Genomic DNA, 72,089 nt, shown 5'->3' on the forward strand with positions numbered 1-72,089 from the left:
TTCGACGAGTTAACCCCTACTCCTGCTAAGCCTAAATCTGGTCAAAGTACTTCAGCCCCTTAGTTCACTGCTGAACTCCACGAGATCAGAAGAAGCTGTTAGAAGGCTGAAAGAATATGGCGCAAAAATTACGAAGCCCCTTCTAAGGCGATGTATAAAGATTTCATCAAAACTTATCATAAGGCCATTGTGGCGGAAAATAAATCTTACTTTGCTAAAAGAATTGACTCCGCTAGCAATATTAGTAAGGAAATGTTCAAAATCGTTAAGGAATTTACGGCTCCCACTGCTCTTATCCCCAAATCCTCCCCTTCTGAATCTTGGGTCAAGCAACTGGCTAGTTTTTTTTCAAATAAAATCCTTAACATTCAGGCGTCCTTTCCACCTGATATCCCTGCTAACGATCCTGGCACTCTAGCGCCCGGGTTGTGTACCTCCTTTGATAGTCATACTCTTGCATTTTTTCCATCACTGTCTCCTCAGACGTCACTGGATCTACTACTCAAGCTGAAATCCGGTTCTCCGTCCGACCCTTGCCCTGCTAAAATCTTGGCAAAAATGGCCCATGTTCTCAATCCACTGGTCAATCCTCTTCTTAATGCCTCTTTTGAATCGGGTGTTGTCCCTAGGGCGTGGAAAAAGGCGCACATTGTCCCATTGATAAAAAAACCTAACCTGGACCCTTTGGTGCACTCAAACTACAGACCGATCTCATTGCTCACTGCCCTGGCCAAACTTGCGGAAAAACATGTGCACTCTACTCTGTCTGATTATTTAGAAGCACATAACATCCTGCATCATACTCAGTCAGGGTTCCTCTCTAATCTGAGCACAGAGACAGCACTGCTGGAGGTAACCGAGTCTATCAAGGAGGTGACAGATCGTGGAGGGAAGGCAATGCTGTTATTATTGGATCTTTCAGCGGCCTTTGACCCTGTCCCTCACAACCGTCTTCTTTCAAGACTCCAGGAGATTGGACTTAGAGGGACGGTACTCAATTGGTTTGAGTCCTTCCTGTCCGAGCGCCAACAATTGATCTGGGTCCCTCCTTTTTCAGCGGCTGTCCCTCCACTGGCAGTAGGTGTGCCACAGGGGTCGGTACTGAGTCCCACCCTTTTTAATATCTTTCTATCCCCCCTGGCTGAACTGGTGGAGTCCTATGGTGCCCGGATTGTGTCCTACGCTGACGACACACAGCTTCTCCTCACCTGTGACAAGAACACTGAGTTCGCCGACGATTCCATCAAGAGCTGCCTTGAGGCCGTTTTCTCCTGGTTTCAGCGTAACCAGCTAAAATGTAATTCAGATAAATCTGAAATTATTTTTTTCGGGTGTGTCCCTGACACTCATTGGAAATCCTGGTGGCCTGTGGATATGCATCCACCGTCTTCACCCACTCTGGTTGCTAAGAATCTGGGTGTCAAAATTGACAACGGATTAACTTTTAAGCCCCAGATACTCAGTCTAGTTGGCCAATGTTTTGCCCTGCTGCGTACGCTCAGGAAATGTCTCCCTTTTTTCTCCCTCTCTCACAGGAGAATCACAGTCCAGGCACGGTTCGGCTCTAGGCTTGACTATGCCAATGTACTCTATCTAGGGCTCCCAGAGTACCTTTTAGCTCGCCTGCAAACTGTTCAGAATTCTGCTGCCAGGGCCATTTTTGGCCTCAGTCGTAGGACTCACACCTCAGCCCTCCTTGACTCGCTCCACTGGCTCCCAGTGAGGAAGCATATACTCTTCAAGACTCTACCATGGCCTTTAAATCCTTGCATGGTATTGGTGCTGTCTATCTAAGGAAACGTGTCCAATTCTATTTCCCTTCCAGATCTCTACGCTCTGCCACACAAGCTCTGGCCATCGTTCCAGCTACTAAACGGGCCCGAATTGGGGGCCGCTCCTACAGATTACTGGCACCTCTGCTTTGGAATAAGCTTCCCCTCTCTCTTAGGAAAATAGACAATCTGATGTCCTTTAGTAAGGCTCTGAAGACCTGGCTTTTTGGTCTTTAGTCTGCCTGTGTTTTCCGGTCTCCTCTACAGGTCTACATTGCGCCGGGACACTCTGCCCGAGTAGCCGCGCGCTCTATAAGACACCCTATAACACAACATAACATAACATAACATAACATAAATGCAAACCCTTCCCTCTTACATCCTCCACTATCATTTTCAATCCAAATAACAGACGAAAATGTACACTGCTCAAATTTATTTCATATTTCCCTAGGCTAACTCACCACTAATCCTTTTTTTATTCCGGAGAAGCGTGCTCCTCACCAAAAAGCGCTTCAACACCTCATCAGGGGCAGCAAGCCCTATATAAATGCAAACCTTTTCTCTGTTCTATCCCTCCATTATCCTTCTCAATCTAAATAACAGACTAACATATCTACAACAATCAAGATCAAGAATCTCTTGTGCTCCATGGTTAAAGTCCCAGACTGCCATCTCCCCTTTGCCATATTTGGAAACAGGAGCATGAAAGGTCTGCAACCTGGTAGGAGAAGAGCTGCATGGAACCTGCCTTGAAGAAAGAAGCTGACTGACCACTCACAAGGGGTGCTGAAGTTGCCCTTGCATAAAACGTATGGTACCTAGAAGAGTAAGACTGGAAAGAGCTGAGGCAGGAATATCTGGAGAACTGGGGCTTGACGTTAGACTGAATCACACACCACAATTGGTGATGGCTTTAACCTTTGACTCTTCATCACCCCTGTGACAATGGGTGGGGTGTTTCACTTTTTCTTTGGCTGGTGGGTTTGTCCCTGAGGAAGATTCCCCTAGTGAAGATCCACCATGCTCCGATCAAAGAAAAGAGCGGTCTTTTCATCACTTGCATTGGCGCTGCCCCCTTTGTCAGACTAGAGTGTACAAAGCAGGCACAGGACACAGAGACCACAGCAGCATCAGCTGTGCAATCCTGCTCAGAGGGCTGTGTTGGACACATAACACCAGGAGCGGCATTACTAAAAACTATTTACACCATTGGCTGGGTGCTAAGCATGGGTAAAATAATTAACGCAATTGCTGATACAGTGGTGGGACAAACAGGCTGCGTCTTGGCTACAAAGTAATGATCCCAGCACAGCCCTGTAGGAGTGTAGGATCTGCTTACTATGGCTACCCTCACTTTTTGCTGTGTTTTACTGGTTTATCGACTTTAGTCTGGCTGTGGCCCTGCTATTCAGGACCCCAGCCCAGCTGTTCTCTCTCTAAATTGCTTACCTGTACTTTAGGTACACTCCAAATTGGTTACAGGGTCACCTTTATGAGTCCCTAGTATATGATACCTTAGTTACCAAGGTCATAGGTACCCCAGAGGCCTACCAGGGGCTGAAGCATGTATTATGCCACCCCTGGGAAGCCTTCTGAAATGGCACCACAGGTCTGCTTCTGCAGCCTGGGTAAGGTGGTACCTGTACCCCTTACTTAGATATAGTATACCTATATCTACCTATATATGTAGACACATATATACCTATAAGTCACTCCTATGGCAGGCCTTGACAATCCTGAAGGCAGAGTGCTTGGTGTTGTGTGAGAGGGTGCCCTACCATGAGACCCTCTGCAGCTTTTGGAATCCCTTCCTTATAGCCATTCTACGATATAGCCATACCATATACTCTTAAGTGCATTATAATCCTTGTGGTTAATGCTAACTTTGGAATGGCTTTATCAAAGCACGTTGTGTTTGGTGTCAAACACTTTGGAATCCTTCCACCCCCCCCCCGCTAGTTCTGGCGGCGGGGGTGGAATTCCACCCTTCTAGAGGAAGAAGACATATATACACTTACTTACCCCGTAATAGTTTTAAAGAGCCCCAGCAAAATGGATGCTGCTGATGACCTCCTGCTGCTGGATGGAGGAGGCCTGGACAGGAGGCCTGGACAATAGGTTTCCTGTCCAGGGAGGTGCCAGCACCTCCCCAGACACGCTTTAGTGTTTTGGGGTGTTTTGGGGGCAGGGTGGGTTGCATTCAGTGAATGCTTTTCAGACAGTGCCTGGGGCACACAAGGTGTTCCCGTGCATTTCCCAGTTCAAACCGGTTGCTGGGACACTCAGACCCAGCTCTTGTGTGAAACTGGACAAAGGGGAAGGGGTGTAACCACCCCCTCCCCAGGTCCTCCCATAGGTGGGCCCTAGAGTTAGTCCAACCCCTGAACTTGGTATATGTATAGGAACCCAGTCCCTAGGACTTTAGATTACACTGGACGAAACTCTGAAACAGAAATCCTGGACCTTCAACATTATAATAATAATAATAATAAAAGCCTTTTATATAGCGCCTGGTTACACTAGGAAACAGTGTGTCCCCGCGCTTGACATTCCATATGGACTGGAAGACAGAAGAAATCTCCCTTGGGGTCAAGGAGTGACTCCCCTGTTCAAACAGGCACCATAGAAGCATCTTGCCGGTCTGCATTTTCAAGGCTCCCAACGGATCCTGAAGAACCTGTGACACAGGACACAGACTTCCAGATATCTTCGAGGCTGACACAAGTCCCCAGCAAAGCTGAGACCTGCAACTATTACAAAAGACGTGGGACCGGAACTCCTAGACATCCTGCACATTTGCTAGTGCATCAACTTCCCGAGCTTTCCCGAAGTTGTGCATTGGGCTACTTGTAGTCCAAGCCCTGAGCACCTTTTGCATTGAAGATTGTGGGCCTACACTCCACAAGTGTTCAGTGGGCCCATTTTCAGCATTTCAGCTCAAGGCGCCTTCGCGATCCCTAGTCTCCACGAAGGACAATCCTTTGTTTCTTGGACTTCCCTAGTTGCTCCAGATGTGCCCTGACTCCCTTCCAAAGGGTGAGTCCCTCAGGCTTTGCTGGTCTGTTCCGAAGCCAATCTTGTCATCTTGTGTGGATTGCTGTTACCAAGGCTTGTTGGGTCCAATCTGGATACCGACACTGCAGCACTCGACATCCAACGTAGGACAGCTCGAATCCAGCTCCTGGTTGTCGTCGACGCCTCCTGGACCTAGTGTCTGAAGAGTCAAGCTTCACCGACATCACTTGAAAGCACCCGACATCGGCTGGCATCTTCTTGTCACCATCCTGGTGACTGGCTAGTGACACAGACTCTGTCCCCTCTGCTTTCAGGTTCTGTAGATCTCCGATCCACCCTTGGATCCATCCAGACACTCTTCTCCTGGACGCCTGCAGCACTTCTTTGCAGCTCTCTATTGGAAACGATGACGAAACCCGACACAAAAAGACACCTATGCACCCGGCTTCCCTGGGTGAGGTAACACGAGTACTTCGGTGCTCCCATGGGTCTTGACTCTCGAAGTGTCCAGTACTGTAGGAGTTTTTCCGTAATCCACTCCAAAGTCTCCATAAAATCTAAACGTTTAATTTTAACTTTTCTCCATAGAAGTCAATGGTGATTCGCAGCTGTGTTTAGACACTGCACGCGTCACCCGTGGGTCTCCTGCGTCCCTACCGTGGATGTTTCCTGGTTTCCCCGGCGGTTCTACAGGCCCGAGGCCTTGTTTCTATGCTTAGAGCGGTACTTATACCACTTTCTTAGTATATGGTTTGTGAGGCCCCTAGGGCAAAACATATACTGTGCTAATTTACTGTGTGCTATTTAAGTTCTTGTATTGTACTTTTGCCTCTAGCCTCATTAAGAGACTAGAGGGGTGTGTTTAGAATAAATACATATATTTTATATATATACCTGGAGTGGTTCTCCTTTCATTTGATTATTCAAGGGTTTATAGACTGGTAAAACAAGCTGCTTTACATTCCATCAAGACTTACCCTGAAGGCTGCTCTCCACAGCTACCACTAGGATAGCTTTCTATAAAGGTTGTCTTAAACCTACCATCAGTAAGGGTCGTTTGGACTGGTGCAAGGTGTCCACTAGAACAGTGGACATCATATGCCAGGCCAACTTCTCACAAGCCCCTTAGATATCAAAAGCAGATAATTCACACTGAGGTCTGAAGTTCAGTGACACTGTTAGTTCTGATGCTCTCTGACTCATTGGAATATATTTTCCTATCAAACTCACTCCACCCCCTGCCATTAATTTATGTTGTGAAATCCCCCAGTGCCCATTCTCACATACAAAGGTTTTTAGTGTTAATCAATTGTGCATCACCAATCCACTTCTTATCCAAGTCTTACAGTTTTGGGTCCCAGCAGCTTGTTTCTACTCCAATGTCACTCTCACCTGTCAGTAGGGTTCTGGACCAGCAGATACCCTGGGGAATGGTTTACCAGGGGATTTTGTCATATAATTCTATGACATCCTGTTTCAAGAACCCAGTCCCTTACTTTTGAGTTATGGCGTCTGAGATCAACGACACGTCAAGAGATATTACCTGGGGGTTCAACAGGGCTAGAGGGCTAGATCCCCGACAATCTACTATGTTCAGTGTCTCTTCTCACCATCTATAAAATACTTTAAATATCTCCTTTACCACTCAGAGAGGCACACTACTGCTTCCACCCCAAAAATAAACCACCTGTAAATGTTGCCACTTACAACAGACTCAGCCTTCCCCATTCTGTGAACACTCTTTAGCGACAAGCAAAGTTCATCTACCTGCCCCGGAAATCTAAGTGTTTGTTGTTGTGCACCAGAAGAAAATTGTCCTTCCACAGATGAGTAGAAAGTGAAATGTAATACATAGTCCACCCAAGAAAGATGTTTCTGCACTGCCCCGCAAAAAACAAGTCTACCCCCTGATATCAGTGTCCAGGCTTCGCAGTCAGGGCCGGATTTAGCGTTAATGGCGCTTCGTGTGGCAGTCTGTTGGTGCCCTCATTACCTCCTTCACGGATTCCCTCACTGCCACCCTCCAATGGTGCCCCTCGTTTCTCCTTAGCCCCCTCTCACATTTATTTATTTTATAGTGCTACTTATCCCAATGTAGAATGTCAGAGTGCTATACATCACAAACATATCATACAGAGACAATGAGTCATACAAGTATGTTAATTAATGTATAGGAAATATTACTTAAGATGATGAGGACTACAAGTTGTAGGAGTCACATGTCATCCATATTGGTAAGCACTATTTGTTAAGATCACTAGGTCTGGAGAAATGAAGGGGCAGATTAAGTTTTTATGATGCACAGTAATCAAAGTTGTTATACTGCATTGCATGAAAAGGAGAGAGCACAAGAGCACCCTACCTCCTTAGATAGTGCTGTCGCTCTATTGGTGTACCTTAGGCTGCCTTGCACCAATGCACACACCCTTGCACCATAGTGCATGGGTCTTTGCATGAGGTCAAGCTTAGGTTGTATTTTGGAAGGGTACCCTTCCAGTTCAAACTTCTATGTTTTGACAAAGTTTAACATGTTACCACTTTGTATTTGTGCCTTACGGTGCAGAACACATGCAAGGCTGGACATGTCTGGAGAAAATACATATTTTCTCCAACTTTACATCTGCCTCAAGGAGGCATACACTTTTGGTGCTAATACTTTGTCACCAGAGTTAGCAGATGGGAATTAGTGTTAAAATCCATGGTGAGTGCATGGGACCGTTTATGCATCACCCATGGTATGCCTCCTTGATCTAAGGTAGCACATAGTGCTATTGTATGTTACTTAAGAGCTACTGTCCAATGCAATTCAGAATTTGCACTAGAAAGTCAGCCCCAAAATAACACTTTAAATCAGGCAAACTAGATGCCGGATTTTCATAAATCTGCCCAATAAACATAACACAGAGATTGGAGTATCATACTTATAAAAATATTTTTCTACACCAAGGAACTCTTTTTAATAACCTTAGAATAACAGTTATTTGAGGGGGTAAAACTAACAAGTTCTAAACACACACTTTTCAATTTCCATGCAGTTCTTTGATGCCTGTTCATAGCTTGATGCTCCGTATTGTAAGGATTGTTACTTATAAACTCAAAGTATTAAAAATGTCTCTCTGATAAAAGCAAGAATCTACTGAGCTATCAACATGAAATGCTAATCTTTGATCTGCATGTCACACATGCTTTGCAGCAGGAACATTTACCCTCTATGTCACTATTGTGAGTCACAATTCTGACTAGACAAGTCACAGTTCTCTACCTCAGGCGAATGAACCACAAGAGTTACCATACCATCATAATTATTCCCTGAAAATGTCCACAAAAGACCTCTGCAGGCTGCTCTTATCTCAGTTCAGTCTGTCATGCAGAGCCCCCCCCCCCCTCACTGCACCGGTTGCACCGCCCTACTGGGTCTCTTAGTAGACCATGTATGTCTCAAAGCAGACGTTTATCTGGGTACTTCCAGGTACAACCCATTAGCTACACATGTTCTATCATGTAAGCTCTTTACATCTACGAATTCAACTGAATTAAGGTCTACAAGTCATGATTTATTTTACTTCTATTGCACATGCTCATGTTCATCAATATCTCATTTTTATTGACTGACTACTCACCAGTTCACCAATCATTTGACTTGAGCTCCTCAGCAGCTGCAAAGTCCCTCTACTCACCTTGTGGGGTGCCTACATAAGATACCACAAATCATCCCTCAGGCATAGCAAATGAGTCCTCCAAGAAACTTGACTAGGTCCCACAGAGTCCAGTACATAGGTGGCCGATTCCTCACTGTGCGGGTTCACTGCTGCCTCTGAGCGTCTGACCTCTGTTCCTGCATCCAATGCAGCCTCACTACTTCTTTGTCCATGAAGTACCAGGACACCAACTATATCTAGAAACAGATATGCCATGCTAAAACTAGAATCTATATGTAGGTGCAGATAAGCAGTGTGCTGTGGGGGGCAGAGGACTAGTTGGCTCCAGGCACAGATTATTCACAATACCACCCTCTTGAGCCCCATCCTTTGACAGGAGAAGCTTCTTTTCCTAAAAGTGGTACCAGGAATATGCAGAACACTGGTGCAGCTACCTCAACATGGAACTTCTGCCTTTTTTACCAACAGCTGACATTGTAACAGTGACTGACTCCTCTGTGGCTTCTGTGTGCCACTCATCCTTGTCCAATACTACAGGTGGTTTTATTTTTTTCCTCCATGGAGGAAACGATTTTCCCTAGGGAAAACCTTGTGCTCCCAAATGAAGTGCTGCAGTTTCCCTTTCCGCCATGGAATAGGATTTACTTCAGCCTTTGCTACAGCTAGTCTCCAAACATTTCCGGGGTTGTGCAATTTTCACACAAAAATATGCATCTATAGGATAGGTCAGCATCAACATAAGCAGTCAGAACATTTTATTCCAGAAAAAAATCCACACTAGACTTTTTGTAGAAATAACCCCGGTTAGGAAGGACAGCAAAATATATATGAGAGTTACAGACTTAAAGAAGCATTATTCACAATATTACCCATCCTTAATGCTTTTACAGGGTATGTGAGGTCTTTTCATGATAATGCAACCTTTTTAATTATTTACCTGAAATAGGTCAATTTGGTGAAGTTAGCATCCATGGAAAGGAACAACTGCCTATGGATATGGAGCAAAGCCATCAGCAGGGCCTTTGTCAGTGCATCAAGAAGGTCTTGTCTAGTTAGGGCAAGGATGGCACCACAAGGTAAATTGCACCTAATCACAACTAATGGAGACAAGGCTGCAGAATTGATTATAAAACATCTCAAATGTTAGGGTTCATGTGTAAAGAGCCTTAATGGGAGGTTTGTGACCTGCAAATGTCTGGTCTCAGTATGTGGTACATAAATATCCATGCCCCAGTCAGGACACGGATGCTTCTGGCTGCATTGGGGACACGTCGTCAGACCAGGAATAATGCTTGGGCCAGGCATGCAAAACTCCCTGCCTACTGGCCAAGTGATGGTTTTGGTCCATACCTCCAAGTAGAAGATTCTCTAGAGACCTGCCAATAGTCAGAAGAGTGTTTGGTTCCTTTTTCATCTTCATGACCTTCACCTTGTTTTTCCACATTGGTAAATATCCTGAAATTCTTTCTGGGTTGTTTGTGTCCTGCAGTGAGCACATATGCGTTAAAAATTGCAGGGATTTGTTAGCATGGAATCCCAGTTTCTGGCCATCATCATTAGGTACCCCTCCTCACCCAGTAAACTCTGTAAAGAGCCTCGGAGTTATCATTTGTAGCGACCTGTCTCTAAAGCCCCAAATTAATGCAGTGGTCTCCTCCTGCCTTTTCCACCTCCGTAGAATCCGAAAAATGTGTAGATTCTTAACCAAGGAAGCCCTCACTCTTGTCATCTTGGCCCTTGTCACCTCTTGCATTGACTGCGCGAATGCTCTTTATGTTGGCATTCCAGCATATCAACTCCATCGCCTGCAACTTGTGCAGAATCAGGCTGCTAGGCTCATCTTTCGCCAACCCAAGCATCAACGCGTTAGTCCCCTGATGAAGAGCCTGCATTGGCTCCCTGTAGCCAAACGCTGTGTCTTTAAATTAAGCTGTACCATCTTCAAAGCCCTTGCTGGCCAAGCCCCTACCTTCATCTCTTCCCAGATTCAACGTTATCTCCCGTCACGTGAACTCCGTTCCTCTCACCTCCACTTGCTCACCATCCCCACTTTCAGAAGGAAAAAACATGGAGGTCTGAGGTTTTCCTTCGTAGCCCCCGCCTCTGGAACTCTCTTCCTAACAAGATCAGACTGGTAACATGTTACACCAAATTTAGAACTCTGCTAAAAACCCTCCTGTTCTCACAAGCCTACCAATGATACTCCATGACTCTCGCTGCCTCAGTTCTTCTTCCCTCAGCACCATGAAACCGCTCGGTGTAAGCGCGCTTAAGAAATAATTTTAACATAACATTGTAACAGAGTCAATCACGGTTGAACCAGGCCCATGATAAGGAAGATGACATGCTTTTCAGTTCTTCTCTTTGGTACAAAACATTACCACTTAATGACGTTCAAGGAGAGGATGTGGCCTTAGGGCTAGGGCAGCCGACTTCGACGGTGGGGAACTGGATTCGAGTCTCGGAAGGGACGCTCAACATTCTGTGATTCTGGGCAAATCACTTAATCTCACTATGCCTATCAAACATGAATGTGTCCTTGTGTAATGCAACTGGTGCTCATGTAAAGTGCTCTGCTACACAAAACCTTTGGGTCAAGTATGCGCTATACAAAACTCTGGAAAATAAATAACCTGGGTACAACTGTAAAGCATTAGGTTAGCCTCTGGTTATTTGCCATACAAGAGTGTTTTTATAACAACTGCCTGTTTTACAGAGAGGGCTCAAAGTAACTGCCTGGCCAGCTACAGAGAAATCATTATATTTAAAAGAATGAGACCTAAAACAGCTCATTGACTCTCTGGGACTAATACACCTAAATTATTCACAGGGGATACAGCATTCAGCACTCCACTGAGTCTGGCCTGTTAACTCCTTTAATTCCCTGTACTAAGATTCATCTTGATATCTCACATTCACCAGAATTACCTAGTGAGGTCTCCCATCTCCTCTAGACAGGCAGGCAATAATTTAGCGAGGCACTGGTGTGGTGTAGGAGTCAATGTGAGGGATTATTATCAAGGGTCTGCCAAATTGATTGGATACGTCTAAAAGCTGTGCTTGTGGAACTGTGGTCTGGAACTTGGCTGGTGCAACATCACATTCATTCCCAGATCCAGCATCGTGGATTAAAGTACCACCAGTGACCTGTCTCTAATATGGTTTGTTAGCCCTACCATCTTGAAGTGCCCCCTGTCACTCACTTCAGCTCCTAGAAATCTGGCGGTAGTGGGGCTCAGCAGCTCATCTCCATCTCAGCCTTTTTCTTTGCTGCCTGGATGGTTTGGAAGAAGGACCTACCAAGGACAGCTGCCATACTAGTGTTAACCCATCTTGGTTCCCTTGAGACCTGAATCCCTTATGCTATGGCAGTGGTTCTTAACCTGTGGTCCGAGGACTCCTGGGGATCCGCAAAGCCTACTCAGGGGGTCAGCGACTGCTTCAAAAATTAAATAATATTAACAGACTAATAAAGTGTATGTAAATGAAGAACCAACATTTAAAAGGAACGTTTTAAAACCTTCTCTAAACGTGAATGAATTTGAAATTGGAGGCTAAAAAGCAAGTTAGCATCCTCAGATTAATTCCTAGGAGGAGTGCAAGTGCATCAAACAGAATATAGTATAGATAATGAGCGGTCTGATTTCAATTTAGAAAAGCTGGAACCTTCTCATTAGAATAAAAATTCGGACTGTTTTGCATTTGTTTGTGAATTAAATAAACTGTTTCACAATATTATGTATTTGCTGGATGAATGATTGGTTTTGTATTTTTTGTGTATTGTTTTGCATTTCAAGTCATTGAAAAAGCATATGCGGAGACCCCGGTTTCCAGGAATGACTCAGTGGGGGTCCTTGGATACCAATAGAGATTAAGTTCCAGTAATGATTAACTGGGGGTCCACAGAAGAGGCCATGGCCAAGATGATGGGTGAGGTGGCCGCACATTAACTAGCTCCCGAGCTGTGGCCATTTAACTCATCATGTGGAACGACAGATGGTCTCCCCTTCCTGAAACCGACAGCCTCCACATCTGCCTGAGACCAAGTGGAGGACTGCTGAGGGATGAGTTTGCCTTCCCGTGGACTGCAGATGGACAGTGGCAGATACAGCCTACAAAATAGGATTTGGCTGCGGACTCTGGTGAACACACTGGGCGGAGGCAGGGCATAGAGAAGCACACCAAGTAGCCTTTACTTTGCATGGTGTGGAACAGAGACTAGGTGCCACCAGGGCCTGGTGAGTGAGAGAGCCCTCCTGTTGGGGCCTGACTGCACGAGAATCGACAGCAGGGCCAGGGATGCTCAACTGCCAGACAGCCACCGGAGGCAGCATGCAGGCACAGCAGGACATGAAGCCTGCGACCACGAGGCGGCGACCGCAAGTCGGAAGAGGCCCAATGGACTAGCCAACATGTCTGTAGACATTCTTAACGCCCCTCCACACTGTAGTGCTGCAGCGCCGAAGGCGTGTGGTGAAGTGCGATGCGAGAGGCTTGCGAGTTTGGGGAATACCTGCTCTGTACTTGAACGGTGCACAAGTGGGTCCCACTCCTGGTTTCCCTCCCCCAGCTGGGGTTGAGATAACTGGGGAATGTGCATGAGGAACCTTAGAGGAAGATTTACAAGCCCTGTGCACCACTTTTGCGCCACCGTTGTGTCACTTCTGTGACGCGTTGGCAGCGTAAAGCTAGCGCCATGCTGCGGGGGATTTACAATGTGACGCATCTAGAGGGATGCGTCACTTTGTAAAGCCCTGTGCCACATGAAACCTGCGTCAGGTTTCATGTGGGCTCACCAGCTCAGGTTGGGCGTTCCGGTGCAGGAACGCCTCAGAAAAGTGCCTGAGTGAAATCTACAAGTTTTTACTCAGTCACTTTTCCGACACCGCTGTGTCAAAACCTTGCGTCTGCTTGAAGCAGGCGTAAGGTGTGACGCACCATGTGGAAGATAGGCAGGGTTGGCACAGTGCTGGAGTTGCGTCGCAGCCGCGACACAACTCCAGCACTATGCCAACCTTACGCCGGCAGATGCATCTGCCTATCCTTGCGCCATGGCACGCTGCATTGTAAATGCGGTGCATCCGTGGTGGTGCAACAATGGCATTGCGTGTCGCACGTTTCTTGGCACATCCCTGCTGATTTGCAGGTATGTGCCAGGTAAGGTAAATCTGTCCCTTAGTGACCAAGAAAGACCTCATCGACAGCACTCAATGTGGTTGGCATGATACAGGAATAGGGAAGGCACTTACTGGTCCACAGCAGCAGGTATTTAGAGCTTGCTTGCATGGAGATGGATCCCTGGTCCTTGTGAGATGAAGCGCCTGCCACCCAATCTGCCACTCCAGCAGCACGGAGCATGGTTAGAAAGAAGGGCCCAAAGATGGGACAGAGGCTTAGACTTGCTGTGCTAATCCAGAGCACACCATGGGGAGTAATGTCATTGAACAGACATTCCAGACCCAAATGGACTAGTTTGAGAGGCTCCTGCAGGCAATTAAGGATATTAAAATTACCATGAAGCTTAAACTAGATGTGCTGAAAATAGAGATGGGAGTTTTGCATATTGATCATAAAAAGTTTGTGGACCGTGAAGAAACCATGGAATCTATGCTGGCAACTATGCGACTGACTGTAATGACTAAAATTTAACAAAAGGTGGCTAAGCCCAATTGCTGCACATCTATCCACTGTGTATGGCAGTAAACATAGAGCACAATATTCAAAGTAACAAGCAATGTCCGTCTTTTGTGATGTTTTCGTGGTGGCAGCACCCAGCCACCTCAGGTGCAAATAAGGTGCACTGCACAGCAGTGCAGAACAATATAGTAACACAGCAACAGCACTGAAGCGCACACTACATTTTTTCCTCCTTTTCTAATCCCCAGTCCTTGATAAGAAAATCCAGTTCGAGCGTGAATGGTATACTGTTCTCTTTTAATTCACAAATGATTCCGAGTACATTGTTATTCTACAAAAATCAGCCGACACGTGTTAAGTCCTCCTGTACTTTTTCAAGGCTATGCTGATTTTCAATATTTCAAACTTTCCACAACCTCGTCAAAATTCAGTCTTTTGATTACCAACGCTGTTGCACCCACAATCGGAAATCGTCAAAAAGCAACCCTCCCGGTGGGAACTCCCTTATTCTTGTAATGCTTATATGCCAATCAATGTTCCCTGGGGGCAATCTTGTTCCAGCATTAAAAAATAATCAGGATCCACTGGTATGTGGATTGCAGGACCCTGATAAGCCTGCCGTGATCTGTAAATAGACCCCAGACGTCTAGCATGTGCAAAAGTCCTGGCATGCGACTGACTGTAACAGACATGCAAACCCAGAACAGAGGAAAACAGTGGCCACACTGGAAGCAAAAATGGATGTCACAGAAGGTCGATCCCAGCGTAATAATGTGAGCATCACAAGCCATCTAGAAGGAACAGAAGGCACTGGCATGGAGCTGCACTTTGAGAACTGGTTGTGTTGTGTTTTATCTAGGACCCCAATCAATATCATGACCTTATGCCCCTATACGGCTATAATCAATACATATCCCTATAATGGCATAATATTCAAAGCCATATTTTAGCAAGTCGCCTCTGCAGTCCATGACAGTCCATGACACAGCAGAAGTCACTTCCTTAGATTCCTAGATAGCACACTGAGTTCTTTCGACATATCAAACCTCCAGCAACCTGGGAAAGCCCTGCTTGCTTTGTTTTGATTTGTAATAGAACTCCTAACGAGCACTGTAAGAACGACCAGTTCTTAGTGAAATCTTTATTGACGTCTTATGTCCAAAAACTTACGTCAAACTCAGCACCTTTCAGGTAAAAATAATACTGACGTTGCCTTAAGCAAACACGGTGGTGGGGAATACTGGAGCAGAACAGCTGTCCCCTTGCAGAAAGTCCAGCAGATGCGAGAAGCCCACGGACGCTGCCCCTCCTCCTTGACGCGCTGAGAAAGACGCTGTCTTTTCTCTTGCCGAGAAAATCCAGCTCCGGCGTTTCCAGCCTACCCTTGCGGGTGACTGGAATATCGGACCTGAGAGGAGAAACCAGACCTCCTACATTCTATTCCAGAGGTACAGTGCTGACTAAACCCTTAGAGAGAATTCTTGAAGCAAACCCTTGGCAAAACTAAACCTGCTACTTACTTACTCCCTCCCATGTATTAGGCTTAGGTCAGGTACACTGGGGTAGGCGTAGTTAGAAGCACTAGTTGAGTATGTTAGCCAAATGTATATATGAATGTATATATTTTATTCATTTTAACCATCGTATGGCTAAGAAACCATATCCATGCTTTTACAGTATTATTTTGTGATACTACTTTTACTGTACGCACTTTTTATAAAAACAAGTCTTGCAATTGTGGAAATTCATTTCTCTTGCATGAGAAGGAAGACTGCTCAATAAATAATATCTTTTATTGAAAACGCCCGTCTCTCTATTCTCTGCATACTGCTGAAAGTAATTCTGCACAACTGACTGAATGAAATAGCTGTCTATTGTTTCACACGACTATAGAGATTGACTCTTATTCTGAGGAGCAAAGTTGTCATGTTAATGCGATTGTTGGAAAACTGAATCCCTTCTTGTCTGAGCCAAAGAAGCTGATCACTTCCTATTCAGTCAAGAAAGTTTCCAGTGACCTCTGAGCTAGCTGGTACAAACCCAATTAAGTCTAACATAGTCAGTAGAGACCTAGAGGACCGCACTCCTACGTCTACACTGCTGTTAATGTTATTCCAATGCGCAGGGCCTATAGGGAAAATAGGAACTACACTACATGGCGCCCAACGTTTGGTAAGGCGATAAAACTAACGCAAGACATTAGAGTAACTCAGTCGTGCTTTTTCACACAGACCCCTTTCTCCCGTAAATACTCCAATAGACGTCTGGAGTGGGTGAAAGGTTAAAATCCGCCTGAACTTAGTAGGAAGAGATTCCTATGTAGAGTTTCTGGTTTATTCAACGTTGAAGGATACAGTGTTCCAAAATATTGTGCACCTAATCTTTGTCTCCTTGGAGACCTGCTCTGCAAAACTTTCATTTATACAATGTCAGTAGAAAATAACAGGACCGCTGATGCCACTGTAAATGTGACTCAGCGGGAGTCCGATGAAACAGGAATGTATCCACCGGGTGCAAATATCATCCCGGCAAACATAAGAAAAACTATAACGTTAAAACTTATAGAAAACGGACTGACCTCACGAGGTGGTACCGTCATTTTCGTGATAGAGGCACACGAATATCGGCAGACAGAGGTATTCTATTCATGGATAAACTTTCCAGCGGCAAACGCTACAACACACAAATTCCACTATTACAACATAGAGGAACCACCGGATGAGTACGCTCCTTTCGAGGGGATTGAAATCCCATTAAAATACCAAGAGCACCTGCTCTGGTTTAAAGGCGCCCTAAAACACAATGATCACATTACCAGGCTCGGTCCACTAGGTAGACCAGGAGCAAAGTGGCCGGTTCTAGCCAGCCACACACCACATCCGGACATTGAAAAAATGTCAAAAGAAGAACTTTTAGCATAGCTAAAATTACTGATTAAAATACATAGACAGTTAGTCCAATATGTAATGCGGACTGCAACAGTTAAAACAGCTGCTAATATTCCACAGCTGACCCCCTCATCAGGGGAACACAAATAAAATCACACCACAGAACATACAATCATGTCTTGGAAAAACACCCATAAAACGGGAACAAATCCCTTTCTGGTTAGCACAGAAAATTACTCAAATAGAGGCGGTATTCCCAAATACTACCCCTATTGAAAAACAAAGAATTCTGACCATCTGCCTTCCAATGGGGGTCGCACCACACGTGGAGGACTGTGACACTTGGGGTACAGTCTTTGCTTCCATTTACACAAAAACACATGGTGTTCCGTCCATGGCGGTAATACCAGATGTGCTGAAACAAATTCAGAATGAATACGGTCCAGAACCTGCTTTAACTCTCGGCATGAAATTACTGAAAGACTTCAAGCAGGTCTCGGCTATATTACTAGCCAACATAAAAGGAGAAGCAGCATCTGTGGCGATCCGCCAGAAATTGAAAGAAACAGATATAACAGATCAACCAGTTGTGCTTGCCATAATCATAGAAAAATGCTATGAGGAACTAGGTAGAGATAGTTTAGGTGGGAAACCAGTAAAACTCCAACTACTCGAAAATCCTGAAAAATTATTTATTAAAAATAATCAAAACACTCCTAAAAAGAGCTGGGATGGGAATAAACAGTCCACTCCCAAAGAAAAAGTTTTCCAGCCCAGAGGAAGGTCTCCTCGACGGAGGGAAAGAACTCCGACTCGAGAACACCAGTCTCCCCAGAGGGAGCACTCTGAAAAAAGATACAACCTCAGAAATAGGGATAACTTGAAAAAGCCTGATAGATATCAAAGTATTGATACACGTCCCTCTCGATCTTTTTCGCAGAAATCGGAAAGAAGAGGACGGTCAGACCCAGAAGAGCACACCAAGTCCAAAGACAAGGAACCTGCTCAAAGTAAAAAGTTACAATTTCCAAGAAAGAAGGTAGCCAGTATTAGAGTAATCGAACATGCCGAGAATACTGAGGACACAGCTGAAAAACGGAGAGTGGGCACAGACAATGCTAGACAGTGCAGCAGAAATCAGCATAGCTCGCAAGATCCTGATGAATCATCTGGAGACAGTGGACACGAATGAATACATTCAAGTAGAAACTGCAGACACCAGAATTAGCAAACCTCATAAGATATACGAAATAACACTGCGTATAGAGGGAGATAAGACTAGGAAAATAAGGGGTCTATTTTGGGATAACCTCTCAAAAGGCTATGACATCCTGTTAGCTGAGAAAGATTGGCCCCCGGAGTTTGTCAGGGAGTGCCCTCATGGCGAAGAAATGATTATGCCTGCCTTCTCAAATCACATTCCAATTCACACTAAATATGTATATGCAAGGAAATGGGCAGTAGCCCAGGCACCAGCATTATATAACAAGCATTTGCAATGCAATAGGTCTCGCATTTGCAAAAGTTTGAGCCATTGGCATTGTAAATGACAAACCCTTCATCCATGTGTTGGTTTTGAAAACAGATAAATAAATGTCATTGTCATTTGAAAAGCCAATAGCCTAAACTCTGGCATTGTAAATGACGATGCCTTTCATCCATGTGTTTTAAAAATAAATTTAAATAAAATATAAATAAAACGCATTGGCATTTACAATACCAATAGCTCAAACTTGTGTAAATACTCTTGTAAGTACCAAAAATACTCGATCTCTGATCAGCAATTGATGCTTCTGCTTTTCAAACTTAAAAACATATGTTGTATTAGAAACACCTTAAACAAATGTAATGCAAAAATGTCCCTTTTGAAAATATGTCGTCCATACATAAATAGTATTTTATAGGATAAGGAATTAATGCACAGTCTGTGAAGCACTAGATATAAAGGGGCTTCCAGTGCAGAGAAAAACACACAGTCCTGTTTCCCCAGCCTAAACCTCTAACAACCACCAACAACAGACATAGTAGAACTATTTTGTGATGTCTTCTGCGCTTTGCACTGCTCAGTGAAATATCTCACTGGATTAGGTAGGTCACTAAATCTACAACAAGTGCTCCTTTAAATGTCCTGTAATTTATATGCGTGGATACAGCTGAAGTATACTGGCCCGTCCTACACAACCACTGCCCCTGTGGCAAGTAGAATTTGTGCATTTTTGTTTAGCACCAACTTTAAACGGGCTCGCATAAAAGATTATGAGTGACACTATCTGACGAGCAAAATCAAGCAATATAGACAAGGTAAACATATATAAATAATAGAAATTACACCTATTTGAGCAACAAGAAACTCTAAGATATTAAAACTGCTGTAAGTAAGCACCAGAAATGCAAGGGCACAAACCTTGCCTGCTGCCTGGAGGCTGTGCATCGCTACAGCCAGGCCCCACTAGATCTTACTGATGAACTTCTCGAGCAATTCCACTGTGGCGTTAACCAGCTGCACACCGATCTTAGAGCATTGTGTCAAGAATCCACAACTGGGTGTCAATGGCGGTTGGGAGGCCACCTGTGAAGCTCAGCAGGTGGGGGGGGCAAGCTGGCATGTCCTGAAAGTGCTATGTTGCGTGGCTCCACTTGTTTGTGCAGCTAACTGCTAGTTAACTTTACAATCAGGTTATGCTGTCCTCTGCAGTCCGCCTGGCCCACTCATGTCAGCCTGCCGTGTGGGGCCTGAACGCCACACATGTTAGATGTTGCTGTGCATTCACGATAGGTCGGGCTCAAGACAGCAGTAAAGAACCAGCCCAGTTACAGGAAACATCAGCGACAGTTTGATATTTAATCACTTAATTTACGGAAATTGCAGTCTGTTCGTCATATTCGAAATGTAAGTTACGAGCCTCCGAATACAAAGTTGCCTGGCTAATTTAGGCCTGCATGGCACACTCTGTGAGGTCTGTCATGGGATATAGTGGGGAAGATGCATTGAGGCAGCAAACAAAAAGAAAATTCACCGCCGCAGCCCGGCTTGAACAGGAAGCCAGGCAACCTGTGTTGGGACGGGGGCGGGGACGCAAAAAGACAGGAAGCAGATGGGAGCCTACCCCTCGCTCCTGTGCTGAAGCGCTCCTGTGCCCGTCAGCCGGAAAATTTGCGTGTCAGCTAGCAGGGTTCCCGTGCTCTTGGAGAGCCCCGCCTGCTGCTGAGAATGACCTGCTGCCTGCTGAAGGAGAGAGGGACACACGAAAAGAACTCGGTGAGTGGGGTGTGAGGGGGATGTGTGCACGCGCGCGTGTGTGTGTGCGAGTGTGTCTGTGTGTGTGTTTGTGCGCGTGTGTGCCTATGTGTGCGCGTCTGTGTGTGCGCGTGTGTCTATGTGTGTGTATGTATGCATGCATGCGTGTGTAAAAAGAGCCCGATGACTGGTGGGGGGATGGAAAGTGAAAGTAACCAGCGTGCGTGTGTTTCAGTCTGTGTGGTGTGGGGGCTGGCTGTGTGCGCACGGGAATATGGGCACGGTGCCGTGCGCGCCCACGAGGAGGAATCTGAGACAGCGAGGCGCGTGGGCGATCGCTGTCTCACATTCCCCCAAACACGCCAACAAAAGGTCCATCGCTACGCTCGACCTAAAAATCATGGAGGATGGGATGAGGACTCTCCTCCTCACAAAATCCAGTTAAAAAATCAACCTACTGCACAAAGGCAGTACCCTATTAAGCAAGAAGCTAAAAAACAGGTCAGAGAGATTTTAGATCAACTTGAATACCAGGGGGTGATTGAAACATGCACCTCTCAATTGAACAATCCTTTGTTTCCTGTCTCCAAACCAGACGATTCATATCGTCTAGTCCTGGATTACAGACACCTTAACTCGTGTTGCAAAACCTTTGCGGTACAGAACTCGCACAGTGCGGCACTGATGAATAACATAATTAGGAAAAAATACAAAACAACATTAGGCATATCTAATGGGTTCTTTTGTCAAAATATTGCACCAGAAAGCAGGTACTTGATAGCTTTCTCAATAATGGGGTCACAGAAAAATGTCTGTAGGCTCCCACAGGGGTTCAAGAATAGCCCGGGATTATTTTCAGCCAGAGTAACAGAGTTACTACAAATATATGATGATGAGGCATTATCTTATGTCGATGACATCTATCTCACAGACGACGACTTGGAGACTCACTTGAAAAGGGTGAACACCATAATACTTGGGTTCGCAGCAGAGGGTTACAAATTCAACTTTAAAAAATCGAGAATAGCCCATCTAACAGTCTTATTTTTAGTATTCGAATTATCAAGTGAAGGAAAAAGCCTGGCGGACAACTTTTTAGAGAAGTGCGCTGTACTCCAAGCACAAAAAACGCTGAAGAACTTACAATCGATTCTAGGCTTCCTGAATTTCGGAAGAACTCACATACTAAACTACGCAGAGAGGATTAAACCTCTCTACGAATTAATTAAACCTGATTTTAAACCAATCAACTGGACTCAAAAACACACAGAAATCTTGAGATCACTGCAAACAGACATGTTAGCAAAAACTAAATTAGAAACACGTGACAATACATGCAATCTTGTAATCCGAGTCATCCCAGGAAGATGCGGATTCACGTACCTGACCTCTAATGAGGGAGAAACGCTACCAATAGCTTACAAATCACATTTGTACACAAAAGCTGAAATAGAATTCAGTTCAACTGAAAAAATTCTAACTGCAGTTCAGACTGCTGTAGCAAAGGAAAGGGCCCTAGCACAAGGTAAACGGATAATAATCGTTACACCTATACCTGCTTTAGAAGCAGTAACTAAAGCGAGCATTCCAAATGCTAAAGCTCTGCATCCGAGATGGATCCAATGGGTTAATTCTCTTGCTGCAACAGACGTAGTGTATGAATTTGATCCTAACTTAAAGACACAGGAATTTTTACAATATGAATATGAATGTCCTCTGCCACTTGAAATCCTGCCTCTAGAACAATACAGATGTATCATATATACAGACGGATCGGCACAACCCGCAGTTGGGGGTAAACAAGCTTACAGTGCAGCCTGCGCGATTGTTAAAGGTCGCTGGCTCTGCGGTAAATTCAGACCGAAAATAACAAAAACTGAATCACTGAGAAAAAGTTCAACTCAGCGAGCTGAAATCAGATCTTTAAAGATGGCGCTTGAAAATGCCGAACGTGAATTCCCGACACTAATCGTGTGCGATTCGCATTTTTGCGTCAATTCTTACAATAATGATTTGCAGAACTGGGTTCAAAATGATTACAAAGACGACACAGGTGCCACAATCAAGCATAAAATGCTTTGGAAACAGGTAGTTCTTTTACAAAAAGAACTACAAAAGACTCACGTGATACACACTCTGAGTCATCAAGGTGATGGCGTTCACGTTGCAAGGAATTCATTGGCTAATACAGCCACAGCGGAAGCAACTAAACCGGCCTCCGTAGCCGCAAAAAAGCGTTCAGAAAAATACATAGACGGGGAAACCATGCTGGCAGTAAAAACGTCCTTAAAAGGCAACTGTGCAGCACTACCCGTGAACTATCCACTCAATTATACATACGTAATTGATGCAAACTCCGTTCCTTTTGCTCGAATCCCTGGAGTGGGGGATAGGGTAATTCCAAACACGAACCGGAGAATCTTTTTAATAGCAGACGCACACATGGGATTGGGTCCGAGGCACAAATAGATGAAGGAATCTCTGACCGAATTACAAGCAGTATACTGGTGGCCGGGGATGAGCGTGCAACATCAAATATTTGCAAAAATCTGTCAAGACTGCAGCAGAGATCGCAGTCGTGAACCGGTCCAGCCTGTAGCCCAGATACCCTTTATGGACAGGGTAATGCTGTCTATATGCAATCCAGCGTCCTATTAATTGTTTAAGACTATATTCACTATAGAAATGTGGCCCCAGCGCTCAGCTGACGCCAAAACTGTTATAAAAGATCTGCGAGTCTTTATCGGCACATACGCAATTGCCATGCTCCATTCTGACCAGGGTCCTGCTTTTAGCTCTCGAGCTTATAAGGAGGCCATGACCAGCATGGGCATTGGATAGCGATTCTCTTGTCCATTCCATCCTGAGGGAAACAGTGTAGTGGAAAGAAAAAACCGAGACATAAAGCAATCTATAACAGCAAAGGTATTAGGTTCGGGTGATGGGTGGGTCAAACATTTAACAAGTGTCCAACGTAGTCTTAATAATTTGCCAAGAAATTCTCTAAAAGGTTTCAGCCCGTACGAACTATTGTTCGGAACTAGAATGTATGTTCAGGACCTTGATAGTCAGGCTTCAGTGGTAAAAGATGAAAATAAAGACTTTGACATCAAAGATCGTTTGGCTGTTTTACAGGACTTAAATGAAACAAGAAAATCCTTAAGCAACATAAAGCTAAAGCAACAGCCATCTACCACTGAAGACACACCACCTGTCCCAGCAAGATCTGTCTTGATTCCAAAGATTGGGGATCTGGTCAGGGAAAAAATAGCGGTGAAGAAGGAATTTGGGCCTTCTTACAGAAAAGCAGTACCTGTCTTAAGTATCAACGGAACAAGATCAGTAGTACTACCGCCCCTTGCTGGTAAAAAGGAGAACCGAGTTGTATCAATCGACCTGGTAAAACCGCAATCATGTGGCCTATAATAAATAGCAGGCCCAGTGGACTCCCAAGAAGTAACAGAACACCCAAATTTGCAACAATCCAAGAGGTTCAAACTGAAAGACTAATCACATTTGATAAACCTGCAGTGCACAAAGCCATGGAACTCGTGCCTCTTGGAACTTAAATTGAATCAGTTCATCGTGAAACACCAGTCTACAATGATGTGACATCAGAATGTGCTAATGAAAATCAAATAGGAAATGCTATTCCTACAATCGACAGAACTGCCTCTGGCTACTTTATCAATTTCGATAACTTTTCAGAAGATCAAAGCGACCCTGAAGTAACACCAGAAATAAAGACTTTTAAAGAAAAAGCAACAGAACTCTTTCATCAACTCAAAGAAACTTATCTTATTTCTCCATGGTTAGAGTTTTGGTTTGGGCTAGGTGTATTTTTCCTCCTGCTTTGGCTCATCATGGTACTTTGTTTGGGAAAATTCATTGAGGGAAAATACAGTTCAATGGACACAGCAAGTCAGAACATCAACTTAGTTCTGAAACCACACAGATCATCCCACGTGAAGAAAAGAGAACTATCATCAGTGAATGTCACAGCCATTCCAATACCCGGCGGGGTAGTTTGGGACAAGACTGACTATGAAATATATGGCCCGGTCGAGATCTTGAAATATCCTCACCAGTTCAAGGTTTCATTAAGTGACTTTGTAAAACCAAGTACATTCTCTGATGATTGGGATTTTAAAAGTATAAATAATATGATGTTGGATTTAGTGTTGTCAGCAAAATTTACAGAACATGATTATTTGCGAGGTTCATCTAATTATGAACAGATGTACTGTTTTTCACATTACGCAGACCACTTTTTACATAAATCTGCTCAACCTAGAAATGTTTTTAAATATAACCAATGGGAACATGGTGCAACACCGCCCAAAAGCAGTTCAAAAACGTTCTTATGAGAAATTCCAATACTTCTCAGGGTTTAACACAAGTAATGCTGAAACATTTTATTATAAACTGTTGGATAAGACAGGGACAAAAACCATGCTGACAAATACTAAATTGATATATTCAGAAGCATTTTGTGAAAAAATGATTGCATTTGGTTTTGATTTCTGGAAAAACAACATTGAAACAAAAACAATCTGGGGTACAAAAGATTGGCAGGTACAAGGCCTAGAAGCATTATTTCGAGCCTGCATGATCCCAGGACAAATAATGTTCTTAAATGACACAATTCACCAAACAACCTGTCTTGGCCTAGCTAAGATTAAGGACTTAAACAAACCGTCTATTCCAAAGCCAATACCTGATAATGCTACCACAGATATTGAAATAGACGTATCCCAAATTTTACATCAAAACAGAACACATCCTGATTGGAAAAAATGGTTAATCTGGCCAACAGACACTAATAACTGTCAAGATAGATTCCTGAACAAAACACAGGGGTTAACAATGACCAGACCAGACCCTAGATACTCCCAGAGACAACATCCAGGGATAGTAACAACATACAGTGTAGGGAAACTCTGCCTCGAATGGCTAGAAACATCCACACTGGCAGAAATTAAGCAACACTTATCTTTACTTAAAGATGGTGCTGACTTCCGTGATTTCATTATGGGACCACGCAAACAGCGTCAAAAACGTTTCATAGAGGCAAGTGTATATGCGGCATACAACGAGGCATGGAAAGTAATGCAAATTGAAACAGCAGAAAATATATGAGAAATTGATCGTATTAATTTGGAATAATCACTTTCTGTTGTGGACAATGGATTAATGACTCTGTCCTCCAGAATATATTCACTGGACAGTATTGTATCATCTGCCATCGATATAATAGATAAAGACTTGCTAATGTTACAACATGGCCAGTCCCAATTACGTTCTATTGTACAGCTAGGCTGGACGTTGCAAAATCTGCGTTCGGGCTACGTGCCATGGCGTCTAATCAACACAACGTCATTGTTTTCCATCTTTAACCTTACTGATAAACAAATCAGTTTGGCACAGAAAGGAGCAGACTATACAATCCTGAGCATCAAAAAACTTGAGAGATTACCATTGACAATGTCAGAAAGACCTGTCATCGAATGGATAATACACGGGATTATCACAATTCCGATAACAACTTTCCAATTTAAAAATTTAAAAATTGCCTTGAGTATATACCGGCAGGCCAGTATGAAAAGTTGGGTAAAGTGTACATTAAGTCATCATGGAAATTACCATATACACACACATGCTACAGTGACAACAACAAAAATGCATTTCTTAGTGGTGAAAACTGCAAACATTCACTAAGCGGTATACTTTTGTGCCAGGGTATTAATTTACATGGGGCCTGTGAAGGGACTTCAAACAACCTTTGATGCCACCAGTACGTCACACCTGCAACGCAGATAGAGCCTTTCTTTAAGCAACTTTCTAACGGGAGTTACATTCTAATAACGGATCACAGCTGTTGTGGCTTGGTGCCAGGGAAAGCATATCTCGTAAGCGTGACTTCCATTGTCACTTGCTGTATGCAAGCATTTTTTCCAAACGGCCCTGGAGACTCAGAGACTCAGATTTGGCCTCCTTTGAAAATCTCTTCTATACGAATTGATACTTTAAGCAGAATGAAGTCTGTGCTTTTGCAGACAACAGTGCCCGTCATGTCATCAAAAGAGACGTATGATCTCCAAGTTGCAAGGACAACATCGGAGATACATGAACTTTTATCAACAAATTGCCCCGTGCATTTCACAGAAATGCTCAGCCAAATCCTAAATATGTCGGATGCCGTAGGTATCTCGAATGTATTTAAGACGATTTTTTCGGGACTGCTAACACCATTCAAAGCAGTTCTAGGCATTATTCCAAATTTTGTCCATTCGGTCTTTGGCGGCCTACCACTACTTTTGGGACTCGTAGCAGGCATTTTATTTTTGACCCTTCTGCTCCGATATGGCAAGCCAAAACACAGACATGACTCCGGCAAGGATGGAAAAAACGATCCTAGCAATGCGCTACCGGGACCGCATAACTAAGGTCTTTGGATTGGCCCGGCTGAGAGATCTGAACATGACCTGGTTTCTTTCATTCAGACCTATATGGCAGACCTGCATCTTACCTGTGCTTCGATGTATGCTATGCGGAGAAGAATGCGTGTTAGACACCTGTCTTGCACTACCATCAGCAGTACCAATGGATATCGATACTTTGCTAAGTCCTGTAACGGCTCACGCATCGTGTTATCCCCAGCGGCTACCAATCCTGATGACAGCATTCGTTGAGACTCCTGCGCTATGACTAGGTGGCGGCAGTGAAGCGAGAAATGAAAGCAGCATCACCCAGGTACGACCTTCTGTGAGCATTGCTGATCCAAACATCGATGATAGCAATCATTCTCACAACTGCCAGGTTACTGCACTATCGAACCTGGTCGAACTGTCACCTGAATATGTAGACCTATTCTTTGCGAGCCTGTCTGATATGATGTTCTCCCCTGAACAAAAACAATAACTTTTGGAAAAGAATCCGGCTCACAGCGTTCCCATGAACTCTGAATTGGGCCTTCAGTTTTGATAAAAATAAACTCCTGAAAAGCGTTTGGAACTCTATTTTTCCCGCTCGCCATGAATCATTTTTTTTGAATCAGACATTTTTTTCTAAAATATTTACCTTTTTTTTGGCACAAATATCTTTTGCTTAAAGTAGAACTATTCATAAAGAACAGAGCTTCTATTTTTAGTAAATCTAGAGACAATATATTACCATGGCCTCTAGCACATTTTACAGCAATTGTATTTATATGTGATGGAATCGTCTCGTCCTTCTTTTCTGTATTAAGAGACATTTCATGTGTAATTTTTCGCAAAATCGTTCAAACTGATTACATATGCAATAATTTTTGAATGATTACTATGCTTGAAAACGTACAGTACCTATCATCATTTTCATGTATTTCATATACACCATTTCAAATGCAAAATGTATTTTGGGGTGGGTAGGAATACACGCGCATCTTATTGCTTTAGTTTTTAGTAATTTGATGGACATAAATTCGTGGAGTGGGTGTTGTGTTTTATCTAGGACCCCGATCAATATCATGACCTTATGCCCCTATACGGCTATAATCAATACATATCCCTATAATGGCATAATATTCAAAGCCATATTTTAGCAAGTCGCCTCTGCAGTCCATGACAGTCCATGACACAGCAGAAGTCACTTCCTTAGATTCCTAGATAGCACACCGAGTTCTTTCGACATACCAAACCTCCAGCAACCTGGGAAAGCCCCGCTTGCTTTGTTTTGATTTGTAATAGAACTCCTAACGAGCACTGTAAGAACGACCAGTTCTTAGTGACATCTTTATTGACGTCTTATGTCCAAAAACTTACGTCAAACTCAGCACCTTTTAGGTATAAATAATACCAACGTTGCCTTAAGCAAACACGGTGGTGGTGAATACTGGAGCAGAACAGCTGTCCCCTTGCAGAAAGCCCAGCAGATGCGAGAAACCCACGGACGCTGCCCCTCCTCCTTGATGCGCTGAGAAAGACGCTGTCTTTTCTCTTGCCGAGAAAATCCAGCTCCGACGTTTCCAGCCTACCCTTGCGGGTGACTGGAATATCGAGTCCTGAGAGGAGAAACCAGACCTCCTACATTCTATTCCAGAGGTACGGTGCTGACTAAACCCTTAGAGAGAATTCTTGAAGCAAACCCTTGGCAAAACTAAACCTGCTACTTACTTACTCCCTCCCACGTATTAGGCTTAGGTCAGGTACACTGGGGTAGGCGTAGTTAGAAGCACCAGTTGAGTACGTTAGCCAAATGTATATATGAATGTATATATTTTATTCATTTTAACCATCTTATGGCTAAGAAACCATATCCATGCTTTTACAGTATTATTTTGTGATACTACTTTTACTGTACGCACTTTTTATAATAACAAGTCTTGCAATTGTGGCAATTCATTTCTCTTACATGAGAAGGAAGACTGCTCAATAAATAATATCTTTTATTGAAAACGCCTGTCTCTCTATTCTCTGCATACTGGTGAAAGTAATTCTGCACAACTGACTGAGTGAAATAGCTGTCTATTGTTTCACACGACTCTAGAGATTGACTCTCATTCTGAGGAGCAAAGTTGTCATGTTAATGCAGTTGTTGGAAAACTGAATCCCTTCTTGCCAGAGCCAAAGAAGCTGATCACTTCCTATTCAGTCAAGAAAGTTTCCAGTGACCTCTGAGCTAGCTGGTACAAACCCAATTAAGTCTAACATAGTCAGTAGAGACCTAGAAGACCGCATTCCTACGTCTACACTGCTGTTTATGTTATTCCAATGCGCAGGGCCTATAGGGAAAATAGGAACTACACTACAGTTGGGGAACATGGTTCTGGGGTAAGAAGTCGTATTTTTTCTCAGTGGAATGAGCGCACAGAGTGCCCACCAGACATCCCTCACCCAGGCCAATGGTGGCAAAGCTGTTCAACTACCAGGAGAGAGACCATATATAACAAGTATTGAGAAACAAGCGAAAGCTACAGCAAAATGGCATTAAATACTGCCTTATGTTTCCAACTAAACTCCAGGGGTTGGACTCAGAGAAAACTGTCTTCTTCACATCACCGTCCGAGGGATGCGATTGGCTAGAGAGCACAAAAGGGGTAACGAAGGATACCGAACCAGTACCATATGACAGCTGGCAGAGGCAGAAGCCATGGCGCAAGCCAAGCAGGGCCATGAAGGATAAGCCTTCAAAAGCAGAGGCAGCAAAGGAACTAGCTGTAGTGGTGGCGGAGCTCGAACGGCAAGGCAACGCTGATACAGCATTACTCCAAACCCCACAGGGCTCAATGATATGATTCATTGATGAACTGGCAAAGGAAGCAGAGCTGGAGCTGAAAACCAGATTGAACATTACCCCGATTACTTCTGACAAGATTATCTTACTTGCATGTTACTACATCCTTTGCATGTTAAGCATGATATGGTTAGCCAACAATGGGAAGGGAGTACATGACTTATGGCACAATCACTGAGGGGGGACAATGTGAATATCGAATGCAACAGGACACAGGGGAGGTACTTCAGGTGGAAGCTAGCAGGTTTGGATCTACCCCTCACAACCAGGATGGACCGACTGGACATATTTGATGGGTGATAGATACATTGGTCAACTCACTGTTGTGAACTGGAACTGGGGCGAGGAGTTCAACATCAAACAGTTGTTCAGGCTCACAGGAATCAGTCACTGGCTGCATGATGTGTAGATGATAATACATTGGAGCACCAGATGTGCACCTGGTCATCTCTCTGGGTAGTACACCAACATGTATCAACCCGTCATGGCAGACACACGAGGGAGGGAATCTCATAGGTATACAATTATGACCTGGAATGTGCCTGGGATTACCACACCCCAGAATTGGCTCAAGATCCATACCTACTTAAAAGGCAAGAGGGGTGCACAAGGCATACATACAGGAGACACATTTGACCTCCCTGGAACTCCAGAGACAGTCCAAAAAGTGAAGTGGACAAGTAGTGAGCACAACCTATATGGCATATGCCCGGGGAGTGTTGATTTGGATCGTGCCTTTGGTTCCCATTTGATTCTTCACACAGTCATAGATAAAGAGGAACGCTATGTGGTGATGGAGGGGAAAATGAATGGCAGCCCTTTGTGTCGGCATACACTCTTAACAGCAACTTATCCCAGTTCCTAGAAGGCCTTACCCCTACGCTGGTGCAAGACTTAACAGCCCTGTACATATGGGGTGGGGATTCTAACTATGTACCATGTCTAGATAGGTCAACACCCCGGTTGCCAGGCGCGATGTCTAATGATGTTGCGTCTTTTTAAAACATGGATTGTGAATAGGAAACTCCACGATGTGTGGAGAGCACTGGGCCCGGATGGTCTGGAATATTCCTACTATTCACTGGTGCATCAGCTCCACTTGAGAATTGACTTATTATTGCATAATGAGGCAATGTAAATTAATTCCAGGATGCTGAGTACCTGGGCTTGACCCTGTCGGACCACAGCCTGCTCAAAGTGGCAGTGGGCTTGGGTAGATACTGCACATGCATACCCACATGGAAATTAAATACCCATGCCCTGCTTGACACTCCATACAGAGAAACTATTGGGGAATGCATCGACTAATAATTTGATGAAAATGTTGGCACAGCATCCGGGAGGTGCATTGAGTGGGATACTTTCATGGAGGTGATCCGAGGCTATGCATTAAAACCTCCTATGGTGCAAAATGCATGCTAACAGCTGAGATTGATGTACTGGAGCACTGCATCAGGGCTGAGGAGATGAGACTGCGGGTGGACCTGGGAGATGGGCACAACTTTTCTGCCCTGCGACGAGAGAACAGAACTTTGATGAACGCTCTGAGACTACAGGGAATATATTGCCCAACAACATGCTGAAGAGGACAAAGCATGTCAACTTCATGCGTAGCTTCTCCTATCGGATGCACTAAGAGCCCCCATTGGGGCTACAAGGCTGCACACAGGCAGTATTACTACCTCCCAGACAACTATTATTGCAGTATTTACTGCATTCTATGCAGCGCTATATGCAGCTGCAGATACAATGGAGGGCATAGCCCAGGAACCATACTTGGACAAGATACCTGTTAGAAATTGGGTTATTCATTGACTGAGGTATGCGCCCTGGTCAAGCAGCAACCACAATCCTATACAGGGTAAAGCACAAGAAAACCCCAAATTAACCCTTGCTCTACCTCCTGATAGCTTGGCAGAGAGCAGTCAGTCTAAACTTAGAGGCAATGTATAAAGTATTTCTGCAAAACTTCAAACAGTATAACAGTGAACATACCTCACAAAAGATCCCACCCTAGGTTAACAAAATAGAGTTTGATGTAATAAATGAAACAGGAACAACACAACAGAAATCCAATCAGCAGAAAAAAAATTATGAATTTTTAAAGAATAAACTACAAAATAGTGCCTAAAATCATAAATAGCCAACTAGGGATATATGGTCAAGCTGGACCAGGTCAGAGTCTAAAGTTCAGCCCGATGGTGATTGTGCGAGGGTCAGATACAGCCCCAGATTAGTACAGCTGAAGTGTTGCCTTCTCAAGTTTTGTACAAGAGTCCCAATCTCGAAGTAGAGCATCACTGGGGGAGATCCATATGACACAAAGAACAGTGTGGGTGTCACGGACGGACAGGCTTCACATTGGTGCTCCTCTGTGGTGATCAATGCTTGCTGTGCGAGGAGATGGATGGGCTACGGCTTGCGCTGATTTTCGGTACAAGCGGCGCGGTTCCCGTATGAACAGGCCCGTTTGCTGTAGCAAAGAGCCTAAAAGCTTGAATGTAAGAGTTCAAGAGCCTTATCAAGGGTCCAGGATGTGAAAGGCACCTCTTGGGTGTCAGGGATTTGTTGAAGACGGTTCCAGGAGTTGTGGGGAGCCTATAACGTCCCTGAGGCTCAGATCAGGAGGCCAGCAGACTAGCCCTTTGAGTCACTCTGGGATCCTGGGTTCAAGATCGATTCCAGGTCCAGTTCTTCCTCCTCAGTTAAGAGTGGAGCACGCAGCAGGTCAGCACAGCAAGACAGCAGTTCCTTGTAGAACAGCAGTACAACAGAGTGGCAGTCTTTGTAGCAGCACAACTGTGCCTCTTCCTGGCAGAGTACCCACCGGTCCAGATGTGTACGGAAGCAGTGTTGTCTGAGGTCCGTCGTTTACATTCAATTGTGCCTTTGAAATAGGGAGGATCTTCCAGAAGGCATACCTTTGAAGTGCACAGATGCCTGCCTTCCTGGCCCTGGCTCCAGGCTATCAACAAAGGGTATGCAGCCCTTTGTGTGGAGACAGGGCATAGCCTATTCCGATATAAGCGAGGATGGCCAACCTTCACCCTCCCATTCTGGCAGTGATGGCCCATTCAGTCAAACTTAGGCTCCCATTGTGTGTGGCTGTCAAAGAGGAATAAACAAAGTCCAACTGTTAACAATACCCAGTCATATGACTAGAGACTGTCTGCATGTACTAAATGGCTACAGCAAGAAAAGGCCAACTTTCTAAAAGTCGCATTTTTCAGAATAGTAATTTAAAAATTGACTTTGCCATAAGTTAGGATTTTAAATTAGAATTCCAGAGACACCAAACATGAACCAGTGATCTCTTTCTATTTGGTTCCTGTTTGGTTCCTATTGGTAACTCCAATGTTATCCTATGGGAGAGATAGGCCTTGTAGTAGTGAAAAACGAATTTTAGAGTTTTTTCACTACCACAGCATGTAAATCTTTGAAGGGCATGTCCAACTTTTAACGTGCACTGCATCCTGTCCTCTGGGTGGTCCAGGGCCTACCTATAGGTGACCTATATGTACAAAAAGGGGAGGTTTGAGTCTGGCAAAAGGTTTTGCCAGGTTGGCATTGCAGTTTAAATCAGCACACACAGGCTCTGCAATGGGAGGCCTGAGGCATGTCTAAAGGGCTACTTAAGTGTGTGACACAACCAGTGTGGCAGGCCCACTACTGGGCATTTAATTTTCAGTCTCTGGGCACATTTGATACACTTTATTATGGACTTTTAAATAAGTACATTAAATATGCCAACTGGGTATAAGTCAACATTGCCACGTTTTAAGCTGTGAGTACAACCCCTTTTGCTCTGGTTAGCAGTGGTAAAGTACACAGAGTCCAAAGGCCAACTAAAACGAATTCAACAAAAAGGGGAGGGGGAAGGCAAAAAAGTTTAGGGATGATCATGCAGAAAGGACCAGGTACAACAATACCTATCCCACGCATAGATACCCCGCAGAGAGCCATACTTGATGAACTGCTCAATATTGTGGAGGTGTGCACAGCGATAGGTTAGCTGGCATGCAACAAGACCCAGAGGACTGATAGACTCCACACGGAATTCTATGCAACCTACAGAACAAAACAGGTCGAAAAAATCCTTCAGGTGTACAAAGAAGCTAAACACACTGGACTCCTACCTCAGATGATGAGGGAAGCGTTGATAACTGTTCTACCCAAGCCAGATTGTGCTCGCTTGGATGTGTGATCCTACTGGCTGCTCTTATTGCTCATCACTGACTGCAAGATACTAGGAAAGGTGACGGCAAATAGGTTTACTCCAGTGATCAGCATACTGGTACAGCCAGATCAAAATCGGTTTATCACTGGGAGGAATACATTCCTCAATTTGGTTTCGATAATGGAACAAATACTGGGAGACGAGACGGCACAAATGACAATGTCTTTAGACATAGAGAAAGCATTTGACATTGTGGGGTGGCCATTGCTGAGGGTGGTACTTGAGCTCATGGGTATGGACCTGAATTCAGGAGATGGATTGGTCTTTTATACCTATAGGCCAGTGAACCAGGGTGCCCACTATAACCCTTTGATATTTGCATTAGGTATTGAGCCGCTCACGGATCTTGTCAAGAAAAGGGCCCGAAATTGAATCATTATCTATCTGTATACGAATTAAGCACTCCTCTACCTCCAGGATGTGTGACTATGCTGGTCACACTGAAGGAATTTGTGGAGCTGATGGTGAAGCAACGAAATAAGTCTAAACCCTGCCTCTTCCGACTTAGGAGCCTGAGTGACGCGTACAGGGAGGAATTAATGGACAGAAGGTTGGAATTAAAACATGAAATGCTGAAATACCTGACAGTGCATATATGTGACATTGACCGGGACCTAATACAAGGAAGCTTAACCAGGGTTGTGACTACCACCAGACAATCAGTGCACTTCTGGAAGACTCTTCCACTATCCCCAATGGGCAGAAGTGCAATATATAAGATGTCAGTACTGCAGAGGTTACTGTATCATTTTTTGGCGCTCCCAGTACTGCTCCCTAGAACCTTCTTTGGGGAACTGGACAGTGTTCTGATGGATCTGGTCTAGGACATTGCAGAAAGAGGGTGGTGCTACAGAAGCTGTCCAACCCGATGGCCAGGGGGGGCCTGGAGGCACCCATCTGGGAGTTATATTATGCAGCCGCCATACTACAGTGCCCCATGAAATGACTCTAGGACAACCCAAATTCTGAGGCAATGCAAATCATGTGGGGGACTCAGAAGGTAGTCATTGCTGGAGTGGTTGCTTGATCCCAATGCTGCTGATGTTGCAGTTGCCATATTGGCTAGGGTGGGAAAGCAATGCTGACATAAATATGTGCTCACTGTGATGACCGACATGCCATATTCCCCGGTTCTACCTCAATGTGCCTTTAATGCAATAAACCTACAGAACAACACGAAACTCTGGTCAGAGAAAAAACTGTCCACATTGTGAGACATGCTTGCACAATATACTGCTCACATTCCCGGAGGTGACTGAGATATACGCAATTGAACTGGGGTTCTTCCTGACATATACTGCCCTATCCTGTGTCATCAGGAAGAGATGGGGCCAGGACCAGACCGAGCCTCAAACCTCCAAAATGTTGCAGCTCTTACTAGGACACAGCAGGGGAAGAAGGTGGTTACTCGGCTATATAATGTGCTGCTGGAGACCCGTGTTACTGAAAATCTTTGCCTGCAAGGTAAATGGGATGTCATTGTAAAGCAGAAATTGACAGATAAGCAGTGGGAGGAGAAGATGAGACATGTCAAAATAGTGCTCAGGAACCCAAGAATTAAGTACACTCAGTTCAATTATCTCCGCCACACTTATCTCACCCTTGCATGGTTGAACTGCATGTTACTGGGAGCACAGGCCAAGTACACTATCGGCACCTCACAGATAGCGGACTTGCAAAATATGGTTTGGTCCTGTCCCTTAATAGCAAGGTAATGGGAGGGTGTGGTGCCGAATATGACTGAGCTCACGAGCAGACCACATGCACAGACCCCTGAGCAGTGTCTCCTGGGGCTGATACTACACAAAGAAAAGACTAAATATGCAGTGCTGTCCAAGTTGGGACCACAATCCTAGTCAGGTTGAGCTAGATACACACTAAAAGATAACCTGTGCTCACCTTCTGGTAGCTTGGCACAGAGCAGGCAGGCTTATCTAAAGAGGCAATGTGTAAAGTATTTGTACAACACACTTATACAGTAACACAATAAAAACACCACAAAAAGACTCCGCACAGGTTTAGAAAAGTAGGAAATATTTTTATGGGAAAATCAAGATCAAAATGACATAAATCCAATAAGTAGTATTATATTCCCAGGTTTGGTCCATGTAACAAGGCAGCTTATTTCTTACATTGTGCTCACAATTCAGCTGTGAATGTTTGCACATATTTGCATGTGCGACACTGTTGGATTAGTTTCTCTGAAACTAAACTTGCTTACACATCTAGCTTCGCATAACATTATCACAATGCCCTGTACATCATGTACAAGGTCTCTTTTTTCAGTATTTACAAATGCTATCTCTATCTTCATCCAGAGAGTGACCGGGCTATCTACATAGCCATAACATCACTAATCTATATGTTCATCGCAAGGTTGCTTCCTATTATAAAAGATGAGCATCCTGATAGATTAGATGAGGAGGCACTTCAGCTGACACTGAGGATCCTTGGAGGCTGAGACTTCATCACGCAGCAGTCTGCCATCTTGTGGGGGGTGTATGGGGTCCTTCATTCTCTACCATCAGGTAATGGCGTTGAAACGTCCCTTGTGAGGATTCTTGGCTCCACACCTACACACACTCTAGGTACACTTAGTGTAGGGTTTGCATAGTAGGAGTACACTCTATTACTCCCTTGTTTTATATGCCTGCATATATACATTGTTTTCACAGCATAGTAGAACTATATCTTCTATTTACGCTTTTGGTACTTGTAATCACTTTTATCTGCTTCTGTCTAATAATCATTGCATTACATGTATTTTATACAAGAATAACTTTGGTTCAATAAGTATATTGAAAAAGTTTCACTGTGTATTCGCTGTACACCTCTCTGAGAATAAGTGAGCATGAGTGACTGAGTGGAAGGTTCTGTACTGTTTCCTTCCTTGACAGGTCAGTGGTTCCCAGAAACCATTTGCTCCCTGGTAAAGTTAGGGGGCTTACAGTAGCACTGTGAGCTAGCTTGTCTCTAGGCCAACATATCCTGCGGTGCCATCCGGAATCAGTCTAGGCATCAAGCCCTTAGTTTAGGTTGTCCAACAAACTTGCAGACCCTACGGATTAGTAGGTACTACACAACAGTAGAACCGGAGTTATGGATTTTTAAACAATGAACCAAAAATAATGCTTAGAAGTCATTAGTGCTAAAAGGTTACTTGAGCTTGCCCTAGACTAGGGTAAATCCAAAGTTCTGGCTGACCTCAATGGAGTGCCTAGCCGGCTACAGAACTCAGACAGGTTCTGCTACATAGTACCTTGGGTGGAACAAAGCATCGAGGACGCAAAGAGTCAAGGAGGTGCCGTGTCACGGTCGATACCCTGGATGGAGTCGCGCATTGGTGCCGAGCTGCACCTTCGATGGAAGCTTTGTCAACGAACCCCTGAATAATGCGGGTACTGTGTCGTCTTTAAGCCACGCTCTCCAGCATCGTCGACCTGTTCCGGTTGTAGAGTTGCAGTCGTCAAGCAGCCACTGTGATGCGTTGAAGGGCGATGTGCCTGTTCTGATCGGTGCAAAGCTGCTGCTGCATCGACCCTGGCGTATGAAAAGCTCTAAAAACTCACTTTGAGGCCCAGGACTGGATTGGGCACCTCATGCAAGGGTAGGACTCACAAATGGCAGAGTCCAGCAGCACGAGCATAATTGCAGGAAGGTAAGGTAAGGTAATCGTTTATTTGTACATGATTAATTAAAATCTTTACAAACTTTTTTTAAAACGTCATTAAAGTACATATAAAAAATGTGTTTGTACTCAAAAAAGTTGGTTAAGATCAGTTCATGAGTATCCTTAAAACTTTACTATGTTTACTATGTTCGTCACACACTCTTAGGGGCACATGCATCAAGTGATTTTGGAGTCGCAAACGGTGCGAATCGCAAAATTCGGCCGTTTGCGATTCCAAAATCACTTTTTGGGATGCATTAAACAATTTTTTGCGATTTCTAAAAATGAGATTGCATTTAAGGAATTGCATTTTTGAGATTCCTTAAATGCAATGCATGAATGTTTAAAAAAATGTGAATTCGCAAATAGGGGGAGCAAATTAACACGAGGGTGAACCTCGTGTTAATTTGCGAAATCTTTCAAATATGCTCCAAAAAGCATTTTTGAAAGCGTCATGTTACACACACACATTTCCTTTGGACATGTGTGTGTGAAACTTGCACTTAAAATAGCATTTCAAGGATGCAGGGGGGGGGGGGGTCCTTTGGACCCCCCTCAGCACCCTTGAAATGCATTAACAAATTGTGATTCGCAAAATGAAAATCGCAAAATGTTAATGCCTTCCCATTAATTCCTATAGGCCTTTTGGCCCATAGGAATCAATGGGAAGGTTTTCCTTAATTGCGATTCGCAAAATGTGAATCGCAATTAAGGAAAATTAAGAATTCGCAAAAATATTTGCGATTTAATCATGCATTGCCGTTTGCGATTTCTAAATTGCGATTCCTTAATTTTCGCAATTTAGGAATCGCAAACGGGTGAAATGATGCATGTGCCCCTTCACTCTTTTCCTGTTAAGTCAAAGAACTTTACAACCTGGCAGTTTAGTTTGGTGTTATTGGGGTTAAGGCACAGTTTAACAGCCTGCCTGCACGTCCGAACGCCATGTAGTTTGAAGGACGGTCGTAATAAGTTGTACCTCAAGTCCTTTAGTTTGGGGCAGATGCAAATCACATGGATGATGTCCTCCTTGATGGTTTTTACACAAACGACACTGCAGTGAAAAGTTTTTTCTCTCCCAGGGTGTAAGGTGTGGTAGTACAGGGATTACTCCGAGGCGTAATTTTAGAAACTTTTCTTTAATTTTTATTTTCATACCAATATTGAGGTATGCTTGTGGTTGTGTTTTTCCGTAATCACCCAGGGTGATCCAGCCATGCGCTCTGTTTGCTAGTTCCTTCTTGTCTTCAATTACTGAGATGATGCGCGTTAATTTTTTTGCGACTTTTTGGAAGGACAAGAGGACTATTGAGGTTTCCCAGACGTCTGTCAAACCTAAAACTTGAAGGGGTTCAAGTAAGTAATCTCTGGCAGAAGATTTCTGGTGCCGAAGCAGCTCTTCCCATACGTTGGAACTTAAGGAGCCAGTCTCCGTAGTGCGAATCTTATGCCAGCTGGCTACATAAGCACATCGCCTTTCTAGTATTTGTTTAAGGATGCTGAATTCTAGCCGGATCTGGGCAGGAGAGACGTATTTTGGGAGGTTAAAAATAGCCCTGTATGAGTTGGCTATGACTATGTCCAGTAATGCGGCATCCTTCCCATGAAGCGATTCACTCCCGTATGTAAGGATCGGCTGTAATTTTGCACGCAAGATTTGGAGGAGGGGTTTAAGTGTGAGATCGGGAAGTTTGGCCTTTAATGATTTTATAGCCAAGTAGGTCATAGTCGCCTTCCCTCGTAAAGAGTCGAGTTGTGCTTTAAATGTATTTTTCTAATCCAAAATTACACCCAGATACTTGTAAGTGGTTACCAGGTCCAGTTTTTCTTCGTTCAGGTGCCAACAAACTCTTCTTTTTTCCTGTAATTCACAGTCATGACCTTTGATTTATTGAAGTTTATTTGGAGAGCATTCTTTACTGAAAAGGTGTGGGCTACATTCAGGAGGTGCTGAATCACTGAATCCGACTTATCAGCACCAAGTCGTTTGCATATAGCAGGTTGAAAAGGGCAGAATTGCAGGAGGTCTTTTATGAACCTGAGACTAAAAAAATATAAGGCAAGACAGCAAGCCCTTGCAGTCAAGTGGGTTTAAGTGATTTGGGTCCATTCCTTATCCTCAGGAGGGCAGAGATCAGGAGGCAGCAGGGCAGCTCAGCACATCAGTGAAGCAGTTCCTTAGACCAATCAGTCAAGCAGAGTGGCAATCTTTGTAGAACAGAAGTCTTTACTCCTGCCAGATTTCTTTTTAGGTCCAGTAGTGTACTGCTTTGCTAGGGTCAAATCCATAGTACTTATACCCAAATGTGCAATTGAAATGGGGGTGACTTCAAAGAAGCTCCTTGAATTGCACAGGTCCCCTTTCATCCCAGCCGTGTCTTTCAGGTTATCTTTGTAGGATAATCAGTCCTTTGTGTGGAGACAGGGCACAGCCTATTCAGATGTTTGTGTCAGCTCCCTGTCCCCTTTCCTGCCCAGGAAGGCTATCAGAATGCAGATGAATGCAGATGAGTTATCTGTCACACTCATCCTTCCTGTGTTTGTGACTGTCTAGAGGGAATGCACAAAGTGTAGCTGTCATTCAGACATGTATTGGAGACAGAATGCAAGGCACACAGAGCAATAAGAGCAGAGAAATGTCCACTTCATAAAAGTGCCATTTCTAAAATAGAAATGTTAAATCTAACTTTACCATTAAAGAGGATTTATCATTACCAGTCCAAAGATAGGAAACATGATCCAGATATTCTTTTCTAATCAGGAATTACAGCTTTAAAGTGTTTTAAGGAATTCCGAATGCTAACCTATAAGAGGAGTCGGCTCACAGTAATGAAAAACTAATTTAGCTGTTTGTCACTGCCGGGACATGCAAAACTTAATAGTACATGTCCTTCCTTTTACTTGCACAGCACCCTTCCCTTAGGCCTACCTAGGGCCTACCTTAGGGGTGACTTATGTGTAGTAGAAGAGGAGCTTAAGGCTTGACAAGTGGTTTAAATGCCAAGTTGAAGTGGCAATAAACTGCACACAAAGGCTCTGCAATGGTACGGTTGAGATAGGTTTGAAAGGCTACTTGTGTGGGTGGCACAACCAGTGCTGCAGGCCCACTAGTAGCATTTAGATTAAAGACCCTGAGTAAATGGTATGCCACTTTACAAGGGACTTACAGGTAAACTAATTATTCCAATCTGGTATATTCCAATGTCACCATGTTTGGGGGCGAAGCACATGCACTTTAGCACTGGTTAACAGTGGTAAAGTGCTCATTGTTCTATAGCCAACAAAATAATACAGTCAAAAGGAGGCAAAATGTTGGGGGAAGACCACCCTAAGGATGACAGGACTAACAGGTTCTAAGTAAACAGAGTATCATAATGGCCTCAAAATCACTGGGGGTGCTGCAGCATCAACTGTGGCGAAAATATCTCCTTCAATGGGGGACATTCAAAGACAGAGGCACAGGATAAACTACGTGCATAGGGCCTTAGAAGCCCTCATGCAGACACATGGGACAACTATCTGAATGTCCTCAAATCCAAAATGAATGACAAACCACCCCCCTGAACGAAAGGCAGGGAAGCAATTTAATTACCATAAGGAGGTCTCATCTGGGGTACGACATAGGATACACCATGAGGCACTTGCATTGAGAACCCAGAGGCATGGGCTATGCCACGCATGGAAGACACCCCTTGTGTAGTACAAACACTCACTGAAGGGATAGAACGTATGACAGGCACATACATGATGAGAAACCAATACTTACCAGGACATAGATTAGTGGGGTCCACAGCCCAGACTCACTAGGAGGGGGCAATGTTTGGGATTGTAACTGTGAATGATAACCCACATAATAGTTTTGTTCCCCAGACAAGGGAGAGTTGTTACACTGCAGACCGCACTTGAGCAGAATAGATATGTTGTGGGCATAAATGTAATAGCTGGTAAATATGCTTGAACATTCTACAATCCTGTCGGAAAATTAATAAAGAGACATTGGGAAAAAAAATGGGAGTGCACAGATAGCAAAAGATTAAGAGCCACTGTGCTAGTGTATGGCTAGGGTGTGGCTTTTCTCAGTGCTGTCTTGAGCATAGGCATGCTGGTCAGTTGCCCAGGGCCTCATGCAGAACAGAATTTAACACACATTTTCTGTTAAACACATTTTTATTCCTGTAAGTGGCTGGGCAGGGCCCAGTGCACTTCTTTGGGGGGCCTATAATGCTGTTAGGATGGCCCTGGCTTTTATCAGTCTAGGGCCCCTGCTCCCCAGCCCCCAGGGGCCTCCACAGCCGGAGTCCAGTCTGAAGCTCTGCATAGCTCCAATACTCTTCTTATTACTACGAAAAGCAATCTGATAGACATTATTCAAACTAGCACTACAGTAAACATGCAGGCGTAGACCCTGTGGCACACAATCAATTAGCCATTAGCAAGTCTGTCATTCAAACTCAGCTGTGGGGCATTCTGCTCTGTCCAGAGGCGTAACACAAAATGATACAACCCCTCCCCCCTGAAGACTATGAAGAGGGGCCAGAGTCTCCCATTTCTCACAGACCTTCATTGGCCTTGTAGGGATTGGGGCCCTCTCAAGGGTTTGGGGCCCCTGGAGGGTGAGGACCACCCTTGTGCTGCAAAGGCTGCAGCGATCTGTTTACCCTCCTGGTTCTGTCCCCAAGGAGGCAATTATGTGATTACATTGGGCTTGGCACCATGGCTGTACAGCCTACTGAAGTTCACCAGAACATTGTGCTCTCAGAACTGCACATACACCTGGGCCCTATTATGTGTAGGGCGCATTTTCCCTCTTTGCACCCTGGCGCACCTTAAAACAAGTGCGCCAAGTCCTAACAGGTAAAGAGCACCCTATTACAAAGAATGCGCTGCCCTCAGGGCAGATGCAAACTTGTGCTGCCCTGGGGGCTGCTCATTCAAGTGAAATACGGAGCAGCTTTCAAGCAGCCGCTTTGTGTTTTACTGTGCAGGCGGCAACTTGCCGGCACTTTTAAAGGGGATTAGAGATCCCCTTGCAGGCGGGTGCAGTGAGTGATCCCCTTTCCCCCTCCAGAGGGCTGCTTTCAGGGCGCACACTGACAGTGTGCCACCTTTTAGATGGCACACTGTCAGTGCACATCCTGAGAGCTTCTTTGCCTGTGCGTCCGCTTCTTTAATACGGCGAGGGAGCAGAGGCAAAGGGATTCCTTCATTTGCATGGGGCACACCCTCATGCAAATGAGGGAACACCCCCTTGAAGTAGCCCTGGCACTGTATGTGTGCTAGCACATTCAGTATTACAGAAGGGACCACACAAGCATAGGCAGCCCATTTTGTAATACCGAAATTCCCCGGGGCATGTTAAGCGGGCTCAAACGTCCATTGCGCCCCCAGGGCGCGTAGTGTAGTACGGCCCATGGGGTCATATTTTGGAATAGGGCACATGGTATTGTTCAAGAGAAGGGCAACTAAGGTTCGTTGCCCAAGACCCCTTACTTTTTGGGGACCTGTTCTTCTATTACAACGTTCAAATAATAAAACAGAAAGGCTGGCGCTTTATTAACGTTGCCACAGAAGCAGTACTGGATGATATACCAAATATCATGTTTTTCATTTTTGCTAATTATGAGCTGCTTCTTGGGATAGATGTCTAGGGAAGGCCCCGCAAACGTTTTGGACCGAAGCCCAATGAAGTTTCTGATATTCTCAAACCTACTTTGTGAGCAAAATGGAACCCTGCTCCCAATAAAAGAACAAAAAGTGTCTGTAAACCCTGGAATAGCCTGACAGAGCAAAACAAAGTTACAAACACCTACAATCCTCTCGAGCTTTTGATACTCTTATTGCACAGCCTTGGGTACCATGTGTACAAAGGTATGATGGGGTCACAACGCCTGCAATCTGCACCCACAAAATATTTTCATGCACTGAGCACAACCCATTTTTGTGAGTCTGATGTTTCTGTGCAGGGGACCACTGCATGTTCTCCATGTCTAGGAACATTTTTAATGCTGCATCAGCCCCTTGAAGGGAGAACAGGCAGCTTAAAAAAAAAATCCAGGCAGAGAATGTGAATGCAGGAATGGAGCTCTGCTGACCCTTGCAGGCCTCTGTCCCTGCATTTGCAGCCATTTGCAATGGCTCACAAAATGGAACCTGTTTCATTTATACTGAGGGGGCTCCTCCATTATGGTGGAGTAGCGTCGCCCCCCTGCCAGTGATGCAAACCTGGGAAAAATACAATTACAATGAAACAGGTTTATTTACATTGTATTTTTTTTCCACAGAGCCGTCTTGGAGACTGGGCCATTGTGGCGACAGGCATGGAGGAGGAGTGGTGGGCACTGCTGCAAGTGTGCATGTGGGTTTGGCCGGCTGTCTTAGGATAGCCAAACTGACATGCGCACTGAGATGTCTCCAACCCGAGCTGTGTTGCCGAGTTGGAGACAGGAAGGAGCTGCGTTCCCGGGTTGGAGACAGGAAGGCACAGGCTCCGAGGCCCCACGGGAGGGCAAATCCAGACTGCTCAGGCAAATCCCGGAGATTCTCTCATGCTGGCAGCAGCATGAGAGAAGCGTCTGGATTGGCCGAAGGAGAGTCTGGGAGCCTCAGCCTGTGCTGCGGTGTAGCCAGAGGAGCAGAAGAGCGGCGAGGCGGCAGGTGAGTTCTGTTTTTTTTGTATTGTTTTATTTTGATATTGCCCAAACCCCCTGCCTTCCCTCCCCCCCAGCACTGCCTCACCAGTTTTCCCTGACACCGGCCGCAACTGAATTCATATTTGGGAAGGAGGATTAGCAGCCAGTGAATGCACATTTTGCGATACAACACTTCGTAAACCAGTTGGTGTGTAAACTTACAACTTGTGGTTTGCAAACAGCGTACCTGTGACGGGAGACACATTTGGCAATCTGCTCCAACTTTATTTCGTGTTTATTACCCATTCAACTAAATGGATTATCCTCTTATACACCTGACTTCAGTCGCATTTTTTATTCAAGAGTTTGGCAAGTATGGACCAGGGCTTTTTGGCACTGGGTCTCAGGGACATACTTGCTGAATGACTGAAAACCCTAAAACAGGAATGGCGGCAAGACATCCTTATTAAACGGGGACAATTTATAGGAATAAAACAGCTTTCTTAATTTCAACCTGGCAGTGACTTTACATTTTTTTCAGGTATACAATCCTTCCTTGAGCACCAAATAAAAATTCAGATAGTGGCATGCGTTCGCCACACGAATGGGCAATTTTGTTTTTTTTTACAGCATTCGGTGACTTTACCATCTGTCTTACGTGCTGAAATGCAAAACGACTTGTTCGAAAAATGAATGAGTGGAGGATGGAAAAGGCAGACCGAGTCTCAGCTCCCGCATGGCTGAATTGGCGGGAGTGCCGCCAGTGATGGATGAACAGGAAACGCATGAGGGGAGTTTGCTTATAAATCTCTCCCTTCGAAAAGCGGCCATCTCAGGACTTTGCACCAGAGCTGCTGACAGAGGTGACTGGGGATTAACACACCAGGGAGATTTCAAAGGTACTGCATGTACATTTTAATTTCATATTTTGTCTTCAAAAGTACTAAATTAGGCATCTGCAGCAGTGCCATAATCTCAAAGTAGGCCACGCTTCGTGAACATTACGTTGCCGTTAAGTTAAGGGTCCCTTAATCAGGCAGCAGTTTTTTTTTTGAAGTTTCACATAGCGCAAACTCGATCCGAAGGTATTGGTTCGCTTTACATGAGCACCAGTTACATTACAGAAGGACAGACTAATTTTTTGGAGGCACCGGGAGATTAAGGGGCATATCAGCAACAGCCGGTGATAATTATCGCTCAGCGCGCTTAACGCAAGGATAATTATCGCCGGCTATCGCTGGATTCTATCGTTGAGATAGCGCGCTATAAGGCAACGCTTATCCAAAGCAATAAGAATCCAAGCGATAGCTGCTGATTGTGGAAATCAGTGATAATCGCACAGGGAACGGCGATAGCTTGATGATAGGGCAGGGCAGACTTAGCCGTAATATCCACCTTCCATTGGATATTATGGCTTAGTCAGATTGTAAGCAGGCGTAAAGAAACCTGCGTTAAGCGCGGTTAGCGCTATTTTTATGATCACTAAGCAGGTTAGCGATTACATTGTTAATTGGAGAAATGTCGGTTAGCGACATTCTCCACGTTAGTTTGCCAGGGTACGCCCACTTTGCATCTCATTGGAAATGCAAAGATGGGCGTTAGAGAAACCGGCCCTGAGGCATTGGAACACGCGTTAGCGTGTCCATGCTGATAGTGCTCTAAAATTATCGCCGTTTTTTGCCATAAAACGGACGCTAAAGCTGCAATAATTTTATTGCGGGCCTTGATGATATGCCCATAAGTAATTTGCCCAGAATCATAGGATGTTGAGCCGACGACTTGGATCTGTCTTCTCAGTTCCAAAGTCGGCAGCTCTGATCATTAGACCACATCCTCTCTTCAACATTCGTCTGGAAATTACAAGCAATTTTATATCTTTGAGTTGTTATGGAACATTGGGCCTGATCTATGAAGACACTGGTCTCAAAAAGTGGTTTACACTTATGCATCGGTGTTTTACTACCCTTTATATTTTTTCTATGAAACCTGTGTACTAATGGGTTGCATAGAAAGATCTCCAGTCGCATGTGTTGCAGAACAAACTTCAAAAACGGCAAAGAAATTAATTTGCCATGTCACTATTTGCGACCCACTGTGCGTGGCTGAAAACTAAGGGGCAGATGTACGACCATGACAATTTGCGAGTCGCAAATTGCACTCGATTGCGAGTCGCATTTTGCGAGTCGCAAATGCCATGTACAACAGTGTCTGAGACACTGTTTGCGATTCCTAATGAGCTCACAAATTGCACGCCTCATCAATATTCATGAAGGCACTTGCAATTTGCGACCCCCATTGGGAATGGCTGGCCCTCCCAGGGATGGTGGCCTGCTGGACTCAGCAGACCTCCATGTCTGGGACTGCTTTTAAATAAAGCAGTTTTTTTTAATGCAGTCCCTTTTCCTTAACAGAAAATGGAATGCATTTTTAAAAAAATGAATCGCTTTCGTTCATTTTTTAAGGGCAGGTAGTTGTCCCTGGGACCACTGCCTACCCCTAAAAAATATTTTTCCCCTGCTTCCCATTTGCAAGTGCATTACCACCCTCTTGAAGAGGGCGATAAATTGCGAGTGTTTTGTGACCGCAATACATATGGTAGAGAGTCGCTGTTAAGAAGGGACACCCTTGAAACGCCCCTTCTTAATAGCGAGTCACCCCTTCCTATTTAGCAAGTTCAAAAAAATTGTGGCTCGCTAAATAGGAATTGTACATGGCCCAATTTGTTTTTCCATGTGCAAACGGGTCACTAACCCGTTTGTGCAAGCAATTTAAAGTCATACATCTGGCCCATACCCTGTTGGCTTGCAAGGAAGAGCAGACCATCATACCTGTGCTCCCATTCCCAGGCATGTTTCCTTACACCACTGCCCGCTCCCAACCAGGCCACCTGGTTCCCAAATAGGAAGCTGGCCAACTGGAAAATCTTCACCTTTGAAAATCTGTTACTATCCCATTTAAGTCAGAATCACTTCATTGTTTTGCCAATGCAATTGCTCCCACATGCTATTGATGCATGTAGTTGTAATTCATAATTACGATGGGCTTCCACTTTTACACCCTTTCTTAACTATGATTCAGAAAAAGTTGCCAAACCAGTTTCGTGATTCTGAAAACTTTATCAAAACTCAAAGGAGCTTTTAAATAAAATTCTGTAATTTTGTCTATGGAAACCCCTGTGATTTTTCAAATTTCAGGGTTTGTGGAGGTGCAACGATTAAGTGCATTGTTGAGTACCATAGAATCTTTCGCTGAAATCAGGTTTTGCCACATGGCTCCACGTTCTCAGGACAATTTAATTTGCAGTGATTAGGTTTTAGAGAACCTAATGCAATTTGTAGTCATATAGATGCTGCTTTTCTATATACTGTGTTAAGTTAGCATGAGTTTATTAAGTGTTTAAACAACATATTTTCCTTCGGCTTTAGTTTGCACACCACGCATAATTGTTACTGTAGCTTTCGTTTCAACCTAGACGAAAGATGTGATTTATTTGAGAATAATATGTTATTACTCTGATATCAGTCGCGCTTGGTACACTGTCTGAACAGTGAGTGCTGAACCCTCTAAGAATAACTTAACACAAGGTTGCTGGGAGCTCTGATCCTCGCACCACTAGACATAACACAAATACAGTTGCTGCCAACATTGGGCTCTAAGCGGGTTTAAGATAGAGTTACTGAGAATGCAAAAACACACTTGATGATGCTTCGCATGCAGAGAGCTGGTGGCAGATGATGTGATCTTCTCCTCCTGAGATTCAGAGGTATGGGCCCCCCCTGCTAGAACCCAAAAGACACCTTCTTAGATATAATATAGTATGCTAAATAGGGAGTGCGAGAAATAGGTGTTATTAATTTCTATTGATTTTTGCACTATAATATGCTATCACCGTTTGCTTACTATGGACTAGTAACTATGCTGATAACTCTGATTCTTATAATATGTCTTCTTGTATTATATAAGATACTGCGTTTGAGAACCTTGCATTGAATAATAAATATTTCAAATGTGCACGTGTCCTCTTTTACTCCACGTTCTGGTTTGAAATGATTATAGAGCGAAAGAGCGTTCATGTGTTCCACGATACCTGAGGTAACCTAAGTTCATGTTCTGGTTTGTCTAAGTCATTGGGAGATTGTTATGACCAATGAGACACTGTAGCTAGCTCGGTAAGGGGATTTTGGATACTGAGGTGAGTTTTGGGTCACCCTAATTCACTGAGGTTCCGGATCTCTATGCACAGTTCTGTAAGAGAACGGAATCCCTGCTACATGAAGCCCGTACGTTGGTGGTCTTATATCATGACACTCGAGTAGTATATCATTCAATCCTTAACCCCTTCATTCCCGTTTCCGGAAAACGGTGGTGTCGGAAAAACCTACCTATTTTTGAAATAGGTCTTTTTCAAGCTTGATTCTATCTAAAACGGTTTCCTTGAATTACTACCCAGTTGTGCTACAAAGTAATCTTTGTTTTTTCACGTTCCTGTGCTGTCATGGCACAAGCTGTGGACATTCCGCAACATAGTCGCATTGCGGTGCGTGATCATTTGCGGGCTTATAATGTTCCTGTGGAAGGCTTGGCTGTGATAATGGTGGTTAGTGCGGAGCATGCTTATCCATACAAATTGTTTTATTCATGGGTGACGTTTCCGCCAGTGGACGCTAATTCTGGAGTGTTCCACACATACACTGCCACTGCTGTACCTAATGTGTATACTCCGTACAGAGCGCAGGAAGTACCTATTGGTGTTTGGCAGCATGGAGTTTGGTTTGGTGGCGCCCTACCCCATTCTTTAAGCGCTCCGAGGTTAGGTCCTTTGTCCATTCCAGGCGCAAATTGGCCTGTTTGGCTGGATTTACTCCTCACTCTCTGCACGACAATTGTACCCTGGCGGAACTTCGGCAACTTCATGTTGTCGCTATTGCCGTGATTAGAGCGCTAGTGCACTACACAAGCCGTAATCTTTAAGGTGGAGCCCCGGGAGGTGCGGCGCTTCCGGCAGGGCAGACTGGTTTGAAAATCAGTCCTGTGATGGTCAATTCCGTGATGGGCAAGAAGCCCCTGGATAAGGATGATTTTCCTTTCTGGCTTGCCGAGAAATTTGACCAGCTGGAAGCAGTGTTTCCGAATACGACTCCGGGTGAAAAACACCGGATTCCTACGCTTAGTTTGCCAAAAGATTTGGCCCCTGAGCTCGTTGACTGTGAGTCATGGGGAAAGACTTTTGCAGCGGTCTATTTGAGATGCTTTGGCACCCCGTCTATGTCCAATCTGTCTACGGTCCTTAAACGTGTTCAAGATGATCACGGACCGGAGTCTGCGGTAGAGTTGGGTATGCGCCTGTCTGGCACCTTTGATGTAGTTTGCGATCTGATCCTTGCAAATGTCAAGGGGGATGCAGTGAACTTTCAGGTGGCTAACGCGTTAAAGGCGATTCCTGATGCCGAGAAACTCGACAGTTAGCGAAGATAATTGTGGCGGCTTATAAAACGGTTGGCCGCAATGCCAAGGGTCTTAAGCCTTTTTCTGATAAAGAGAAAAAGCAGCCCCAGGGACAGTCTTCGGTAACGGCGGTTCAGCCCAATTCCAATAAAAAACAAAATTGGCCAAAAAAACAGAAACAGGGTAAGCAACAACAACAACAAGCTCAGACTTCTCGCCCTGCGTCTCCATTGCCTGCGCAGTCGGAACGTATTTATGATTTGCGCGACCGCGCAATGATTAAATCTCCTGATCGTTTTCAGGCTTCTTTCAGGACTCATCGGCCCCGTCAACCGGTGGTGGAGGGGGCGGCAGGGGCCGGGTTGGCCAGCAAGGACGTGACCAGCCCCGCCCGCGCAACGGTGCAGACAAGCAGGAGGGCTCTACGCCTAAGAGACCGCAGTTTGCCAAGAAGAAAGTCGCTGCCTTAACGGCGCATCGATTTGCCCCAGATTGTGAGAACGCGGCTTCGGAATCTGACGTGGGCTCTGACCTTGCTGGACAGCGCGGCGGAGATTACCATAGTGAGAGAGGTCCTCCGTCCACTACTGAAGGTGACAGCGACTGACACTTATGTTGTGATTGAAACAGCTGATATAATAGTTGCTCCCCCTGATAGACTTTTTGAAATTGTCCTGTTAATTGAAGGTGACATACAGCGTACCATAAAAGGGGTATTTTGGGAACATCTTTCGTCTACGTATGACATTTTGCTTTCGGAGGCTGACTGGCCCCACCTTTTGTTCTCGCAGCTCCGAGAGGGGAGGAGGTAATCCTCCCCAGTTTCGCGAACACTGTTTCGAGAGTGGAAGCGCTGCACTTTGCAGAAGAGTGGGCTCTGGCGCTTGCACCGGCTGTGTACCGCAATCAATGTGGCTGGGATAAATTGTCCCCGAGCCACGAGATTCCTTTACGGTCTCAGCTGCAGCCTCAACCTCAATATCCCATACGACGTGAAGCCAAATCTTCAGTCGCGGCTATCCTTGAACAATTGGAATATCAAGGTGTAATTGAATCATGTGTGTCACCGATGAATAACCCCCTCTTTACTGTAAACAAGCCAGACGGCTCATATCGTTTGGTTTTGGATTACCGGCATTTAAACTCGCATTGCCGTAACTGTGCAGTACAGAACACCCACGGCTCTTCCCTTGTGAATAGTCTTGTACGTAAGCGGTTCAAAACCACGCTTGACATTTCCAATGGTTTTTATGCCCATAGATTGGACGGTCTAAGTTCCCAATGGACCTCCTTCACATGCGGCGGTGTGCACAAAATGTTTCGGCGTCTCCCAATGGGCTATAAGATTAGTCCTGGAGTTTTTTCAGCCCGCATAGTCTCTCTGTTAGAGAGAATCGACCCAGATGCTTGTTCGTATGTGGATGACATATATCTCACAGACGACAAGCTTTGGGAGCATCTGTGTCGAGTGAACAGTATTATTTGTAACTTTGCAGACATGGGTTACAAGTTTAACTTTGCAAAATCGCACATTGCAGAGTACACAGTGTTGTTTCTAGGCTATGAACTCAAAAATGAAGGGAAAGGGTTGGCTCCTAACTTCCTGGAGAAATGCACGCAGTTGCGCTCTCCGACAACACTGAAAAAATTACAGTCTTTACTGTGCTTTTTAAATTTCGGGAGAACATACATTCCGTAATATGCCCAGCGTATCAAGCCTTTGTATGCTTTGATACAACCATCTTTTTCCAAATCATGCTGGCTGCCTGAGCATTCAGCTATTCTGCAGTCTTTGCAAGCTGATTTGCTCGCTTCTGAATTTTTACAGACTTGTGATAACCAAACCAACCTGGTGATAAGAATTGTCCCTGGGACGGTAGGTTTCACGTACCTAACTTTTAATGAAGGAGATACAGTACCTATTGCTTACAAGTCACACTTGTACACTTCGGCTGAAATGCGCTTTTCCACTGTGGAGAAAGTTTTGACGGCTGTGCAGATGGCAATTCTCAAGGAACGTGCCCTGTCACAGGGGAAACGCATGTTGGTTGTTACCCGTGTCCTGCCTTGGAGGCGGTTACGAAAGCCAGTGTACCAAATTCCAAAGCTTTGCACCCTTGGTGGATTCAATTGTCTGCGTCCTTGACATCCCAGGATGTCACGTTTATTTTTGACGCCACTTTATGGTCGCAGGAGTACTTGCAGTATGAATTTGTTCATCTGGCTCCTTTAGCAAAGCGGCCCCTGGAGGATTGCCATTGCATCATTTACACTGATGGTTCAGCGCAGGTTGCGCATGGCTCTAAACATGCCTACGTTTCCGCATGCGCCATTGTGGTAGGTGCTATGGTGAACGATGAGTTCCAGTCCAGTGTCGTGCACATGCAGACACTTGGAGACTGCACTGCACAATTAGCAGAACTTCGTGCTCTGATGCTTGCATTGGAGAACGCAGATCCTTGTGTGACGACTTTAATCGTAAGTGACTCTTACTACTGTGTCCAGTCTTACAATGAAAACTTGTTCTTTTGGATTCAGAATGAATTTCGTGATTCCAAAGGTAGCACAATAAAACATAAAATGATCTGGGTCCGAGTGGCAGAACTTAAAGAAAAGTTGCCACTCGTGTTTGTGATTCATACTTTTGGCCACCAGTGTGTGGGAGTCCACGCTGTCGGTAATTCGCTTGCTGATGAAGCGGCGAAGTCAGCAGTATCAAAATACTTAGTTGCAGCAGTTTCACGGTCCAAAAGTAAAATAGATGATGACATCTTGGCGGCTGTTGCTGCCACTGAGAAGGGAGGTAAATATCCTACGGCGTTCCCTTCGAAGTACACATACCACTTAAGTCCCGATAAGGTTCCTTATGTGAAAATTCCTGAGGTTGGCGAACGTTTGATTCCCAACTCGGATCGCAGAGCTCCTTTGATTACAGCGGCTCATGAAGGTGTGGCGTCTGCGCATGCGGGCGTCTCGGCCACTGTAGCTCAGCTACAACAGAGGTTCTGGTGGCAGGGACTGTACAAACAGACGCGCGATTATGTCCTTCAATGTGACATTTGCCAGCAGATTAAACCTTCAACTGCTGCGCGTCCGCCTCAGACACAGTTGTACATTTCTAATAAACCACTAGGTTGTGTTTATTTAGATCACTGCGGTCCTTTTTCTTTTGATACTGAGTATAAGTACATCTTAGTAGCAGTTGATTCATGCACACGCTTTGTGTGGGTATGGCCCCATCACAGCGCTGATTCACAGACTGTCATAAAGGATTTGCGTGTCTTTGTAGGAATTTTTGCCTGTGGTACCTTCCATTCGGATCAGGGTCCGGCTTTCGCCTCTAAGGTGTATAAGGATGCTATGGTTTCGTTGGGGGTCCAAGTCAAGTTTTCGTCTGCGTACAGACCTGAGGGTAACAGTGTAGTGGAACGAATGAACCGTGACTTAAAGCAATCTTTGACAGCTCGAGTTATAGGCACTGGCAGGAACTGGTTAGCCCATCTCAATGGCGTGCAGCGTGCTCTTAATAATCTCCCTAGAAGGTCTCTGGGTGGGCGGACCCCATACGAAATGCTCTTTGGTATCAAGATGTATGTACCTGACCTCGACGGTCTAGACTGCAAGGCCCAGGCCGCGGCCTTTGACGTAGATGAATATTGCAATGTTTTACAGGATCTACAAAAGACCAGAGACAGTCTAGCTAAGGAACATTTGCCTTCCACATCGGATGATGCGTTGCAGATCCCGGTAGTTGGCTGGCTACCCCAAGTTGGAGAACTGGTTCGAGAGAAGATCGATAACAAGAAAGAATTTGGTCCTTCATATCGTGCACCGGTTCGGGTTCTTGGAGTGAAGGGCACGAGAACAGTCATATTACCACTGCTTTCAGGTCGTAAGGAAAACAGATTTATCTCAATTGACAATGTCAAGATACACAGGGTGGCCGATTCTTCATAGCATGACACCGGCGGTATCCTGTCCTTCCATGGTGAGGCATTCTGTGTTGGCCATTACTTCTGGTGCTGAGCCAGAGGTGTCCCTCGAGATGCCTGTTATTTCCAGTCCTTTATTAAATACTTTTCCTGTTAATGACACTGATGAGCTGAACTACACCTATCCTACTGATTTATCAATGCCGGATTTGCAGACTCGTTTGGCCACAGAATCCAGATTCTCTTTTGACTCTGTTTCAGTACATTCGAAGAAACCCTCAAATATTGCAATTTATGCCACTTTATTTAAAAAACATTTTTTGGTTCCCCCTTGGACATACATTTGGATGATTCTATTTTAAGTTTATCTTTTTATGTCAATTGGTTTTGTGTTTTATTTTTTCCGTATGATCGATGGCCACTATGTCAAAGAAAGAACAGGAATTCGGTACCTTAATGGAACATTGGCCCCTCTTTCCTCTTCACATTCAGCACACAGACTGAAAAGAGATTTGAATACAGTTAACATCACTGCTTGGCCTGTTCTTGATGGGATTGTGTGAGATGCAGTTAGGTTTCAAATACATGGCCCCACTGAAGTTATTAATGTTCCGAATGTGCTTAGAGTAAACATGGGGGATGTGGTAAAACAAAATATACGTTCTGATGATTGGGATATTCAGGCCGTGGAAGCATTATTCTCTGATTTAAAATATTATGCTGCCTTTGATGCTGAGGATTTATACTTAGATTCTGTTAATTATGGCGATGTGTTTTGCTTTCAAGATTATGGTAATCATTTTCTGCATAAAACAAGTTCCAGAAGGGGTACTGTAAATTACACACAGTGGGAACATTGCCCAGCTCCATTAAGAGGCAGCTCCAGTACATTTCTGAAAAAATACACTTATTTTACAGACTTAAATCAATCAAATCCTGAGTCATTTTATTTCAAAATGACACAAAAGTCCATGTCCAAAGTTAGACTTACCGATACAAAATTGCTATATTCGAAGTCCTTTCTAGACAAGTTAGCTGTGGATGGCTACGAGCTATGGAAGGAAACAATTGACCTTAAATCAGTTTGGGGTACCAAAGATTGGCGGGTACAAGGCACTGAGGCTTTGCACCGTGCATGTCTCATCCCGAATCACATGTTGTTTCTAAATTCTACAGTTTCCCAAACAACATGCTTTGGATTGTCTACTTCTAAAAAATTAAATACACCAACTATCCCCGAATTGGAAGAATATTCAGGTTGGGGTAATTATACTGAATTGTCCATTCGTGAGTTACAAACTCTATTGCATAATTCATCCTTTAATGTATCCAGTTTGGATCCGAAGGGTTGGCTGATGTGGCATAGAAGTCCCGAATTTACACGTTGAATAACATTGTTTCTTCTGTAGTCGACATTGTGAATGATGAGGTGTCTGTATTATACCATGGCCAAAATCAATTGCGTTCTGTAATGCAGTTTGCATGGACATTACAGACTCTTAAGGCGGGCTGTGTGCCCTGGAGTTACATGAACGTGTCCTCTCTTTTTGCCCCATTTAATTTGACTGACAAGCAGCGCATGCTTTCAATGCGGGATGCATCATTTTCTATGTTACATATTGAAAAGTTAGAATCTTTACCCTTTTCTGTAGCCGAAGCCGCTGCTGCAACATGGCTAATCCATGGATTAATTACATTACCATTTTCTTTGTACAAATTCACTAATTGTATGCGGTATATTACAATAGGGCGATATGAACCACTAGGCAGCGCATTCCTCCATGAGGCATGGTCTCTACCATACACATACAGATGTCTAAAGGATGGAAAGGAAGTGAATCTTAATGGTGAAGAATGCACGCAGTCGCCTGACCGTTCATTAATATGCAGACACATCCAGTTACACGGTTCTTGTAATCAGGACCGGCCTAATTTAGCCTGTGTTTTGAAAGGCACACCAGTACCAGCGATTGTTCCCACATTTACATTATTGACAAATGGTAGTCATTTGCTTTTGAATAACGAAGAGTGTTGTGGTTTAATGGTCAGTATCGCTTATGTGGTTACTGTATCAGAACGTGTGGTGTGTTGCAAGAATGTACTATATCCTCCCACACATAGGAATTCAGATGTTTCCATCTGGCCGCGCATCCCAACCTTGAAAGCGGAGTTCAATGGTATGAGTAGAATAAGAGCCCTTTTGTCTCAAAAGGAAGTGGCCCTGAGCTCGGCCCGTGAAACTTATGTCCTTCACATAGCTAACACACGCACAGAGGTGCAGGCACTTTTAAATACTGACTTGCCGTTTCATTTCTGCGAATTAGTTAATCAAATCTTTAATGCCTCCTCCACGTCTGGCTTAGCTCATTTTTTTAAATTAGTTAGCAGTGGTCTCGTGACTACCTTTGAAAAAAATGTTGGTGTCATCCCCGCGTTCTTCCATTCTATATTTTCAAGTTTGTTTGGCGGGTTCCCTGTTTTTTGCTGGCTTTGGCTGCAGGCATTTTGATATTATTTTGCTTCCTAAAACATGGATGCCCGTCCTGCGCAAAAAGCCGCTCAGCTCCTTCTGACACTGTTTTGTAACCGGATGCTTGATTACTATGGCACCCTGCCGCTTGCGACTTTAAGCACGGCATTTGGATTATCGTTTCGATTTTCCTATTTCACATGTGTCCAGCCTGTGTTTCATTGCCTGAGCTGCGATTTCGACTGGGCCATTGATTTGTGTCTCTGCTTGCCGATATCTCCAGATGTCGATTTTAATCACCTGATGGGCCCCGTAGTTGCTCACGAGTTGGTTTGTTCTGGCGAAAGGATTATGGCCTTGGCAGCGATGCATGGACTAATGGGTCAGTGGGACATACCCGCAGCGGTGCATGAGTTTCTGGCACATAGCGTTCTTGAGAACCCACCGAGTTGTCCTCTGATGTTGCTAGAGGATCCGGTGCTGGAGGAGCACGTATGTTCTTTCCCATTGCTTAATTGGATGGCTGAACTGTTTTCGGATGATGACAGTGATTTCATGTTGGAAGCTGTTGCTGCCTATTTTGCATATTCTGTCCAATCATGAGATGCCTTGGAGACTTTCATTATAATGGCACGTGACTTTTTAGTATTTTTGAAAGGTGCCTTTTTCTTACGGACATTTGACTTTATATGATCTAGGCCTATAACTTTATACTTGGCCTCGAGTTGAAGACTTTTGATTAAATTTTGTTTGGCCACTATAGGCATTCGTACATATTTTAATATATTTTTTATATATACATTTAGCTTGGCTCAATATTGTTGAACTCTGCTTTCATGTTATTCCTCTATTCTAGTATTGGCGTGTTTTTTTTTTTGAACGTCCTCGGATCATTGGGGGGGTGTCATATAGATGCTGCTTTTCTATATACTGTGTTAAGTTAGCATGAGTTTATTAAGTGTTTAAACAACATATTTTCCTTTGGCTTTAGTTTGCACACCACGCATAATTGTTATTGTAGCTTTCAACCTAGACGAAAGATGTGATTTATTTGAGAATAATATGTTATTACTCTGATATCAGTCGCGCTTGGTACACTGTCTGAACAGTGAGTGCTGAACCCTCTAAGAATAACTTAACACAAGGTTGCTGGGAGCTCTGATCCTCGCACCACTAGACATAACACAAATACAGTTGCTGCCAACATTGGGCTCTAAGCGGGTTTAAGATAGAGTTACTGAGAATGCAAAAACACACTTGATGATGCTTCGCATGCAGAGAGCTGGTGGCAGATGATGTGATCTTCTCCTCCTGAGATTCAGAGGTATGGGCCCGCCCTGCTAAAACCCAAAAGAGACCTTCTTAGATATAATATAGTATGCTAAATAGGGAGTGCGAGAAATAGGTGTTATTAATTTCTATTGATTTTTGCACTATAATATGCTATCACCGTTTGCTTACTATGGACTAGTAACTATGCTGATAACTCTGATTCTTATAATATGTCTTCTTGTATTATATAAGATACTGCGTTTGAGAACCTTGCATTGAATAATAAATATTTCAAATGTGCACGTGTCCTCTTTTACTCCACGTTCTGGTTTGAAATGATTATAGAGCGAAAGAGTGTTCATGTGTTCCACGATACCTGTGGTAACCTAAGTTCATGTTCTGGTTTGTCTAAGTCATTAGGAGATTGTTATGACCAATGAGACACTGTAGCTAGCTCGGTAAGGGGATTTTGGATACTGAGGTGAGTTTTGGGTCACCCTAATTCACTGAGGTTCCGGATCTCTATGCACAGTTCTGTAAGAGAACGGAATCCCTGCTACACTAATGCAATTTGTAGTCATCAAGGTACGCTCTGAAGTACCAATTGAACTAACTCACCTTATAACAATAATTTGAAGGACAAAGGTATCGGGGACTGATTCACAAAGCTATTGTCAGCTCTAAATGTATGGTCTAAAGTTTTAGAATTTACACCTGCTAGGTATTCACAAAAGGCTAGCTAGCAAGTGTAAAGCTGCATTCTCTGGCATGATTGTACAGCATCAATGCGTGCAATTGCAAAGGTGTAACTCTTGTGTAAGGGATGGCTAGTGGACATAACCAGGGGGGTTTGTCTTTGGGTGTTTGTGAATGACCACAGACATGTCACAAATTCTTCCACACTGAAAATGGCAGGAGCTTTACTCCTGGAAATAGATTAATTAATTCCCTATTATTGGAAATTTGCCCTTTCTGCATGGTCACCCCCAGATTTGTATTGCCTTTTTTGCTGAACCCAATTATTGCAGGATATATAATTCTGTCCGCTTTAACCCTGATAACAAGTGGTAAAATGCTTGTTCTCGTCTTTTCAGCATGGTAAGTAGGTATGCTCTTGACTTGCACATTTAAGTTACTCATAAGTCTCAAGTATATGGTACCTAATATTTGGTTCCATGTGTACTGAGTGTCTGTAAATTATCAGTGGACTGCAGCTCTTTTTGAAATATCCACTGTAGTGGAACTGTAAAGTATGTCCGCCGTACAGTTGTAGCCTGGCTGTGCAGTTTTAGAACTAAACATTCTATTTATCAAAGTAACCCCTTTTTCAAGGCCTAAACCTTGCTTTAAACATTAATAGGTCACCCCTAAGTAGGCCGTATTGCCCATAAGGTATGGTGTATGGCATGTAAAAGTAGGATATATATATACTAGGATCCTAAGAGATACAGGCAAAGCAATAAGCTGAACAATATTTTATTTTTTATTATAATATAGAAACATAAACATAACAGATAATCAATAATTTACAGATACATGATCTTAGTGTTTGATCATAAAGACGTGCATATACTACTAGCTCCAAACATTCATACTACTGCCAGTGCTTAATTTGTGCCAGTGCTTGCCGGTGCTTAGCACCGGCACTTAATTATCAGGGCCGGGTCTACACGTGTTTAGTACACGTAATTGATTTTTATACTGCGTGGCACAAAGTGAGTGCTGCACTGCTGCTCTACGCTCGCCATCACGGAGTCACCAGTAGTTCAACATCTTCTCACTTATTATTTCAGTCAGTAACTGTAATATCTGACTGAATCTCAATCTCTTCTTGGCGCCGCGTGTTGAATTAATGCAGCAGCTGCGGCTCAGTGTTACCGCCCGGCCCAGGCCAGTGGGCGGGACACTGAGTTTGGGCAGGGTTTTGTTGATGACGGTCTTCTGCGGGGGTTGGGGCCGTGCGCGGCAGCAGAGTGCGCAGACATTTTTTTACATTAGAATAGGCGCGCATTTGCTGCAGTGCCACCATGCCCGGCCCCAGCATACCCGCACGTCACAGAGTCCTCGTGGCCTAGGTTCTCAAGCGGCCGCTCTCGCTCTGTCTAGTGAGAGGCGAGCGCGATCTGGACAACGTTGGGTTACCTAGAACAGGCAGGCAGCACAGCACCAGGTGAGGCATGGCCTGGTGGTACTAGGCCTAATCATTATCAGCAGTTAAATAAATAAATGTGCGCAGCGCAGCATAAGGAGCACGCACCAGTGAGGTGAGCGCGAGCGAGGCAGGGCCAGGGCCTGAACAGTTAAAGAAGCTGCGCAGCAACCTGCCTAATAGTAGAGTAGTCCCGAGAGAGTGAGAGTCCTCAGTCCGACTGTTTAATCCATTAATAATTATATGTTGATTGATATGGAGTGGCCGCGTGGTGATTATGATTCGATTATAAATGTTTTTTAACTTGATTGATGATAATGATGGCAAGGCCCGGTTGCCGCGCCGCGGGTCCTTAGTTTGATGAGTTGCGGCTGGATTCAGTTTTGGTTTTTCAAGTCTGTGCCTGTGCGTGACGCCGACGGTGAACGACTACCTAACAAGAATACCCAAGGCTGTATTGAGTCAGTGGTTGTATGATGCCAAGCAGCCAATTTAACCACGCGCCTGTCTGCTTGCTTGTGGACAGCCAGGGCCTGTGTCTGCAAGGTGTGGCAGCAGCAGGCCTAATCAGTTAGCCCATGGCTGCAGCGGCAGCCTGCAGGCTGTGCAGTGCAATACTACTTCAGTCAGTGTGTGTGCGTGTGCCAGTGTCCGGTAACTTTAGTTTTAATTGAAACACACCCACACACACACTGAATGCTCTGTTGTTAGTTACTGTAATACCGGGAGGCCGTAGCCACCATGTGATGCCAGTGCCACCGTGATCATGCCGCCAGTGGGTGGCGTTTATTTTATTTTAAAAGTTGTATGTAGTGCTAGGTTGACCCGTAGGTATAGCGCTTTACATACACACAGTTTAAAAACACAGAAAGAGATTGCACTCATCATTGACTTAAATCTCTCCTGCCGGGTGTCAGGCAATTTTCTCTCCTGGGGGTTATTTTGTTGTTTCTTGCGCTATGTTCTGAGGCTTTTTCCAAGAAAAATAGAACGCAGAGCTCGCAATACGGATAACTAGGACAAGGTGAATGCATGGCGATGAAAAACTTCACAAAGTTTACTTCTCACATTTGCAGCAAAACTTTGACTTTTGCTCGAGTTTATTTGGAAAGCTGAGCTTGCAGACAAAAACTCTGCATGCATTTATAATGGTGCATGGGAAACTCCAGCAAAGAGTTAACTGGTGGAGAAGAACTCTGTAGATATTTGTCATTGTGTCTGGGTTCGATAAGAGTGAACATTAACTCCCAATGTACTTAAAACTGTGCACGGGCTCCAGCAAACGTAAACCAAGAAACATTGGAAAGCTTTAGAAATTAGAAAATTTGGAAACTTCGCAAAACTTCAAGGGCATGCACCAAAAAAATAGAAACAATTTGAGTTTCTCCATAGGATTCAAATCTGCGATATTAATTTTACACATACACAAACTCTGCTGTAGATTATTGTCTCGCTGAGGTAGTTCTCCAAGGGTTTACAAGTAGTTCCAACTTCCAGGTCAGCAGGACACGAATTTCCCAGTCGCGGTCTAATCCTAATCTAATTTTTCCCAGGACAGCAAACAGACTACAACTCCCAGAATGCACGCATTAGTCAAATGAAATTTGTGACCGGTCAACATGGGGCTGAGGGCTGCTGCCTGCTTGCACCCATAAACTTACCAGCATTTAAACCTGTGGCGTGCAGGTTACACACAGATCTCTGCAACATTCCCCCCAAAAAGTGTCCAGGCCATTACCGCCCTAAAAGTGGAATAAGTGTATAAATGCCACTGGAGAGATGAAGGTAGCTCTATTCTGACTTCTCTCCAATAAATGCACTTTCTCACATACGTAACCCAAGACCAAAATACCAAAAAGACTCAGGTATTTATTTGCATCAGCTATTCAGTTTACTTGTGTATACAAGTAAAATGAATCTGAAATGTGGGCATTTTTCGTTTTGTAAAAATGTATTACGTTTTGCCTCTCTCCCTACCCAGTGGGCCCATGAAATCACATTTCCTGAACTTTCTTCTCCTGTCCGGCCTCTGTCAGTGTCTTCCCTGGGGCAGACGCGCTTATCACCTCTGCATTACATGCCTGTAAAACAAACAAAAAGCACAGAAAAGGCCTGCAGGTGAACTAACTGCCTTTGAAGGGGCGGTGGCCCATGGCAATTGCTTGCTGTTGCTTGCCAAACCAACCAACACTACTTTTTGTTTGGGTGCACACAGTCATGCGTACCTCCCTTTCACCCTCGGAATCCTCATCAGACAAAACAGTGAAAACACACAGACTGAGAGGACAGTGAAGGGCAAATGAAGGTGTCAGTCAGCAGGCTGAGCAGGGTCTAGTCACATCACCATTATACTGCGTGCAATGCATTCCAACTCGGTGTTCTTGGTGAGGCTTGGACTTGTGACTGGGCTGGGTGGGCCCCAGCACAGTCAGTATATTCTTGTTTTAAAAGCACCTGCTGCTGAGTTCCTTCCTGACCTCCAGTAATATTCAGGCATACATTCAAATGTCAAGATAACTAGTGATTAAACGTCTTCATAGAGAGAAACAGGAGTCTAGGGGAAGTTGTGACTGCTTGTAAGGTAGTACAGATGCCAGATGGTTACTATACCTGCTGCAAAGAACGTTTACCATGCTGATCAAAAAGTGTATGTAATCATGTAAAGTAGGTCAGTGACACGTGTTACTGCTTCTGTCAGATAGATCCTTTTGTTACTTGCTATTTGTATATATTACATCTGACGTTTAGCAGTGGCAGTTGCAGATGCGGGTGGAGCCAATATAGTAAGTGGGTGGAGCCAGAGAACGTGGGCGTGGCCTCCGTCAAACATTTGAGCACCTGCACTTCAAATTTTACAAATTAAGCACTGACTACTGCACATATCTCTTACATACTTGAACCAATGACATTCATTATAGAAAAATGTAATTATATTCATTAACAGACTGATTAGAAAGTGGTGACCGAATTTTATATTATTAATTACTCATTACAAAATATTGGTCTGATTATACATAATTCTTGCAAAATAGTGGCCTGATTATTCATCATGTGTGGAGCTAGTAGAGTATGCATGGTTGTCTTTATGATCAATCATTAAAATCATGTATCTGTAAGTTATAGATTATTTGTTATATCTATTTTTCTATATTATAATAAAAAAGAAAATATGTTTCTATTTATTGCATTGCTTGCCTCTCCAATGATCCTAGTATATGCCTCCAGTTCCTAGAGAAACTTCATAAGTTGCCCGAGCTTTTTCTTAACTGTTACTTTATCCCTGCCTTGGGCAAACATTGTTGTAGCACGGGACCCTTTTTCTTTACATTAAAGTAGGACATATAAAACATGTAAAAGTTTAATGTGAAACATGTCCTTACAGTGAAAAGGCCATTTTTACTGTAGCAGCATTGGCTGTTCCATAGGAAAGCATTGAAATACAATATTATGTTTAATGAATATGATCACCATATAGGAAAAAATTACATATTTAATTTTTGGATGTTTTAAAATATTTATTAGATGCTCAATTCATTAAAGTCAGATATGCCATACATATTTAGAAAGATGATTTAACAAAAGTTAATATTTTCCTGGCCTGAAGTCCCTGGAAGCTAAATCTGTATTTTGTTCTCCCACTTCTGCCAGCCAGTAATTAGAATTCCAATAGATGAGAATGTGGTGTGAACTTGCTCACAGCACATTGACAAAAGGCCTTTGGTGTGGGGAGGTGTTGTTGTGCCCTTGCCAAGATGGCTTGTGGGCTGGGCCCATTAACTTCACAGAGGCTCCACTGTCACAAGCATGTGTTGCTAACACTCAGGCTGCATCCTACTTTTGTCCCCCCCAGCAAGACCAGCCTTCATGACCGTGGTGCTTTCGTTGACTTCACAGTGTCTGGTACTGCATGTGCATTGAGACCTGCTTGACAGGTCTGCTGAGTTAACATATAACATGTGGGGCACAGTTCAAAGTAGGAAAACAGAATACCCTAGCTCAGCTTTGTGCTACTTGACCTGTCTCTTAGTTTGTTGGGGGCATAGGGACTGCCTAAAACTCGAGTTTAGTTTTAGATGTGGGAGGACACTAGGAATATCATAGCACACTCCCAAACCCCCCCCCCCTAGTACTCAGAGTCCATGTTTAGTGTGGCTATAGACTTCAGTTTTCTTCAAAATACCCAAAGTGAGTAGGTGTCAGATCAGACTGCACAAACTCTTTCCTTGCTGTTCACAACATAGCCTTACAGAGATGATATGGGCCCAACTCCTCACACCTAACCTTCCCAGCTCATGGAGGTATGTATACACCAAGGATGGGTGGTATCGAACTCACTTTTTCCTATTTTGCATATAGGTTGTATTTTCTGAGCCGGAGAAAGGCACATACCTGCTTTTGTGTCTGGCATAGACTGAGAATAGATGAAGATGTCATCTTTGTATACTACACAACACACATCGATAAACTCCCTTAGAATTTTGGCTATAAATAACGGAAAAGCTGCTGGGGTGTTACAGAGTCTGAAAGGCATGAATGACTTTGTATGCAAAAAGGCCAAATTTGGTCCTAAATGGCGTTTTCCATTCATCACCCTTTGGACTCTGATGAGATGGTGAACTGCTACTGCACCTTTAACTTGATCTAATAGACTAGAGATCAAAGTTCAAGGATATCGATTCTTCACTGAAATATTGTTTAAAGTGCTGTAATCTATATATGCACAAAGTTCCCCTTGCTTTTTGGAAACAAAGGTTTGTGGGGATACTGGGGATTTTTAATGCCAGTCTGAAGCCATTTAAGATCAAGATTCTGACAGAGGTGTTTGTTTTTTCCTTTTCAGTTAATGCATAGATCCAGCTGCAAGGTATCTTCACACCTGGAATCAGATTCATCTGACAGTCAAACCTACGGTGTGGTGGCAAGGAGTTAACTTTCTTTTTGTCAAAGACATCTGCCAGATCTGAATACACTTCTGGAAGGCCCTCTATGACAGAAACAGTAGGTTCTCGTAATACATCACTATGAGTTGTGATGCTTGTCACCAAAAGGGTATGCACAGTACGATAGCAGTGCTATTGGCAAAACAAGGATTCTACCGTTTTGCACTTAGTGATCCAGTCTGTCTATGATTTGTGTTTTATGAGCCATGGTAATCCTAAATTCATTCAGAATTGTGGGGCATCAATCAAATCAAATTATATTTCCTCACTATGGTAATTTTTACATCTCATCCCAATTTCTCAGTGTTCAATTGCAACATACCAGAAGTTAATTATTTTCCATCCACTGCTCTGACAACCTAGGGTTAGGGCCCCTGCAGGGTTTTTATTCCCAGAAATCTTGATAATTTCATGTATAAGGAATTCCAAGTGGCTCTTGAATCTATAAGCCCCTCAACTTCTCGAGTGGAAACGGCTTCAGAGGTCAGGATTACGGGAATACTTAAATGATGGAAAGCAACACAAGGGTGGCACCTTGGAGGTTGAACGTAATGACAAACCTAGCAGACAGACCTCGTTTTCTACCGAGCTAACTTGTTTTCCGCTGGCTCAGTGGTACTTACTGGTTCAGCAGCAGAGCCTGTTTTTGAAAAATTAGATATTAATGGTTTAGTCGGACACTTCCATACAAAGTGGCCTGTCTAACCACAGTAAAGACATTAGTTAATTTTCCTCATTCTCTTTTTTTGATAAGGGGTATCTGGTCCCTCTTATCTGTAGGGGTTCAAAGGAATCTAGGGTTTTAGAATTTTCAGCACAACTCTTATCGCAGACTGTGATGACCTTATGGTCAAGGGTCTTCCCCTTCTTGATATTTCTTTCCTGTAAACAGTGATTACCTTTAACCATTAAATCTATACAATCAACACAATCACCGGGTGAGTCTACAATTTGGGAGCTCAGGTCTTTTAGTTCTTCCTTGAGTCCCCTATAAAATACTGAATTTCAGGGGCATGACCAGGCAACATGGGCAATCGAAGGTGCCTATGATCGGCTCCGTCCCAGGCCCCATGAATAAGGTGACTTAAGGCATTATTACGACATCTCCGAACACCCCCAGGGGCAGCTGGGGGAGAAGGGAATGCCAAGCGACGCTCTAATGCCGGGGGAGGCCCCCGGTGTGTGGCAGAGAATAATCGATGGCTTGTGGCAGCCCTGGGGTGGTTGGTGGCCCCTCCTGCACGGAGCTCCGAGCAGCGGTGCTCATGAGCCGCGGCCAGCAGAGACACTCATCGGAGGGATGACAGCCCGTGGTGAACACCACCATCAAGTGTCCCTTGCGGATTCTGCTGGGCGACCAGCGGAGCAGACTGAGCAGCGGCTCGCTCCCCTGTAAGATGGCGGCGGGTCCAACTGGGTGCAGTGTCCAGGCCTAGCGGTAAGAGATCTGTAGTGGCGTGGCCCGTTGGAGGGGGTGCCACTTTCCCCGATGCTGTGGCGGACCCCCGCTGCCTGTTGAATGTGGACTTGGGGACAAGTGCACACCCCAACGCAGACATGCGGCAAATGGCGCACCCTCCAGCCTGGGGTAATCTGGGAGCGGGCACGAGGTGGAGCCCCCACCAGGTGAGCGCTGCACTTGGGCCCTCCGCAACTGGGTAAATGGCAGTGGAGGCCCGAGGAAGACAGGACAGGGCCCAGTGAGCACCTCCGACCACGTGGCACCTGACCTTCAGATGGCCTCCTTAGTAAGAACATGACAGAGAGCAGCACCAGGGAGTAGTGGTGAAGGGGGGGCAAACACTCTGCTCACGGGGCCCTGTAGAAAGTTAATGACCGGGGCAGCTTACAGTGGAATGGTCCAGATGTCAACTCGCCCGCACGGCATGGGAGCCTGCTGCCTGACCCTAATATGGCCACCAAACATTGAGGACAATCACCAGAGAGCGTTGGCAGCAATAATTGAGCTGTTCTGCAGACCTCTTTCCCGGTGAGCACAGTGGGGGGCCAGTGTGGTGCTGTGAGTGCTGCTGGAGACCACTGGCCTCCTTAAAGCGACCCCACACTGGCATACAAATCGCCACTCCCTAAAGGGTCCTTTTACCATCTCCTGGAGCCCTCATACTCTGCACTGGGGGTACGCCTGCAGGGGTGAGAGGTGCAGCAGCGGTCCTTTGATGGAGCGAAGAGCGTGCAGCCTGATTCAATGCAACAACAAGGGCGGCCAAGAGCTGACCAAGCAAAGCAGCCACCTATGCCACCGAAAAAGGACCCCAACAATAAGGTCTCCAACTACTTAGCTGCTACAGATGCAGGATCGACCGGTGGGGACTCAAATTCAAAGACCTGGAGAACAGGTCCCGCCGAGATAATATACGAGTCCGTGGCCTGGAGGAAGGTGGCGAGGGACCGGACCTGAAGGGCCTGTTCTTCACGGTCTTGGGGGAGGGCGGTCCCAAGATCCGCCTGGAGAGAGTTCACAGAGCGGGGCCATGGCTCCCGGGGGAGAGCAGGAGGCCTAGAGACATTCTGGCAAAATTCAGCTCATTTAAAGTGAAATAACTGGTCCTTTAAAAAGCTAAGAGTGTCGACAAAGTCTCTTTTCAGAATGCAACGTACACAGCATTTCCGCCCGATCACTGACTGCTTGAGAGAGAAGAAGGTGAGGTACAGGTGGACCTATCTGTTTGGGATTGTGTTCCAATAGGACAACAAACACTTACACTGCACATAGTTGGAGGAGGCAGCAGGCATCCTGGGAATCGCCACTTCGGCGCCCACCAGTGCAGCAACTGCGAGCACCACGGAAGGAGAAAAACAACGAGAGCGGCAGGGGGCAGGCCAGTGGCAGAGAGTGGGGTGCAAGATAACACTTCTCCGGACTGAACTGATAGAACATACTTCTTCTAGCTAGTGAGGTGTTCGGCCCCCTGCCACCCCATGAGGGGGCAGCTCCATGTTATTGTGGAGGGATGGATGGAGCGGAGGACTTGCAACTCGCAAGAGTTGGGTGATACCACTCGCCCACTCACCTCTATGTGGCCAGGGGGCTGATGCATGCAACCCATGGTCCTACGGGGTGAATGGCTCCTGGGACGCATGCAGTTAAAAGCCACCTATAAATGCTGTGGTAAGGAGATTCTAATAGGAGGGTGGCTGGAGCGGAGGACTTGCACCCTTCTAGACTTGTTTAGAACAGATGAAGGTGACAGCCTTGAGTAGCTAAAGCAGGGGTGTTCAGGACTGTGACAGACATTGGGCGGCTGTATTGTTTTTTCTTTATGCATATGACTTAACAGTTGATGATGTAGGGGCTGGGGGAATGGGAATGGTTACGTTTTTCGAGTTGATCTCGATAAGGAGGTTACCCTCTACATTGGGGATTCTCTGTACTTGATTTTATTGTTCATTCTATGTTATTTACTTAGTTAGATGTCATGGTGCCGTTATTACATTTTTCAGTTACAGGAGTGAAGGGGGGGTGCATCGGAGACAAAGCCAGAGTAGGGGGCAACATAGGGGAGGCAGGGTCCTATCCAGATATTTATGGCGGTCCTGACTTTAACTTGGAATGTCCGAGGTATAAACTCCCCTAATAAGCGACAATGCCTCTGGAAATACTTCCTCGACCATAATAGCCAAGTGACGGCCCATAAAGAAACACACCTCGAAAAACCTGAGGAACACCGCCTGAAACATAAAGCTTATCCTCTTATTTTCAGATCCTCTCATACCTCTAAACAGAATGGGGTGGTTGCTTTTTTTCATGGGGAGTCCCGTTTCAAGCCCAAGATTCCAAAGCTGACAGAGCAGGGAGGTACATTATTGTTAGAGGGGACCTAAGAGGCCAACAGTGCACGTTCGCAGCTATCTATGCACCAAACATGGGGCAGTAGGCCTTTATACTATCCTTCCTCATGGCCTTAGAGAATTTTTCACGAGGGGACATACTCCTATTGGGGGATTTCAACCTTATCTGGGATCAGGGGCTGGATACAACTCAATCACAGAGGGCAGGAGGGGGGATCTTTGGCAAAGCAATTCGATCGCAATTCCAACACATGAGCCTGGTGGACATATGGAGGGACAGTAATCCCTCCGTTCTGGACTATTCTTTCTTCTCACACTCCCACAAGACGTACTCCCAAATTGATCACATATTTGCGAGCCAGTCTCTGCTTCCACTTCCACCTGATCTGCCTATCTGAACACGCCCCTTGAACGGACCCTCAATTGGCCGAACCCACGTCGAAAACATATGCGATGGTACTTCCCCAACTTTCTTTGCAGGGATCGACTTATGCGTGATGAACTTAGGCAAACAATCAAAGAATATATTGAGCAGAATGACCCTGAGCTTACCTCCCATGCCATTGCCTAGGACGCATAAAAAGCGGTGGTCCGGGGCAAATGCGTTGAGTTGGCCACTACCCTGAAAACACAGCAGTCAGACGAGCGCCTCATGCTGGAAAGGGAGTTGCAGACCACAGAGCAGGCCCACAAGATTAGTCCCTTGGCTCCGGTGCTGCAGAAGTAACTGCCCTCAAAGGGAAGCTCCAGGCCATATACACTAATAGGGTGGAAAAAACTATCTTACGCCTACAGGCAAGGGGTTATGAGGAAGGAAACAAAGTGGGTTCCCTACTCGCACACCAACTAAGGGCCAAACAGGAAAAGGAATACATAAGACTTTTAGTAGATGACGCAGGCGTCTTACATAAGACAGAGGAAGAGAAAGTGCAGGCCTTTGAAAAGTGTTATCGTACTCCCTACACTTCTGAACAGCCATGGGCTCAGGACCAAACGGGTTTTATGGACCCCCTTAGACCTCCCACAGGTCCCGGCTAACAACAATGAGGTCGTTGCCAAACCCATTACCCCAGAGAAGTGCAACAGGCGATTGATGTACTTAAATTACAAAAGGCGCAGGGGCAGGACGGGTTTACGGCACACTTTTACCATACTTTTGCACCAGAGTTAGTCCTCTTTCTAACTACCTTATTTAACATCATCGCCTCTACGCAGCAAGTCACCCCCTCCATGAGAGAGGCGTTTGTGGTGGTAATTCCCAAACCGGGGAAAGATCCTACTGCTTGTTCCTCTTACCGACCAATCGCCCTTCTGAATCTGGGCGCCAAGATTTACTCCAAAATCTTGGCTACTCGCCTTGAATCTGTGCTACCAGGCCTTATTGACCCAAACCAATCCGGCTTTATGAAGGGCCGCAGACCCATGACAATTTACGGCGCATCATTCATATAATAGAGAAGGATTGGAAGAAAAACATACCAGCGGCTCTCCTCTCACTAGCGGCCGAGAAAGCTTTTGACTGCATGGAATGGTCCTTTTTGTTTCTAGTGCTCAGGCGCTTTGTATTTAATGAGATCTTTATAGGGATGGTCAGCGCCAATTATCACTCTCCTAAACTCCAGAGTCTTGGTAAATGGCGTTGCTTCCCCCTCTTTTAGCTTGGCGCGTGGGACGAGGCAGGGATGCCCGTTGTCCCTTCTCCTTTTCTCCTTAAGCATAGAACCCCTAGCGCAAAAAATTAGAGCCAACCCAGACATTCGGGGGACACGATTTGGCACAGACGATCATAAGAAGTTGTTCTTTGCCGATGACGTGCTTCTCCTGGTTACAGAGTCAGCCACCTCTTTACCGGCTATCCAGGAGGAGCTTAAATTGTTTGAGCAGGTGGTGGGGTTTAAGATCAACCTGGCCAAGTCCTTTTTACTTCATTTGACCCTACTTGAGGCGGTGTGGTGACGAGGAGTGTGAGTCGCCATTTAGCTGCACAGTTAAAGAGATTACCTATCTAGGCATCAAGCTCACCCCCCAAATCTCAGATCTCTACAAGGCCAATTTTCCTCCCCTCTATGCCAATTAAAAAAGAACCTAGGTAAATGGAGTGCTGCATACATCTCTTGGTTGGGCAGGATTAATGCCATAAAGATGAATGCGCATTCTCGATTGCTTTACCTCTTCCAGGGGCTACCCATTCCAGGGGAGGAGGGTCTCTTTAGGGAGCTTCGCCAAAAAATCACAAAATTTATCTGGCTGGGTAAGAGAGACCGATTGCCCCTTCGCCTGCTCATGCATCCACGTAGGGAATGGCTTCTTGCACTGCCAGACTTCCAGGGTTACTACAGGGCAGCTCAGCTGCGCGTAATCACAGAATGGTCAATGCGTGACTCTGAGAAGCACTGGATTCATATGGACAGACAGCTAACAGGCCGGACCATATGGGACTTATTGTGGAATCAGTATACCCACATCTACCACACTATGGGTATGGGATGCACTCAACAGGAGGCTGCAGCTGACTACTTTTCCATCACCACACACACCCATACACTTCAATGCTGCTTTTCCCCCTGCGCTCCGGGAGGGACCCTTTGAGAGTTGGCGGGAGGAGGATGTCTCATAATTTCCCACCTATATCATAGCAGAGCGATTCTCACCTTTCAAGATTGCATGAAACAATTTACACTACCTGCTAAGGAGGGATTCCACTATTTGCAGCTTAAACATTAGGTACAGCAGCCCCTGGTGTGGGTGGCAGCCACCAGGGACTTGCTCCCCATAGAGAAATTTGCCCTATCTGGGTCCTCGTCCAAGGGATGCATTCCCTTCTTGTATGCTCTCCCACAAGCTCTGGACCCCCGATCGACCCCACGATATAAGCGCTACTGGGATGCACTCCTGGATACTCAGTGGATAAACAGTGGAAACATTTAGGCAAAGATGTAGTAAAATTCAACCGCTCAATGTTATTTGCGGGATGCGCATTATAAAATCATGTATGATTGATACTTGTATCCCCAGAAATTACACAAGATCTTCCCTAACACTTCGGATATATTCTGGCAGAGGTGTGGCCTATTGGGAGACTTCTGTCACATTTGGTGGGACTGCCCCGCCATACAACATTTTTGGAAAGAGATCTTGTCCCAAATCAAACTCATACTAGGCTACCCAATTCCACATTCCTAGGAACACACCTTGCTGGGGTGAGAGATCCAACCCTGAAATGCCACAGGCAGAGTGACAGGTCCGTCATGTGGCTCTGCCTGGGAGCAGAAAAAATGGCTGTAGCTGCCGCATGGAAAAAACAATAGGCTCCACCTTTAACCCAATGGCACGAGAGGCTGTGGAGGGTGCTGGCTCTGGAGCGCATGGCTGACATAGTGGATACCGCCAGAAAAGGGTTTGAATACATATGGGGCTAGATGTAGGTAATTTACAATTACCGATTCGAAAATACCGAATTTTACCGATTCGGTATTTTCGAATCGGTAATTGCAATGTAGATAAAAATTCGGTAAAAAATACTGAATCGGTAAGATTCTGTATTTACCGAATCGGCATTTACCGATTCGGTATTTGCCATTCATTCCTATGGGCCAGAATGTCAATTACGGAATCGGTAAATACCGATTCGGTAAATACCGAATCAACATTTACCGAATCGGAAAAACAGCCACCCGACCGGTAAAAGCCTACCTACATGTGGCCCATGGTTCCCACTGGTGAGTTACTTGTCAGTGGGGCTCCCGCTGACGGCATGTGCCCCACGGATAAGGGCCCTCAACCTGTTGAGGGCCCTGACGGCTGACGGCTGGGAGGCTGCTTCATTGGGGGCCCAGGCATCCATCCCTTATCCATCCCTCATGACTATTTTATTATTATTTGCACCATGACATCACGTTTTTTTTTTTTTAGATATGTTAAGTTTCCTATGTACCTCTCCTTAGAGGGTGGTTTGACGAAAGGTTGTAGAATACTAAATATAACAGGATTTGAGTGTGCCTATTGATCATTTTTCCATGCTACAGAACTTGTGAACAAGCTGTAATCTAC

Source organism: Lissotriton vulgaris, chromosome 9 (genome assembly GCF_964263255.1).
Source record: "Lissotriton vulgaris chromosome 9, aLisVul1.2, whole genome shotgun sequence".
Classification (NCBI taxonomy): domain Eukaryota; kingdom Metazoa; phylum Chordata; class Amphibia; order Caudata; family Salamandridae; genus Lissotriton; species Lissotriton vulgaris.